Source organism: Papaver somniferum, chromosome 8, assembly GCF_003573695.1.
Source record: "Papaver somniferum cultivar HN1 chromosome 8, ASM357369v1, whole genome shotgun sequence".
NCBI classification, from domain to species: Eukaryota; Viridiplantae; Streptophyta; class Magnoliopsida; order Ranunculales; family Papaveraceae; genus Papaver; species Papaver somniferum.
The window spans coordinates 5,717,824-5,789,912 of NC_039365.1; the positions used below are offsets into that span (position 1 = coordinate 5,717,824).

At 35.1% G+C, this 72,089-nt stretch overlaps 3 protein-coding genes across 3 annotated transcripts; 1 reads left to right on the plus strand and 2 right to left on the minus strand.

Moving 5' to 3' along the window:
- Positions 1 to 21,091: 21,091 nt before the first annotated feature.
- Positions 21,092 to 22,202, minus strand: LOC113304973. The gene is made up of 5 exons (XM_026554091.1): positions 22,195 to 22,202; positions 22,048 to 22,147; positions 21,807 to 21,925; positions 21,381 to 21,464; positions 21,092 to 21,253 (listed from the first exon to the last, which is right to left on the minus strand). The coding sequence occupies exons 1-5, from the start codon at positions 22,200 to 22,202 to the stop codon at positions 21,157 to 21,159; spliced, it is 408 nt and encodes a 135-aa protein (XP_026409876.1). The 3' UTR covers positions 21,092 to 21,156.
- Positions 22,203 to 32,263: 10,061 nt separating this feature from the next.
- On the plus strand, positions 32,264 to 34,286 carry LOC113304266 (probable aquaporin PIP1-2). Its single transcript, XM_026553341.1, has 4 exons — positions 32,264 to 32,686; positions 32,790 to 33,085; positions 33,673 to 33,813; positions 33,946 to 34,286. The coding sequence occupies exons 1-4, from the start codon at positions 32,356 to 32,358 to the stop codon at positions 34,039 to 34,041; spliced, it is 864 nt and encodes a 287-aa protein (XP_026409126.1). The 5' UTR covers positions 32,264 to 32,355; the 3' UTR covers positions 34,042 to 34,286.
- Positions 34,287 to 41,063: 6,777 nt separating this feature from the next.
- LOC113304974 lies at positions 41,064 to 45,400 on the minus strand. The gene is made up of 5 exons (XM_026554093.1): positions 45,267 to 45,400; positions 44,088 to 44,721; positions 42,880 to 43,908; positions 42,330 to 42,711; positions 41,064 to 42,145 (listed from the first exon to the last, which is right to left on the minus strand). Exons 1-5 carry the CDS (start codon positions 45,398 to 45,400, stop codon positions 41,064 to 41,066), a joined length of 3,261 nt encoding a protein of 1,086 aa, XP_026409878.1.
- Positions 45,401 to 72,089: the final 26,689 nt, after the last annotated feature.

A 72,089-nucleotide genomic window follows, 5' to 3' on the forward strand; every position in this document is an offset into this window, starting at 1 on the left:
AAAGACTTCTTTGGGATTGAGAAGCTCTATTAGTACCGTTGGTGGAAAACTAGATAATTGTAGTTTATTGTTAGTTTTCGATTGATTTTATTGACTAACGGTGGTTGAACTTCGATTGCACCTAGTTTGGTTATGCTTGAGAATCTTCTCTTCTGATATAAGATTCACTCAAAACTAGATTGAAGTTTCGATGTGGATCTTTAGACTGTTTGTAGATATAAATACGTCTTGTGATAATCCATTGTTAACAGACTCCGATCTGTATGTGATTGATCACAAGAGATTCAAGTTGATTGTGTGCAGGTGTTTATTGAAAATCTAAGAAGATTTGAAAACGGAGAAGATTTCTGATTTGGGTTCATAATCTTTGGTGTGCACAATACTTGTTTCGGCTGGAAAAGGATCCAACTATAATCGGTTTATCTTTGTGATAGATTTTATTGATTAATTGAGTAGATCCACATCAATACAATTCTTTGTGATCCAAAGTATTTATTGCATAATCTTAACAATTACTTTGGTAGTTGTTGAAAAGATAGATCTAAGGACCTGACAAAGGAGTTTATTGGGATAAACGGAAGAGCCTTTTGTCAAACTCATATCACTTGGTTGAAAAGAGTTGTTACCGAACATATTTGTTGTTCCTTTATTGTTTGGAATACGAACCAAAGGAATTGTTCCAAGTGCGTGACTTATTGCAAGTTGGAGCGGCAGGGATACAAACGGAACTAGGTGAACTATAGGTTTAGTTGCTTGGTCTCACCTATAAGAAGTTTATTTAGATTTTTTATAGCGGCTTAATCCTGAGAGTATTCAATTCTAGACAAGGTCCCGGGGTTTTTCCTGCATTTGCGGTTTCCTCGTTAACAAAATCTTGTTGTGTCTTTTACTTTTGTATTTTCGTAATTATAATTGTTTATTATAACTAGAATTAAAATACACAAACGTTAATTCCTATTTACTTGATAGCAATCCTATTGTGTTTGGTTAAGTCCGAACCTTTTATCAAGTAAAAATACTTCGTTGGTGTATTGTCTCGATCTTGTATCCATAGTCAATCACACAAGTTATCTTGTTGTCGTCTTGTCTCGATCTCGTATCCATAGACGATCACACGAAGTGTGAACCGATTAGTTTTATTGTCTAGACTCAGTCCATAGAAAATCACTTTCGGAGAAAGGACTTATAGGTGGAGAAGTTTTAGATTTAGGTATATTTGGGTATCCTCGTCTTTTCACTACGTATCTTCAACAACGATCATGCGGAATTGAACACATTTGGAATCATTGGAATACTTGAAAGTGACAAAGATTTAGAGTAATGTTGAAGAACCAAGGAGATCAAGCTTTTGGATGAGAAGCTACAAAGTTTATTTATTTTGTAATCCATATGTATTGATAGTTTTGTCACTAAAATTGACAAAGGGAGAGATTGTTAGAGCGTTGCTCGGTCGAACTCGCAAGCGCTGCTATCTCAAGCTTGTTTGTCAATGTTAGTGATCAAAACTATAAGTCTTGATTTCTAGTCTATTTATAGTGATATCTCGAACAAGGATAGATTGTGTAGTTGAGCATTAGACTTCACGTCGTTCATCAATTGAAGATAAAGAACTACTAAGGAGAGCTTGAGGAACTTCATCAACAAAAGGTATGTGGAGACTAAAACTCATCCATCACTTGGAAAGTTTATTTCTACTTTATCTCCTATATTGAGACAAAAGTCGTATTACTATATAGTTGTCGATTATACACATTTGAGATTTCGAGCTGAGTTTAACTCGCTCACATATTTCTCGAAATATGTGTTGGTAAGATTTCGCTTTAACCAATTTCATCTTATATACTTGACGAAATTCAAAAGATGATCATGTGAAAATCGCCGAGCAACATTTTACATGGAATGTTTCGTTATGATTATTTCAATAACTTGAAAATTGATTTGATGCTAATAGTGTGTGAAAAAGGTTATTGTCATCCTCTAAGAAAGTTTCAATGATTGAATAAAGTATATAATACTTAACCATCATAGGATTATAAACATAGTGTGAATTCTTGCATGTATGTGATCCATGACCGGAACTAAAGTATGCGTACTTGAAGTTGTGAAATTCCGTGTACCAAGTACACATACAGGTACACGTACTTGCGTAAGGTATAAGTCCAAGAATTTTTGGTGGGTTTTGGAAGTGTACTTAAGTATGCATACCCGTTCACATATTGGCGATCCCAAACTCAGACCGGATGCTTAGGTATGCATATTCGTATGCATACTTTGAGTGGTTAAAGTTCTAAAATCAGTTGGCTCATGAACTAATACGTTTATATATTAAGGAATGCATTCTTTGCAAACAGTGGCTATAATGTTCATGAATTGATTCGAGTGAATTAAAACGACTTTGCTTCAATTGTGTTCTTGTATACTTCTATGAAAATATATCAATTGAAAAACTCTTTCACTAGTTTCATTTGAGTCATTTGAACTAGTTATGGTTAAGATGAATAAGTTGGTATGAGAGTGTTCATATAGTTAACTCCGGTTAACTACAGTTGAGCCAACATAGTGTACACGTTTAGGTACGGTTTTTTTAAACCTAAATGAAGGTACAATTCATTTGTGTATAACAAGATAAGTTCGATCTTACGGATGAAAGATATTAGCTTGAATCTAATCAGGTTTTCATCTAATGAGGAATATTGAATGCTTTCTTACCAAGGTAACATTGATTGCAAACCCTGATTTAAAAACTATATAAAGAAGAACTCTAGCAACTGAGAAACCTAATCCCCACACCTCCTGTGTGATACTAGTTGCATAAGCTAGAGTCGATTCTCCTTTAACCTTAGGTTTTTGACGAAACCCTGTAAGTTAACGACTTGAAGATTTCATTGGGATTGTGAAGCCAGATCCAACTATTTTATCTGTAGCTGCGTGTTCAGATCTTTCCATGTCTATCATATTTAATACTATCTTCTCTAAGATTTGCTCGGGATTGATTCTCCGATGGGAAAGATAAAAAGTAGTCACAAACATCTTCGTCTCATCTTTTGTGATTATTGTGAGGTGATTGATAATACTAGGCTGTTCTTCGGGAATATAAGTCTGGGTTATCAATTGGTTCCTGGTCACCTTGATTTATCAAAAGACGGAACAAAACTCATAGGTATTTATGTGGGAGACAAATTTATCTATTCCAATAGACTTTTCTGTGTGAGACATATTTGTTTATCAAGTCTTCGACTTTGGGTCGTATCAAGTCTTGGTTGTGCGTGAGATCATCTAAGGGAATCAAATGCGTAGTATCCTACTGGTATCAGAGACGTAAGGAGCGTAATTGTACCTTGAATCAGTGTGAGATTGATTAGGGTTCAACTACAGTCCAGTCCGAAGTTCATTGGTAGTAGGCTAGTGTCTGTAGTGGCTTAATACATTATGGTGTTCAAATCTGGACTAGGTCCCGGGGTTTTTCTGCATTTGCGGTTTTCCTCATTAAAAAAATTCTGGTGTCTATGTTATTTATTTTCCGTATTATATTTTCTTATATAATTGAAATACTACAGGTTGTGTGTTGAATCGATAAATTGGGAAATCCAACCTATGGTTGTTGATTGAAATTGATTGATCCTTGAAAATTGGTCTTTGGTATCGTTCAAGTTATTTCTCTTATATTCAATCGGGTTTGCAAATACCTATTTGCTGATTGCAGATTGAATTGAGAGATAGAGATATAAAACTCTTTGATGTACTTTTCTCTAGACTGAGCATGACTGTCTAGTTGATTCTCTTGAAAGTATATTGGAGTTTGTCTATTCATATTTCCAAACGAAATATTGGGTGTGGTTGTTAGACCCCCGCTTTTTCAGGATTACAACTAAATGTATATGTAGCCTCTGCTTCGGAAAAATAATCATAATCATGAGTGAGTAGAACAACATCATTCATTGACGGATTTCTCATCATTCATCAATACAGAGAGTTGCTCAATCGGATAACTATTACACTGACGGCAAATTCTAGCTACTAGAGGATCACTGGCCTTCAGCAGACGAGAAACATGGGAATACTTCTTAAAGTGTTCCCATAGCCATGAATGGATAAAGCACACATTCACTAAGAAAACGAGATCGTCACTTACCCGGGGACGAAGGGTAACTATCAATCAATTCAATAAAGCGATAAAACTCGTCATCGAAATTAGGGATCTCTTTATTGATGGCGGCTCCATTGCTCGTTGCGGAATCACCCATGTTGCTCCTACTGTCATCTTCGTTAGAAGAGTAATGAACCATTCTTGAGACGAGATCAAAACAAGAAGAAGGCTGATTTATTTTCTATCCAAGAGATATAAGACATGACAAGAGAAGAAAGTAGGAGAACTATTCACGTAAACAAGTTATGCATGCGTATATGCATGTCACAGCCAAAATATGGAATTTTAGTGGCAATAGAATCTGTGGGAGGAGGTGGACCGGTTTCCAAACATTAAGTAACGTCAGAATCTATCTTGTATTTTCAATTTAACTTCAAAAAGGAAGCCTTGAAGCAAAAGGAAAAGGAGTTGGAGCTAAAAGAGGAAATTAGAGGAATTTGGATCAAATAAGGAAACTGAGGGTTTTCTTTCTTCTAAAAATTCCTCCAAACCGTGGACAAGACCTTTTCATGCGTGAGGATGCTCACGTAATTTTTTCTCTCGGAATTTTTTCAGAAGGATCACAGTCGAAGAGAATTAGGGTTTTGACGAAAATAGCCTTAATTTCAAGAATTTGGTGAAAAAAAGGATTTATTCTTAAAGAGAAGGGACCGAGCCTCTCCCATTCTCTTGGAAGATTATCTAAGCCTATCTTAATACATTTTTTCTCATTACTCTTCAATAAAAACGAGATCATAATGTATTTTGACCAAAATACCCTTATATTGCAATTTTGAGCATTTTCAAAGAAGAAAGCCTTAATACAGCCAGAGATCGACCAAACTCTCATATACTCATTGCAAAGACCTCATACACGTGAATATTGAGTAATCTAAATGTCGAAGAAGAACAAGATTGAAACAGAATCCAGAAAAGCAGAATGTCAGAGAAAAAAAAAGGTAGTTTAGCTCAAATAGGGAAGTTTGAGTTCACAATTTTCAAAACCAAGACCATACATGCGCCTCAGTTTCTGTCTCAATATATGAACATACCTAGGGAAGTTCACGGCCTCTCTTATGCCGAAGAAAAATCAAGTTCATAGTGGTTTCTGAAGAAAATACCTTTAGTTTCAAAAGTAGGTATTTCCTCTAAAAAAAGGTGTCTCATTGGTACAAGGAATTAAACATGCTCTTATTACACGAGATTCCGACCTCACAAGATAAATGCATACCTTCCAAGCCTCTTCAAGCATCTCCAGAGTGTATGAAGTAGTCAAAAAATATAAAAATTAGGGTTTAGGAAAAATACAAGTCTGAATTGAGAACTTCTCTGGGACAAAGATTCTACATTTCTGAAAAATGGGGTCCATATTTTTTCATCATGTCTCACCAACCTCACATCTATCCAAGGATTCGTTCAGGTCTCTTATTCCTCTAGAGAGTCGAAGCTCAATATTTAGCCAGAAGAGAACAATTATGCAAGTTATGCTCAGATGCAATCAAGACAACAAGAAAAACTGGTTCATCAAATCCTAATTCAAAGTGTTTGAGTATTTCAAAACATAACTACAAGTCATCATTAACTTGCGACCAAGTTTCAACTCTATCAAGGTATTTGCTTCAATCTCAATAACTAGGGACTAATCCCTATCTCTCTTTGCTATGGGTGACTGCCGAATAAGAAGGTACCATATGTAGACACAACTTCCTACACAAGATTCACGTAAACCAATTTTTGCACATCCAACATTTTGACGCAAGGTGAATCTTCCAATTAGACAACGAGATACGCCATGACTTGCAGTTTTCATCAACTCAAAATATATTGTCTCCTTTATACAATCCTAGCCCAGCTTCGTGGCTCATATTGAAGCATCACAACATTCGTCTACACGATCAAGAGCAATGATGGAAATTAGGGTTTTAATCAGATAAATCCTAATCGCAAATATATACGCCTAAGGCATGGATTTCGCAATGACACACTACAACACTCAGATAAAAAACTTCCCAACATTAATATTCACGAGAAATTCCAAGTCCAGAGTCGATTTCAAGTTCAGAATCAGAACAAACAAAGACTAAGCGTAAATTCAGGGACTTTACAAGTATAAAAGAACGAGTGATTGTAACTTCGCATCGTCACCATCTATATAATCATCATAGAACAATCAAGGTTCTACTCTGAATAAGGGACCTAATGTAGATGGTGAAATTTGGACAAGGGGCAAACGCATTAATTATTTCAAGACCATAGAAAAAATTCAGCTGGTAGGGTAAGAAAGTAGCCTACGAATATGTCAAACTTCAAGTGCACATTTCCAATTATGTAAGGTGAAAATACAGGTCGATCCACATGGTCAAGGTGGGTTTAAGTCGAAGCTATGATCTTTACTATAACTGATTTAAATAGAGAGTAACACAAAGGGTTGTTTTGTTTGCCGATACGGCTAGATGTTGGTTATGTAACACAAAGTAAAAAGCAAGAATTCAGATTAAATGGCACTAGGGCAATCGAGTCCACCTCCAAATCCTATGTTAAGCCAATACTTACTCAAGTTATGTTCTTGTTCCTTTCAGGAAAGACTATAATGGATGATTTATTAGTTAATCTCACTAAATTTCCCATAGTATAAGATGTCTTCTTACAGTATAACTGATCACAGGCTCATTTGGTCAATTAACTAACTATCATTCCTTTCTCAATTAAGCACATTTCTTCTTCCAGAGAGGTCTCAAATGCATGACTTATCAACCAACTTCATTAACTCACCCCTAGTATCAACTATCTTCTTACAGTACAACTGATCACAGGCTAATTTGATCCATTAGATAACTATCATTCCTAAAGCAATGAAGCACAACAAGAAAAACAACATGAACATGAATCATCTTGACATATGATTATGGGTTTCATATAAACCCTAGTTATTGAATTAGAACATGATGAAAATACTGAAAACAAATATAAACTACAGCTTGGTGCACCGGCTAATCCGGGCATGCCATTCTCTCTACAATCTCCTCCATATTTATACACAAAAATCCCCAATTGGGTTTTAATTCAATAATAAATCTCTACCCACTCAGCATAATTGCCTGAACTTCTTGTCCCCTCTGCTATTGCATCTCTGCAACTTGATTTTTTTCTTGCTTTAGCCATTGGAGATAACCCTAACTCTATCTCTCTTAATCATAGCTTCTAGGGTTACTGTTTTTGATAAGAAAGAAGATAAGATGAAGAGAAATAGAAATTAGGAGCTTGAGTGTGATTGATGGATGCTGAGAGGGTGGCTGAGCTCAGAGGTTGTCGGGGATGGAAGTGACGGAGGGATGGTTTCTGCAGAGCTTGTAATGAAAAAAGAAACACAATGGAGGTGTGTTTTGTTGGAATAAGGAAAGAAGATGGTTGGTTCTCCGATGTTGGGCGGAAACAACAAATATCGATGTACCGCGTGTAGGTGTCATTGGATGTTCATCATCTACATCGAATCTGACGGCTCGGGATGGGTACAAGCTTGGATCTTGGATTTTATCTCTTCTAGGCCCATGGCTTTTTCAAAGCTAATATCTCAAGGCCACACCTAGTTTTGAGTCTTGCAAACAACATTCTTCACTTACGGATCAGGTGCAAACAATATTCATCACCGCCTTCTAGCGGGAATCTTTGTTGTCTCTCTTTCATCGCCAAAAATTCTCTGTTCTTTTGGATTCTCTATTTATCCAATCTTTATTTAGTACCTAAAAACAAAAAATTAATTAGTACAAGTATTTAATATTGAAAACAATGAAAATACAGAATTTGGGATAATACATGATTTTAAAGCACAAAAGATGAGATAATTGCCAATAAAAAGGTGTACAAATATGCACTATTTGGTACTCATCAAATACCCTCAAACCTGAATTTTACTTGTCCTCAAGTGAAACAGAAATTAGGAAATCCTAGCTATACCACTGCCGCTGGTCTCTCGAATGTGTTTAGCGTATGCACTAAGCCTTTAAACCCCTAGGTGTCCCTAGTGGACGAGTTGTAGTCTCGTGAGGGCCTACCAGAGGTGAACCCACAAAACCTTCTCCAACTTCAGAGCGTAATAGAGTCCCAAGCATCCAAGGAGCTATGATGACATAGAGTTTCATCATGCTAGTAACACGAAGCTAGAAATACCAAAGAACGCATTCTCATCCTTAAGAGTTGAGCGAGAAATAACTATACCATATGAAAGAATTCGGGTTCGAGAGTGATCGCAAGCCTCGACTACTGCCTCACCAATAGGGTTTTATGATAATTGCACTCAAAAAGACCGATTTTTTAGTCTCTCATGTGTACAGACAGGAATAGAGAGAGAAATATTTCACATGTTGGATGGTGGGAAGAAACCTTCCGAAATAATTTATGGAGACTCTACAAAATTGTGGACAAAAAGAATCTTTTCAGATGATCTCTAAGAAAGGAAATCAATCATTAGAAAGGATGGGAGTACTCACTTACCTTCACATCTGATCGACAATCAATATCACTCTCACAACATCTATAGAAACGTCTTCAATCTTCAACTGTTGATGATGAACTTCTTGAACTCCTTAGATCCTTGACAATTTCTAATTCTTCTCTTCAATTTCTTGTTGCTTGAAATTTCTTCTTAAATTCTTCTTTACCATGGTGTTTATTAAACAAAACTAAAACAAACTGTAATATATATATATATATATATATATATATATATATATATTTAAATTTTTTTATTCAAACTGAAAACAATAAAATAATAATAAAACTACTAAAGCCATGGACGAAGGACTTTATCATTTAATTCTTCACAACCTGATATTGTCTTGATTTCATGAACTTCACTAATTCTCATCTTTTTCTGTTTTCTTTGCTCTTGTAAAATACCTCTTCAAATGTGTATAGAATTCTGCTATTTCTATTGTATCTTCACTTTGAATAGGAACTTTTTACTTTTCCTTGAATTGTTGCATGTAAACCTCGGACTATTTCAACTTTCTTCATAGAATTTGGCGCTGCTCTGCTCGTTGATGATGATGTGTTTCTATGGATCTGTTGATGTTGTCGAGTGAGAGAGAGAGAGTGGTGCCAACTGCAAATCAAACTACAAAAAGGAGTTTTCATCTTTAGACGTCATCCTCATGATTGACAAAATTAGCACTCAAGAGATCAAAAATAGTGCTGAAAGTGGTGCGAAGTTGAGTATCTCACCATTCCTACCCGGAATTTACGTACGGTGACACACACTCTAAAAGGACTTTTTAGATAGTCAAACAAAATGAAGGTCGGTGCCTCGCTTGTTGTAAAAATAGGTTGTCTCCACTAAGGGTGATCACAATTCTACTACCAAATATATTTGTAACACTTAATTTTCCCAACGACATGGTTAAATCCAACTTTAACGCTCTAACAACTAAGAAACCCGGTTGTGTTCTTCAGTACTTCCAAGTTCAGTTATTTCGGTCAGACTCTCTATGTAAACATATCTAGAAGCATGCTAATGACTCTAAAATCTCTAAAAGTTGAAGGTTTTATGCAAGTATTTACAAAGATTTTGAAATTTTTGATTTTTTTTAAGCACAAAAGACTAAAAACTCTATATGAAAAACACTCCCCCACACCTAAATCTAACATTGTCCTCAATGTTTCAAAACATGAAAAGAATTTAAATAGCAGCATACCATGAGAACCATGTTTATTAGAGAAAAGGGAAGAGATTACCGGTATGTCGGAAAAAGCAAGATTAGAGCTTCATTATTCAAGGATAGAATCCAACATTTTCAACTGAGATCATATTGGATTAGCACAATATATACAAGATAAAAGAATACTCAACCGACTCAAGATAGAAAACATTACCTATTGGATTATATACAGGGGGAATTCTCCATACATTAACAATCGAAAGAGTTGATGATCAACCCAAAAGACATAATGCAGAAATTTTAGTAGCCTCACACAATTATAATAAGACAGAAATGCAAGCGAGGCTTCCAGACAAAATGAACTACCCCAAAACCTGGATTTTTCAACAAATATACTTTTGGACACAAAATCCAACAATTTCAAGGGTTCATCATGCACAAGGTCTAACTCAAAATGGACTTTGTTAGGAATAGGGAGAGTTATGCATTTCAACTGTGGCTCCTCAAAAATATTATACTTTGATGCAAAATAGTCCAAGAGGACTTGGGAGGCACAAAGTTCCAATCCTAGATTAGGTACTGTTAGAAAAGTTTTTTTTACAGTTTTTTTACAAACCAAATCTAGGTTGGGTGGAAGAGTCTCAATTTGTGACTTAGGCAAGAAAGTAGGCACATCATGTATAAGACCATTAGTACCATCACATACTCTCTCTAAGTCAGAAACAGGTAAATCATGCTCACATTCAAAGAACAAAACATCAAATCCCATTTCAGAATCATCATTATCCAAAACCTCTGTGTCATTCATAAGAGAATCAGAGAGAGCAACATACTGTGTTCTAGGTAGGGAATCAGATGCGACTAAGTTATATTCATTTTCAGGCTTAAAAATATCACTGCGCAGTCTAGTTTTTCCCCAGTCAGAAACAAGTAGTGCTTTATCATGCTCACAATCATTGAACAAATCAGCAAACCCCAATTCAGTATCATTAGCATCATTCAAAACTTTATTCTCATACATAGGCAAATCAAAAGAGTCATAATACTGTGACCTAGGAAGGGAATTAGACATATCAAAATTATTTTCATGCATAGAATCATTGATGTTAACAGAAAGTTCAACCTTACCTAAGTCAGGTACAAGTTGTATTTCATGCTCACTTTCACAGAACAATTGCACAAGTCCCAGTTCAACATCAACATCACATGTATATGCATATGAAATACTAGAAGAAACTCATTCATGAAGGTTGAGGCAGAGAAGCCTAATGTATCTGAACCCAAAGGTTCCATAACAAAGTTTTCAGAATAAACATGCTCTTCTTACACAACATCATCTTCTTCCTCATCATACAAGAATACATTTCCCTATTCAAAATTTTAGTACTTCTAGTCCTTTCGTTTACCTCTATATTAGGTTCGGTTTAAATATTAATAGCATGAGCAGGAACATATACACCATTTTCAAAATTTAATTCATTATTAGTATCATTGAAACAGGGTTTTTTCTATTCTGAGTTGCAAGTTTGTGAGTATGGATTATTATCTTGCATTTGATAGAAGCCAGCAACATGATGTGTTCTAGACTGCCTAAATTCATGCAAAACAGGGCAGTTCTCAATAATATGGCCTAAGCTACCACACAAGGTACAAGCATAAATTTCAGATTGCCAAGGTAAATTAGATGCGACAGATTTCTCATATATTTTCATTTCTAAAGCAGTGATTTGAGCTTCTAACTGTTCCAAAAGTGATGATTGTGTGAGATGGGCATTACAAAAATGTTCATTTTCTCCCTGTGGCGAATGATACATGTGCGAATAATCATTAGGGTTCAAGTATTGAGGCTCAGGACTATGAAAGTGTCCATAACAATCTCTATAACTATTGACATCATGGTATGCGGAAGGCTCATAATGTGAAGCATGCCCGTAAGCAAGTTCTCTAATGGATTTGTTCTCATCCCCAGTTGCAGACCAAAATCCAGTCATGATTCACTCAGATAACAGATGAAGATGCTGAAGGATAGCTTTTGGATTTTGCACAAAGTGTGTAAACTACTGACACTAGGCTTGTTGCAGGAACTAAGGATTAGTCCAAAAATTGGGATTTCAGATAGGTAGTGGAGACGAGGGCTAGTCTGCAGTTTGGTCACCATCGCAGTCTAGGAGACAAGACAAACATTATGTTATAACACCCAAAATTATCAACAAGTTCTCAAGTCAGGCCGCTGAAGCTTATCAGACTGACAATCATATCTAGAGATGCATGCAAACAGACACAGTATTTTTGGCCGCAGAATCGAGAACAGCTCAGTTAGATGGCAATTTCAGCAGGTAAACATGTTAATCAACTTCACAGGATCATGTTTACGGGAATCAAAAACTAGTTCTCGGAATTGTGCACACAGATTAAAAATGATGTACTGATCAGCAAAGCAGTAATGTGCAAATCAGGGGAACAAGGATTTACGGAAATGACAATCAGATTCAAGGATTCAGAGATTCAAACAGACACAAATTTAGTGCAGCGAAACGAAATTTCAGCTAGCAGAAATTTTACTCTCAGTGTTACAGAATCAAGCACACATATGCTATACGTCGCTGGGTTGGATAATACTCAGCAAGGAAGCTAATTTATCAAACAGTCATGTATCATTCACACAAATAACAGTAAAAAGAGGTTCGAGAATGATACCGCCAGTATAAACCGGATTTAGGCACGATAAGCAAATGTGTTCTGCTGCTATTGTCCCTTCTTTCCTTGGCTTGTACAGCAATATCGCAGTCACCTAGTTACTCATAAGTGGAGTTCAGTTCCCAAAAAAAAATAAATTTGTACAACTTAAAGCAAAGGAAGCAGTATTGATACTGGTATAAACAACTGGAAGGGATTTACAACATGATAATGAGTTGTTTTGATTGTTTGTCTATGACAGACAAAATGTGATTAGCAAAATCAAAAATAAAAGAGATGAAAACAGTCGTGCTGGGATGGTTTTTATACAGGGCGATAGTAACTGCAAGTGATATTATACTACTACAGGATTATACAAATGGAAACATGAGACAGTTGTTATCTACTACTGACTTAAAGGCTGATGCAACTTATAGATGGAAAAGAAACTAACGCAAAATGAAAAAAAAATATGATTGATCACTACTTAAATTTAATATACCCAACTACAGACAAGTTAAGTGGACAAAAAGAAACGAAAAAGATGGAGTCGTTTAAAATCTAGCATTTTTAGCGGCCACTCAAAAGGAATTAGGGACCAATAATAAAATAAAATAGGGTCATCCAACATAAACAAGAGCTAGCGCTTGTTTCGTATATTTCGTAATGGCAATATTGCCCTTCCACAATCGGTAGTTTAATCACAATCGGTAGTAATTGTGTTATTTTAATCTCCGAATATATTCAATTTTCGAATTTTAGTACTATCATAATCGGTAGTAAATTTAATTTCCGAATGTACATTGGCCCCAAAGTGAGATTTTTCCAAAATTTATAATTTTTTGAACTTTGGTACTACCATAATCGGTAGTAATTTGTGTTCTTTAACCTCCGAATATATTCAGTTTTCGAATTTTAGTACTACCATAATCAGTAGTAAATTTGACTTCCAAATGTGTATTGGCCACAAAATGAGATTTTGCCAAAATCCTATTTTTTGAACTTTGGTACTACCGTAGTTGGTAGTAAATTGTGTTATTTAACCTCCGAATATATTCAATTTTGAATTTTGGTACTACCTTGTTCAGTAGTAAATTGTATTAGTTTAACTTCCAAATGTACATTGGCCCCAGAATAAGATTTTGCCAAAATCCTTTAATTTTCGAACTTTGGTACTACCGTAATCGGTAGTAAAATGTGTTATTTTAACTTCCGAATGTACATTGGCCCCAAAATGAGATTTTGCCAAAATCCTTTAATTTTTGAACTTTGGTACTACCATAATCGGTAGTAGATTGTGTTAATAAATGATGCTCATTATCTACCGATTGTGTTCATGGCCTCAAATTCAAAATTTCAAAACTTAATAAAATTTCGAAATTTTATCCCAATCGGTAGTTAATGATATTCATTATCTACCGATTGTGCTTAATTTTTAGTTCAGAAGAGTTGAATTTTTTGAATCAAGAATAATCGGTAGATCACAATCAATTAATCTACCGATTATGGTTGATGTTCTTCATTGACAGTAACAGAAACATAATTGCGGTAGATAACAATCTATTTTACCTACCGATTATGGTTGATGTTCTTCATTTTTGCAGCAGCAGAAACATAATCAGTAGGTAAATTGATTGTTATCTACCGATTATGTTCCTGCTACTGCAAATCTTAGAAAAATTTGAGATCAAAATTTTGATTTCAAGCAATCAAATCCTAATTTTGGATCATAACTATTATTATCTATCCGTTTTGTTTTTAACTTGATTTTTTTTTTGATATTCTAAGTTTCAACTTTAAGGTTAATGAATTTTGGATTTTAATTTAAAACAATCAATCATAAAATTGGTTCCATCGACCACCTTTGATTTTAAAACAATCAAAAAAGATTTGATAGGTAGAAAAGAGAATGAAAGAGGAATGATATGAAAATAAAGGATATAGACGTAGATTCAATAGAAAGGTGAAGGATAATATAGACAATTTTTATATTTAAGACACCCCTTATCCCCTTCAATGAATGAGAATACAACAATGGCTCATAATTCTTTTTGAGTGGCCCTAAAAATACCAGGGTTTAAAAACTACAGAACTAAAGGCTATGTAAAACAAAAAGCTACATGACAAGAAAAGATTTAAATGATATAAAAATTCAAGAGTTCTAATTCTACTTAATAGTGACAGAACTTGGAATACTGTACACTACCAAACAAAATTAACTAATGACCTTCTCTACAGAGACAAGAGTCTCAAAATGTTTAATTATTTTGTAGTCTAGATTAACGATGCACCACTACTGAGTACTGACTACTACTAGTCCTCCATTACATATTATGACCTCCTATATGAACACCGGACAGTCCTAACAGATTTACAATCTAAGATACAGGATAATGAAGTAGGCACTAAAATATACACAGATGCAGCAATGTAAAGGAGAAAGCTAAACTATCACTAAGATGCAGACTGAAATTACAAAGAAACTATGTGAAAAACATCTACAGAACAGGATGCAAAGACAGTTTTAACGATGCAACTTATATGATTAAGTGAATTGATTAAACTACTATACACAGCAAAGTTACAAATGATAGTAAACTACAAGTTAAGAAAAAGAACAACAGGACCCTAACAAAGATGTTAAACAAAATACGCTAAGTTGTACGATCAAAACAAAAACAGATAATTCTAGACACTTATATACAGGATTATACTAAAAATCAGCAAAGTAAAGATAGAAAACTTCAGCTACACCGCTACCGAGTTCCCGGAAACGACGCCAAAAACTTGGTAGGGTAAGAAAGTAGCCTATGACTATGTCAAACTGCAAGTGCGCAGTGCCAATTGTGTAAGGTGCAAATACAGGTCGATCCACAGGGACAAGGTGGGTGTAAGTCGAAGCTATGATCTTTACTACAACTGATTTAAATAGAGAGTAACACAAAGGTTTGTTTTATTTGCCGATACGGCTAGATGTTGGTTATGTAACACAAAGTAGAAAGCAAGAATGTAGATTAAAGGGCACTAGGGAAATCGAGTCCATCTCTTAATCCTATGCTAAGGCAATACTTACTCAAGTTATGTTCTTGTTCCTTTCAGGAAAGAATACAATGGATGATTTATCAGTTAATATCACTAACTTGCCCCTAGTATAAGCTATCTTCTTACAGTACAACTGATCACAGGCTCATTTGGTTAATTATCTAACTATCATTTCTTTCTCAATTAAGCACATTTCTTCTTCCAGAGAGGTCTCAAATGCATGACTTATCAACCAACTTCCCTAACTCACCCCTAGTATCAACTGTCTTCTTACAGTACAACTGATCACAGGCTAATTTGATCCATTAGCTAACTATCATTCCTAAAGCAATGAAGCACAACAAGAACAACAACATGAACATGAATCATCTTGACATATGATTACGGGTTTCATCTTAACCCTAGTTATTGAAATAGAACATGATGAAAATACTGAAAATAAATATAAACTACAACTTGGTGCACCGGCTAATCCGGGCATGCCGTTCTCTCTACAATCTCCTCCATATTTATACACAAAAATCCCAAATTGGGTTTTAATTCAATAATAAATCTCTACCCACTCATCATAATTGCCTGAATTTCTTGTCCCCTTTGCTATTGCTTCTCCGCAACTTGATTTGATTATTGATTTAGCCATTGAAGATAACCCTAACTCTATCTCTCTTAATCATAGCTTCTAGGGTTACTGTTTTTGATAGGGAAGAAGATAAGATGGAGAGAGATAGAAATTAGGAGCTTGAGCGTGATTGGTGGCTGCTGAGAGGGTGGATGAGCTCAGAGGTTGTCGGGGTAGGAAGTGACGGAGTGATGGTTTCTGCAGAGCTTGGAGAGAAAAAGGAAACGCAATGGAGGTGTGTTTGGTTCTGTTCAGATAAGGGAAGAAGATAGATGGTTCTCTGGTGTTGGGAGGAAACAAAAAATATCGATGTACCGCGTATAGGTGCCATTGGATGTTCATCAGCTACATCGAATCTGATGGCTCGGGATGGGTACAGGCTTGGATCTTGGATTTTATCTCTTCTAGGCCCATGGCTTCTTCAAAGCTAATATCTCAAGCCCACACCTAGTTTTGAGTCTTGCAAACAACATTCTTCACATGAGAGATTAAGCCCTTGGTCCTCAAGGCACCCAAAGCCACGATTTCTAGTATACGTCCCCGCGAGACACTGCTGGTCTTGATACCGTGACTCCTAGCGCACATCCTCGACGAGATATTGCTGGTCATGTAGGTTCTATAGAGCGTAAAACGTCCCCGACAGACTTATGAACCAGAACAACCACAATTCCAGCATGTCTTCGCGAGACGCAGATGATTGTGATGCCATGATTCTTAGTATATATCCTCGACGATATACTGCTGGTCATATAGGCTCTATAGATGCGTAAAGACGTCCCCGATGGACTTACGACCCAGAGCAGAAATATGCATATCTCCTGTAACCATGACTCACCCTATTTGAGATCTATGACTGATTCCTAGTACATCATCGCGAGATACACTAGTCATGTATGCTCTAGGCTCTGACTCGACTTACTGAGGTTTCCGAATAACTCCTAGGACATCCCCACGAGATACGCTGGTTATTCTGCCTCCGAGCCCTTTCGACAAACTCCTAGAACATCCTTCCGAGATACACTGGTCTTGTTGGCCCATCATATGGACATACATTTGATTCCTAGCGCATCTCTGTAAGATACGCTGGTCAAAGACAAGTGAGCTAAAGTCTCGTAGAGGCATGCATTAATCGGGCGTACAGAGCCTTTTCTCTCTCTCCAGGACGAGTCCCAGTTGACCACAGGGAGATTCGAACCCGTTAATAAAATCTTCGTAGAAATTTTGATCCGTCTTCAAAATTTCGGAGAGATTCAAATCTCTCTGCAAAAATCTCAGAGAGATTCAAATCTCTCGGGAAATCTCAGATAAGGATGAATATTCCCATGGTAGGCACGAGCCTCATGTAGGAATCAATTATCCTCTCCACATGAATTCTGAGGCATCCCATGCCTTTTCACGTGACTCATCCTAGTCATTCTTACAAATAAGAGAATATCTCTCTATCTTGGACAATTCGGATAAAAAGAATATTTTTCTCTCTCAACACATCATCACAAGGGCTGACTCAGCCTCACACAAATGGGGGGATAACAACTAGGGTTTTGGTCTGGCGGTCTGCGACACGTGGGAGAAATACCCGGTTTATTTCTCACAGCAGAAGAGAGCAAAGGCGGTGAAATAATGAGATAAACTCAACCTAGTTTATCTCTATTTATTCCTGAAGAGACGGGAGAATTTCTCCGCACGGCACGGAAAGCACTCCTTATCTTCACAGACCTGAGATTAGGGAATTCAGCTATAAATAGGTCATCTATTTCTCTAAGATATCACGATGATATTTTTGAGAACCTCTCAGAGTAATTCTTCTTCAAACCCTAGAATTCTCTGATCTCTCTCTTCATCTGCTTCCCTCCCTAAGACCATCCCTAAATCTCTTCCATGTGACTGAAGCAATCTTTGAATGGACACTGTGCGTGGTTTAGGTGAAGACTGTTCGTGCTCAACCTCCCGTACGTAACTCACTTTCAGAAACCCTATAATCCCACTTCTAGCCTCTCTTAGATTTTAGGTAACTACAAAAACAAAGTTGGAAGACACTTCTTCTATTGTTTTTGGCATTGAATCTACGAAAAGATCATAAAGATTTGAAAGGAGGTGTAATACATTATTCAGCGTTGAAGTCTTTCCTACTAATGAAGCTGAATATGATGAATTCGAAAGAGTGTTCGTTCTTTTGTTATTAGGTCAAACGTTCTTTCCTAACTCAACCATTGTTTCTCATGTTGGATGCTTGAAGCGTTACAAGATCTTCACGGTGCACCATATCATGATTGGGGGTCTGCACTTTTTGCTGAAATGTACCATGGCCTCGATGCAGTACCCATAGGCGTAACCAACTTCATTGGTTTCAGGGACATCATAGAGGTAAATATCTAAATTATGCATTTTTAATTGGGTATTTTTCTGAACTAAGACATGGTCATCAAGATACTAAATTTTGAATTTGTTATTGGTACTGGTGGTATACTTATTTCCATGTTATCAAACCAGCTAAATTTAAGTACAATACCACTAGAGTGCCAATAATGGGCATGTACTACAAGAGTAACTTGGATAAATACACTGGTGACCATCAAATGCTTTCCTGTACTTGTTTAAAGATATTAAAAAATGACTCAGAAAGCCTAAAATGTTGTTGTTCATCCTTACTACAATCATATGGAGTATGGAGATCAGGAGATACAAGCTATTTTTATTATTCACTCAGAAGTGTTGTTTCTTTCACCCCCGAAATGAATAAAAGTGTTTGGTATTTGCGAGAAATACTACTTTACCAGTTAAATCATACTTTTTAAGGACGATTAAACCCCCCAAGACATATACAAGTCTCTGCATCAGATTTTGATAGGTTGCGACAGATTTTGGACAATATCTCAGATGGTACCAGATATTTCCGAAGCCCACAATTGGCGTTCACAACATGCACATTTGGGGTTTTGATTTCCCGATGTTAGATCGTATGAGTCGTGATAAGTTAATCGTTCCTAGTTAGTCCCTTCCAGGAGAATCATGATTTATGACTTACCCCACCATATATGGAAGTTCTTCATCAAGTATTCCTGAAATACATTCGGAGTTTCCAAGTATAACTTCACAAGGAGAGCCAACCACGATCCAAATAATTTCCACAACTACATAACTTACGTATCCTTATTACAAAGTAGATGCCCATGAAGATCAATTGAAGAAATAACTTAACAGTTTGTGTTGGATAAATCAACCAATGACGGCCATGCACTTGCAGGCGATTCATAAATGGCAGACAGATACCATGTTTGGAATGAGTCCATCTTGTAAATTTTGATGGTCGTGAAAATTCTGGCAGTACTCATACACTAGTACAAATCTTCACATTGGCCACACTTAATCACCGTGTCCATAGGCTTTTGGTCATGGATTTTTTTCACTCCAAAAATGTGGCATCAGGTGCCGAGACAAAAAGGTATCCCTAAAGCTACATAAACTTTGAGTGGCTATAAATATGATTTACCATGGCCATAACTCTGAAACCGTGTCTATATGGTACTCATTTTTTTTGTAGTTAAGCATTTTCACTATCACCATGGCCATAGGATCCTTATAGACATACGATTTGATTATATGTGGCTAAAGTTTACCTTAAAAGTCACGTGAATTTTATTTTATCCGTGGCCTTTGTCATCAATTGTACACGCAAAATTCATTTCATCATGGCCAATTCATGAGTTGCAGTTACCTTAGAGCCACACTAATTTTTCGTAACGTGTCGAATTCATAACTTATAGCTACTTTGAATCTGTAGCAACATGCTCATCTCTATTTTCAGACACGCATAAAAAACCTTTTTACATGGCCAGTGACTCATTAATAACCATTGATATAGATTAATCGCACAATTAAAATTGATTCCAATTACTTTTATTAATATGTTAAACGTCTCATATCATGATCAAGGAAAGAGGTGAGCATAACTCTACAAAAACACCAACTCCACAAGACATGCAAAAGAAAACGTTTTAACTACAAAACTATCTCCACTACTTCTCTTAATAACAAGGATGCAATGCAGTCTTCGATCTCTTGCTACTCCACATATTACTTTTCGATTCCTTATTCCTCATGGCACTGATAAGAAGCTTTAGTTAGTACTCCTCCTACTCTTCTTCTTAGTCTTGGCATTCTCATTATGTTGATCATAAGCTAGTAACAGTACATGTAGCAAGAAAGAGATTTAGGATGTAACATATATGTCTAATCATAAAAATAAAAATAAAAGCAATTTCAATTGATTTTTATTTCCACCAACTGTTCATTTGAGGGGGAAGGGATTCAATAAACACACTAAAATAAACATCCGGATTGCTTAATAGTTAATCAAACTCAATCTCACTTCAACCAATAATCTTCTGGATTGCCATAAAAATTCATACTTACTTGTGCAATAGTGTATTGTCTCCTGGAATAACCAAGCACCGCATTCGCCAAGACTAATAAAAACAGAACAAGCACAATATGAGTTTCTAAAGCAAAAGAATTCCTAAAGATTTTAAAAAACAGCAAAATAGATTATGAACCTTGACATGAACGAAAAATAACAAATCAAATACATCAAGGAAAACCTATCAACCACAAAGTCCTTGAATCAAATGAGAGGGAAGCAGCATCAAGCCCAACCAGGTAAGGAATCAACCTACAAAAAAAAAAATCCAATATTACATGGTAAATTTTATTTCTTAATTTAAGAAGAAAAGGAAGTTCAGTTTTGCCAAATGAAATACACTTCGATGCACATAACACCGCCCTTCTTTTACAAATTGGAAGGACCAAGTATGTTTAGATAGAAAACTTAACCCAGCACTGTTCCTTTATCTTCCACCTAGACGTAATGTTAATCGCATATTAACTCCAAGCATGAACTGTTTATAGCTAACATTGAGACTAGAATGTCCAAATAAACACAAAAGCTATCGCTTACATGGCTAGTGAAAAAATCTATGCAAGTTTCTGACAAGGAATAACAATTCAGTGAGTTCTGTAACACAGTTTGTCGGCTGTTTTTATCAAGAGAACCAACCTTTCTTAGTGGTGGTTGAACTTGTTGGCTCTTCCTTATTTTCTCTCTTCTCCATTCCCTGCTTTAAAGAGTCTAATCTTTTTCTGCAGAGAACCCAAAACAAGTAAAATTAGGCGATCAACGCCGACAAGCAAACATTAAGTGAGGTCAACCCCAACAAACAAACTTCAAAAGACGATGGTTAGATAAATTGAGGAGAATAACAATTACTTAGTGTCTTCAAGGCGTCCATGCAAACTCCATCTCTGGCGAAACCCGTCCATCCCTTCAGCTCCACTTGCAAGAATTAAGCGCCTGTAAAAAGATTTGATTAAGCCTGGCACCAAGTACGATTCTTGAACAAATGTAAGTAATCATGGTAAAGAGTAAACTATGCTCTTCTTCCTCAGTGGGCAACTGATGGATACTAATCATCCGAGAGAGTTTAAAGTCAAAACTGAGACCCATAGCTTCATTTAGCACTGAAATGTTAGCGACAAATAGCATTGATATGACTGGAAAATTATGTTACAGTTCAACGATTGACTTTCCAAGAGGATTTAACATACTGTTCAATGGTAATTACGCATGGTGGTGCATCTATTAGACACCTCAGAAGATCTTTGTCATCACATATCTCATGTTTAACAGATTTACCTCTCCAATGATGTGACCTCTGATTGAAGTTGAGTAGCTCTATCTTTGGCATCATCTAATGGCATTGAAAGACCCAATTTATGTTCACTCTCTCGAAGCCGTTGCCTCAGTATCTTATCCTACAACAAATCCACACACCAAAACAAACCAGTGTTCAAAATCTTCACTTACATATGAACTGAAAAAACCTCAACAAAGCAATAATAAGACATATTTAGAACAAAAAACATAAATCCCTCACCCGTTTATCGACACATTGTTTGTATATAACAATCTCATCTTGGCAAAATGGTTCAATATCATTGATTTGCAAACCTAGAGAAAGACAATTTGCAATTATCCTTAAACCCTAAACCCCTAAAAAAAATCAAAATTATAAACAGTTCACAGAATCATTTAAATAAACTTACATAGGAAGAAATTCTTAAGAATCCCATCACAAGTTTCAACACCTTCAAGAACATGAGAAGCAATTTCTGGAGGTATGATAGGTGATGGTGGTCCTGTCATTAAATCATCACCTACCAAAATGGTTTCCTCCATTGTTGGCTCTGAATCAACTGAAACAAAAACCAAACAAGATCCATCAATTTTAAGCATACAAATATTCAACTTCACTAATTGTAGAGTAAAACTGAAAACAATTTGAAAAAAAAAATTGAAAAAAAAAATTGAAGAAAATTTGAGAATTAGGGGAAGAAATCCACCTTACCATCCATGATTGCTTTTTAATTCCTCCCAATAGTAAACTATAATTTCACAAATATGATCGATTTCAAAACCCTAAAACGATTCGGTCGCCAAAATTGACCTCCAGAACTGAACTTCCTTTTCTTCTTGAGACTTGAGACAAATTAACAAAACAGTACTAATTCCTGATAAGCAATTAACAAAACAGTACTAATCCAATCTACCCTAACCATTATAGAAACTGTGACTAATCGATCTACTAGTTTTTGTACAGAGATATAATCGATCTACTAGTTTTTGCACATAGAGGGTGAAAGAGAAAAGTGAATTTTGTGAGTTAGGGTTTCCTTCCGAGTGAGGGAGGCGGAGAAAATTAGAGAGAGATGAGACTTAAGTGAAAGGAAGTGAAGTGAAAGGATTTACTTTTGATGTTTTATCTAAAAGGATTTGGACGGTGTAGATTTTCTTTAGGATGATCATACGGATTGTAGAAATTAAGCGACGGTGTAGATTAACTTTAGGATGTTCATACGGATTGAGAAGTTTGTGTGTTTCTCTTTGTGCTAGTTCAAACTCGTGCATTCGATTTTATTATCAACTTTCCGTATGAAAAAAATCCAAAAAATATATCAGTAAATTTAAGATATTATTATCGACCTTCAATTATAAAAAAAATTCCAAACATATATGGGCATGAAGCAGAAAAAATAAGAAAGTGTGTTTTCTTTGTGCTTTCTTTTGTGCTTTTTCTTTATGCTTCCGATTTGAATTTCGACTAGTCACATAGGTCTTGAGGCAATTTTGACTAGTCATACAGGTTATGAACTTCAAATGTGGTATAACAACGTATAAAATATAAACCAAGAAGTGGGTTCTGACTTCAAACTTAGAAGGATACATCATCCAAATCGATATATATGAAGCTCATTGTCGATTCGAACTTCAAATATGGTTTAACGACATACAAACTATGAACCAAGAAACTCCGAGAGGGTTCTGACTTCAAACTTAGCATGATACACCATCGAAATCGATAAATATGAAGCTCAGTGTCGATTCGAACTCCAAACATGGTATAATGGAAGAACAAACTATGAATTAAGAAGCTCTGGGAGGGTTTTTACTTCAAACTTAGCAGGATACATCATCGAAATCGGTAAATATGAAGCTCAATGTCGATTTGAACTTCAAATATGGTATAACGACATAAAAACTATGAACCAAGAAGCTGCGGGAGGGTTCTGACTTCAAATTTAACATGATATATCATCGAAATAAATAAATATGAAGATCAATGTTGATTCGAAGTTCATATATGGTATAACGACATACACACTATGAACCAAGAAGCTCTAAGAGGGTTATGACTTCAACTTGGCATGATACATTATCGAAATCGATAAATATGAAGCTCAGTGTCGATTCAAACTCCAAATATGGTATACCAGCATACAAAATATGAAACAAGAAGCTATGGGAGGGTTCTGACTTCAAACCTAGCATGATACATCATCGAAATAAATAAGTATGAAGCTCAGTCACTTGTAATTCCCAAAACATCCGGCTGTACCCGCTGTATTGCAATTCCCTTGGATGCCACAATCACTTGTAATATGTCCTTCTATACACCAGAGATTGAGCTAGTACTTTAAAAGTTAAAATTCAATCTCATGTGTCTAATGGATCCGACGCTATGGTCACAATTTGTTATTCGTATAGCCATATCATAATCCTCCAAAAAAAAAAAGGTGTAACCATATGTCAATCTTTTGTCATGTTTGATAAAATGTGTCAATTCATTAGTACATGCGTGTCTAATAAACCATATATTATGGACACATAAACAAACCAATGTGGCTAAATAAATCCTCTTTCCGCCACGGATTAATAGGTGTGTCTATTGCCATCCTACACTTTCGACACATACATAATTATTTAATGTGGCCATATAGGCATCTATGGCTACATGTGATGGGATTAGACTGAAAACTATGACCAAACGATACCCTATGGCTATAGTTGATGGGTTTAGGATTAAACCCATGACCAAATGGTGAACTATGGCTACATGGTAACACAAAACGTGGTTATAGTTATACTGATGACCAGTAGCCACACAAATAACCCGAAACGTGGATGGACTGTAAACCAAAAAAACGTGGCCTATGTGAAGGTTTGTACTAGTGATAGGAGTAATTTATCATGTCACGATAATATGGGAAATATAAAAGTTTTGGAAACTGACCTGCAAACTGTGGTTACTTCTCAACCTCAAATATTTCAACCAGATCCGAGACGTTTTTTTACATCATTTTCGACCTGGAACCATAATGAAGGTTATTATTCGTTGAACCACAAGCAACCTATTCCACATTTATACCAACCATCACTTCTTGTTTACAACCATCCTCTTCGGCATTTCAACACTATGGAGATATAGGTCAATTAAAAAATTTGTTGGCAAGTGGGAATTTTCCGAGTCTTTGAGAATGAAATGATGAACGGCATCATAATATTTCTAACTTTTTTCTTTTAATGTAATTTTAATTTTAACTAATGAAAAATACTGCTTTCTGTTGAAATCAAATACCATATGTTTTAAATTAAGCATTACATTTACTTCTAGTTAAAAACAATCATTCAATTTACTAACTCAATTGACCAATCAAAAGACTTATAATTGACCATTCAATTGACATCTTCATTGAGATGTACTTGGTAGAATAACATCCAACAAAAAGGGGTTGAATTTTCTCAACACCTTAAGGATTTAGAAACAACCTTCTAAACGGAAAACTATATCTTTCCATCTTTGCCATTCCTCTAAATATCTTCTCACTAACTCAGCATCAGTTGCACCCCTCACTCTAAATCAATTTACTTGCTTGGTTAAAACTACAAACTCACTTACTTCTTTGTTAATTGTCTCACAACGAGATTGTAGGTCACATATAACATGACTACTCGGGTCAACGGTGTCACTGTAGAACTTTTCGTAAATACTCTGCAAGAAATCTAAACTTGGTATTTGTGCTCCAGCAAGCTGAGTTTGTAACACCTAGTTTCTACAAATAACTAAATCTTCTTCACGAGTATACTGAACTCGACGAACTAACAAGGGTCAAGAAATATTTCAACAAATTATATTTAAATTGGAAAGATTTTGTGTAATATTTGAGGTTTGAAGGAGGTGTAATTTGATGTAATGTGAGAAATGAGTACTTATAAAAAATTCAAAGAGAGTCGTTAGATGGTCCTGTTGAGCGACAAAAGAATGACCGCGCGGTTGTAGGTTATACACCAACGGTTGCGCGATGAAAGATAAACCACGCGGCTAAGATGGAAAGCTCAGTTCTTATTCGGCCGCCGTAAACACCAATAATTTTGCCCGTTTGTCCATCAATTTTTCGGGTTTGTTCATCCCATAGTGGGAGCACAAATGTTTTATTTTCCAATTATATAAGAATTGCCATGAGATGCTATGCGACTTTATCTTTTTATTCATACGAAACACTATTGGATAAAATAAAAGATTTTCTTGTTGTTGTTGTTAGATCATCGGTATACTACATTATCTTTTTATTCATACACTGTTGGATAAAATAATATTTTTTTTGTTGGATAATCGGTGAAACCTTTCATTAATAGAAAATCAAGGTTAGATGAGTTGAAGTAAAAATTCAAAGAAACATGTTGTAAACGAACAATGCCAAGAATTCCGACAAGAGAAAGAATACTAGGGATGATCAACTACTAATATGAGAGAGTCGATTGAATCAGAGAAGTAATAGTTATTATGGAGTATAATCATCCACTAGATTGATTGTCTTTACGAGGAAAAAACTCTCCAAAGAAATGATTTGCCTAACTTTTCTTCTTGTAATGAGAAATGGAGATCCTGGTAACCTTAAATCTTTGCCAGCAAACTTCAAACTCAACATCTGTAACCAAGAATACCCATTAAAAACAACTAGAAACATTTTTAAGTGAAGATAAAAATACCATGTAAGTGTAATTAAGGACCTCTCCGATCGCAAATGATATACATAAAAACTAAATCTTAAGCAAATTCTAAAGATTAAAACCTTATATATCGATAAATGTTTAGTATATCTGAGCAGTTTGATTGTCTCCAGAAAAATTCTTCTTTTCACATGAAATATCTCTTCTAGAATGAAGAGAAGAAAGAGTGAGCATGCAGAGGCTTCTCTTCTACTAAGACTGGAAAATAATATAAAAAAATTTCAAATGGTAAGGCGGCGTGGAACCGGGAAGATGAAATTTAAGCTATTCCAAGCTTGGAAATAGTATGGAATGTCAAGTCCGACGACTTCCAATTAGGTGTTTTTCATATTTTTCTCAAGCCATCTTTGAATACTAAATAGAAGAAAGGTTGGAATTCAAGAGAAATCATAAACCCATTGATGCTCAACTTCAATCAAGATAACGTTTGATTTGCCAGAAAATGCTAAAATTCGATCCAATTCTTGCATATACCCTAACCGTTGATCGAATGCAGATCCAATTCTTGCATATACCCTAACCGTTGATCAAACGTCAATCCGATTCGTGCTTACAAACTATGAGAGAAAACGCTAATCCGGATTGCGTTAAGCGTTGATACTTTTCGTGCTCAACACTAAGCATTATTTCACTTGTCATTTTAAAAGTTCCGGCACAAGACCTGTTCTTAACCGAGTCCTGAGTTGGCACAAAAGTTGGAAAATAGAATTCTTTCGTCATAAGAGTTGCTCTTCACTAAAGACTTGCTCTTAACTGAGTCCTGAGCTGACACAAAAGTTGGAGAATAGGATTCTTTACTCACAAGAGTTGCTCTTAACTAAGAGAGAGTAAGCTCTCTGAAAATAGATTCTAACAAATTTTGTAGATCGAAATCTTGGCATAGCACAAATTAACTTCAAAAAAAAGAAAAAGATCCCGCTGTCGAAATAAATTTTTGTAAGGATGTCAAAAGTAGAAGTCAGAAGAAAAATTAATTTGCTTCGCAAAAAATTAACTATTTTTCTTAAGAAATTATATTGAAATTTGATATCTAAACTGACTTATTGCTATTTGACTTCGAAAAGTCGAAAAATAATTTTCGAGTGCACATCCAAACTGACTTTTAGCGTTTCGGGGTGTTCCACGGTGTGTGTCGAGGGAGTAGGGCGTAAGCACCACTTTTTTCACTTGTGGTGAGTTTCTAGAAGAAAAAAAATCACCAAGTCCAACGTAATTATTTCGTTTTGCTTTGATTGTCAAAGACGGAGCTTTAGTCTGAATCGTAACAACTCAAACCGTTAGAAATCCACTCAAAAATGAACCAAAAGATCCTATTTCCGCATCAAAAGACGAGGGAGCAAGGACCAAAACTACGTATATTTTGTCCAAAGTCCAAACCATATACATACGCCTTCTACCAATACCAAAAGGCAGAAGCTTCACAGACTGTGAACATCTATCATTGTCTGTAATTGTAAGGCACACATTTAAGGAGGAAGTACATAAAGGTGAGGGATGCATTGTTAAGAGCAAGTCTTATGGTGGAATCCAAACTATTCCAAGTATAGAAAAATCATGGAATGTCAAGTCTAGTGGCTTCCAAGTTGGGATCTTCTACAGAAAATCCAAACAAAGTTCCACGGTTTCGTGAAAGGTTCCACCAAACCATGGAACCTTGCTTGGATTTTCTGTGAAAAACCCCAACTTGGAAGCCACTAGATTTGACATTTCATGAATTTTCCATGGATTCCATCATAAGACTTGCTCTTCGTGAAAGGGTTCGTGGAATCCATCCGAACGCCAACAAGAATAGCGTTAAGCGCAATTAAGAATTGAGCTAAAAAAACGCAATTAAGAATTGCGTTTTTTTTATCCGTAGATTTAAAATGAGTTGTTGAAATCTAACGGCTGAAAGAAAAGCTCCATTCTTAATCGCGTTTTTTTAGCTCCATTCTTAATTGCGTTTTTTTTATCCGTATATTTGAAATGAGTTGTTGAAATCTAACAGCTGAAAAAAAACTCCATTCTTAATTGCGTTTTTTTAGATCCATTCTTAATTGCGTTTTTTTAGCTCCATTAAGAATATCGTTTTTTTTATCCGTAGATTTAAAATGAATTGTTGAAATCTAACGGCTGAAAAAAAAAGCTCCATTTTTAATTGCGTTTTTTTAGCACCATTCTTAATTGCGTTTTTTAGCTCCATTAAGAATAGCGTTTCTACTATTCCACCATTACACTTGCGCTTCTATCCACAGTTCCAAATACTGAGGTGACGTGGAAGATGGAAGATAGATGGATTTCACCGTAAAACTTGTTCAAATAACATAAGAAGTCAGTGCAAACTGCAAAGATTTGATTAAAGATACTTTTCCCAGATAAAGAAATTAAACAAAGCCAGTTCATGATATTCCCCATGATTTGCATGTTGAAATTTTCTATCTCACCCATCCACCACACAATTGATTTTGTGGTGATTTTTAAAGTTTATTATAATGTTGTATGATGATGATTGTATTGGCTTCTTGGGGGAGGAAATGGAAACAGCAGAGCAACATTTCACAGTCAAAGGTCAATAAACTTTTGTTCCATCTCTGACATGCAGTGTCATTACGCACGCAACAGCGATACAGTTCGACATTTCAGTACTAATTAATTACTACTACGTACCATTTACGAGCAAATACATAAATTAATCAGCTTAAGAAATAATTTACTTAACAACTAACAATTGGTAAGTTCAACTGTTTATTTTTTTGTACGTAGATTGTAGATTGATGATTGTAAACTACGGAGTGATCTGAACTACGGTCGCTCCTAATGGGGGACCGGAATTAGCAGAGGATATCGTTTGAGTGATCCGACGGTTACTTTTTTTGTCTCATATGAAACGGTACTCCTGTTAATTTTGGTCTCCCATTAGCAGTCATATGAACTACAGAGGCACAATCTGAGAGATGGAGAGAAGAATTACTCTAATATTGTGATTGATAATGGGTGAAGATGAGAATAATTAAAGGCTTGGATTAATTGTTCCAGACTTGGTCCATATTAGTTGTCCTAGTCATAGAGTTTTCCGATTTTTCTCAACCAGTTTGGCAACACCTTCTGAGGGAAGTCAGAGTATAAAGTCTTAGACAATAATTCCAACTTCCTAATACAATGATCTAAACTTGATCTAAACAGAGTAAATAAAAAATAATTAAAAATATGTAACTTGATCTCCGATTAAGCATATGCAATAACATAATTTATTTTCGACCTTTTATTTCCACGACAATTTACATAGGAAGCGAAAAAAAAATAAACAAGTTAAGAGGGAATATATCAAAATGGCCGGTGTCTAATCATGGTGCAAAAGGATGTTTGCCAATGTCGTATATGTGCCCCTACATGGTTTCTTAATCGCCACGTGTCGATCAACAATTGGACAGACGGTTCTTCGTTGTGTGGCTTTGCGTCAGATCAGATAGTGGCTAATAAATGGAAAACAACGAGGATGAGGTTTGGGCGGTTTTGATTGACGTTGATCTGTGTTTGGTGTATTATGCAACCGGAGTATATTTGGTTTTAAAATTTAGTTGTTTTAATCTGCTTGTTGTTGTGGTTGTGTGCTCGTAGTGTGGTGGTGGTGTCACGGTGGGTTGGCATTGGGGGCCATGGGTTACATGTGATTATGATTAGGGAGGGGTACAAGACAAGAGGGAGTCCCATGAGTGTGAGTTGGCCATCACTATTATTATAGATCTCCTTCTTTCCTAGAGGATTTTCCAGAGCCACAGAGTTATTTGGTCCACTCGAGAATTTTTATAGTTGTTCAAGGACCTATATTTCTAGTTTAATCAATATACTTGTGTTATCTGAAAACTTTAAGAAAAGCATTAGTATAAAAATGTGGGTTGGATTAAGATTAACCCTTAGATAATTAAGAATACGTAATGCAGTTTAGAGAAAAGGTTAAACTTTTCTCTGTCTTTTGTTTTCAAGTCTAAAGAGGAATTGTACTCCTAACATTTTTTTGGTTACGACAAAAGGTAAATATGTGAAAATTTTAAATAATTTGCAAATTAAAAAAATTTCATCTTTTCTTCTTTGAGGATGCTAAGGGCTTTTCCTTACGAATCTTCGATCTTTTTTACACAGGTGTTATGATAAATATTCCCATTTTACAGAGATTAGATATTATGTACGTTGATAAATTTCAAACTCAAAACATAAAATTTATCTGAATATGAACTATACGATAAAAAGGACTAAGGATATTGATGCGAAACTCATTCACTTAAGTCAAGTTAACATATAATCTAAATCAATGCACTTGAAGCTAAACCTAACATTCCTTTTGGTTATTCCACACCTCGTGCTGGTTGCAATTGCATATTAATTTTAAATGAAACTTGCATGTTCATGTGGATGAACTCACCTTTCTACATTTAATTCTAAACGCGCCCAAGCTTCAATATACAAACTTCCACGTCATTCTCTTGTGCATTATGCAGATTCTAAATACAGATATCTTTCAGGAGTGGTTCAGAACCGACTCTAGTGTTGCTGGTAGGAATATATGCAGAAGCTCGCAGACAAAGATACCTGATCAGTGAAGACTTTGGTAACACAAAGAAATATGAGATTAACTTTTTAACTCAAGACTTCAGTCTAATCGGGAGAGCGGAAGTTTTTTGGGCAACAAGTCTATCCTTATTTTGTAATAAATATAAATTAAACATTCCTGGATTGAGCAGAGCTTGTGGGCTATCAACTCATCTAAATATTCAGCAATGGAATCAAGATGTAATGAACTCCAGAAAACAAACTGATGGTTTATCTGGTAACAATGTAAGAACCTGTGAAGGTATTCCAAATTTTATTATAAAAATATTAATACAGATATTAATATCCAACAATTTTATACTGCGACGTAGTTACATTAATGATAAATTAAGCAATTGACTAGATTAAGTAAAAGTTTGGTAATTTTCTTTTTATATAAAGTGTATCTGTACATAACAATAGGATTCTTCATGTTATCCTATTCTTCAAACAAAAATTCCTTAGCTCACACAATTCTTCAAACAAAAAGTTAGAATGTATGAACAACAAAAGTAGAAGAATATATGAAGTTTCTAGGGTTTACTTACTTTACTCACAAGTGTGTAGGTCACAGCGTCATCATCCTCAAGTCTCACATGAGAAGAACCGTTATACAAAACCCTAATTCTATATGGCAGAATTGTAATACTAGATCCATACCAAGAGGAAAAACATATAGCCGTTTGTTGCCCCATGTGAGCTACTAGTGCCTATCAAATCAATGCTGCTGTCACTTTTCTCAACGGTCGGAAAAGTTCCTCAAAAATTTTACCCTTACATCTTAACCCTCCAATCACACGACCAAATCTTAATCTCATCACAAATCCAACGGTTCGAATTTCTTCGTCCAAAGAGGCACAAGAAAACAAAAAGCCTTTCTATTTTATCCATCCAACGGCTGTGAAAATAATAAAAAACTCCCTCAAAGAAAGATAAGACCAGCTCATAAATCAATTGTTTACACGTGTCACAGACCTAATTCATTCCCAGAACAATCCTTTACACCTTTTTTATTTTCTCAATTTTTTTTCTAATTAAATTCTCCCTACAAAAAATATTTTTTTTTTATAATTTTAAAATAATTAAAGGACAAGAAAAAAAAGAAAAAGCAATTTTTGGTTGTCAGGTTTGGATGGATCAAGAAAAGAGTTTTCTATAAATCACCCACTGACTAGTTGGTCCTTCCTCATTAAGTGTTCTGGTGTCATCATAAGCTCAGTCTAGAACCAGAGAAAAATTTCATTTCTTGAGAGAAATTTGTTGAGAAGAAATGGAGGGCAAAGAAGAGGATGTTAAGTTGGGAGCTAACAAGTTTTCAGAGAGACAACCTATTGGAACATCAGCACAGAACACAGATAAAGATTACAAGGAACCACCACCAGCACCATTTTTTGAACCTGGTGAACTAAAATCATGGTCATTCTGGAGAGCAGGAATTGCAGAGTTCATGGCAACTTTCCTATTTCTTTACATCACTGTTTTGACTGTCATGGGTGTTGCTGGTAACAAGAATAAGTGTGCAACAGTTGGTATCCAAGGTATTGCTTGGGCTTTTGGTGGTATGATCTTTGCTCTTGTTTACTGTACTGCTGGTATCTCTGGTAAGCTCTCTCACTCTCTTTAGCTCATTTTATGTTCTCCTTTCTTCTGATTTTTCCATTTCTATTGTGGATTTCTTCTAATTTGGTCTGTGTGCTTGTGTAGGTGGTCACATCAACCCTGCTGTTACCTTTGGACTTCTATTGGCAAGGAAATTGTCTCTAACCAGAGCTGTTTTCTACATGATAATGCAATGTCTTGGAGCAATCTGTGGTGCTGGTGTTGTTAAAGGTTTCCAACCAGCAAATTACCAGATGAACAATGGTGGTGCTAACTTTGTAGCTCCTGGGTACACCAAGGGAGATGGTCTTGGTGCTGAAATTGTTGGTACTTTTGTTCTTGTCTACACAGTTTTCTCTGCTACAGATGCCAAGAGAAATGCTAGAGATTCTCATGTCCCTGTAAGTATTTCTTCAATTTTCCCACTCTTTCTGCATCTCAAGTTAGCATTAGCATGTTTTTAGTTGTTAATATTAAGAAAACTGAACCCAATTGGTCAATTCCATGCTTCATATGTGAGTTTCTTGTCTGATCTGTTTCTGATTTCTTGTTAATAATTAGTTTCAACATGTTCTTACAAGTGGGTTATTGCAAAATTGCTCATTCTCTCAACCAAAGGGTGTTTGAAGATACTATTGAATGTTTGATTTGTTTGTCCTAACCTGGTATTTGGAAAATCAAAAATGGTTTTTGGAAACAGGAAATGGTTTTGAGTAAAAACAAAGAATGGGTTGTGATTCTTTTCTTTTGATGTCCATATCCATGTGAAATTGTTGTTGCTCTGGTGGATTATTTTGTCTTGAGCCTTGAAAAGGATAACATATTCTCTCTATGGTGGTGGGTGGGTACATGATCACTTTAACCCAGTGGTTGCAGGTCCACTATGTCATGATCTGTTTCAAGAAAAAAGAACCTCTCATCTAGAAGTTTGTTACTGTTTTTGAATGAATGATGCTAATGTTGCTTGCTTTACATTTTTCAACCACAGATTTTGGCTCCACTACCAATTGGATTTGCAGTGTTCTTGGTACATTTGGCTACCATCCCCATCACTGGAACTGGTATTAACCCAGCTAGAAGTCTTGGTGCTGCCATTATCTACAACAGAGCCCATGCTTGGGATGACCATGTAAAGACCACCCCTCTAACTTCATGCTTTCTCTACTACAGAATTCATTGGATACCTCATTATTATTACCTACTATGGTACTACTACCCTTTTTACTGACTCTCATTTTGTGGTTGTGTGTTTGTGTTGCAGTGGATCTTCTGGGTAGGACCATTCATTGGAGCTGCCCTTGCAGCATTGTACCATGTCATTGTCATCAGAGCTATTCCATTCAGAACAAAATCTTAAGAAGATGATGATGATTTCATAACAACCATGAAAATTTGAAGCTTTGTGGGGATGTTCAGTATTTTGTGTTCATTATTTTGAAGGGGTGCCTTGGTTTTTATGTTTAAGTAGAGTTTTTATTTTAGAGGGGATTTATATTAAGAACTTCTGGATCAATTTAATTATTGTTATTATTGTTTATTATTATTATTATGAAGTGTGTAAATTATTTCCAATTAAGTTACTTGTCTGGTTTTTTTCTCTGAGCACCCTTGCAAATGATACATCTTTGTTTCATGTCCTTTCCTCTGTCTAGACGGGCACATGTTAAGCTTCTAGCACACAAGTGCTTGTCCGTGCCCTTTAGAGAAAAAACTATTCTCAGCTGTTGCTCCAGGGACCAAAGGATTGGAATTCCAAAGTCTGATTTTTAGTCTGGCAAATGGCAACATTACCACTTGATGGGGAAAAATAAGAGCAAACTAGTTGATCCAACTAGTTTCTTATTTGAATATTGTTGTCGTCAGTTGGTTTGGTATCTCTCTTCATATATGCTTAACAGACGACCCATGCGCGTTTCATTCGCAACATCTGTTTTTCTATTATCTATTGGTATTTTTTCTCTTGTTCTTCGTGTTAGCCGTAGAATTCAGTCAAACAAGATCAGAGTCTATGTCACGTTGTGGATGATCTTTCTTGTTCTGAAGATCTAATTATTTCAGGAAATTTTAGTTTCAACATCTGGTTTGTGGATGTTCTTCTTTTTTGTCTTCATGTATCCTTCAATCATTTTCAAAGGAACTTGATGATATATATCAACAGTTAGACAACTTAGACTCCATCATTATCAGTTGTCAGCAAATAAAATAAACTGCTCTTCTATTTCTATCATGATTTTTAATCTTGTTGATTTAGAATCATACATAGTTTTTCTATGTGTACTATGGAGTGGGATCATTTAGAATGTTTCCATTCCTGTACCGATTTAGTGCAGTGTGTTTATTGTTCAATGCTTGTTTAGCAATTTCTTGACTTTCTTAGAGTTTGATTTACAAGGTCTGTTGACTCTTTGATATTTGTGGTTTATGACTGCAAATATATACTCATGCTCATAAAAAAAAAGTATGGTGATCGAACATATGGTTTCTTCCTCTTTTATTATCTCTGTAAAGAGATTCTGTTACATTTGTGCCATCAATTTATAGCAAAACCAATTCAAAATTTGATAGTGGTTCTCTTGTTCACCACTGATATGATCCTAAATCAGGTTTCTAATCCACAATCTCAGTATTGAAGAATTCTCAGTTTTCTTTTTGTTTGCATTGAAATATAAGCTTTGCATTGTTGGCCGAATGCTAAAGAGGCCTTCTATATGACAAATTTGCAATTTGCATGTCACAGAAAATGTCCCAAGGTTTTGAAATTGAAATTTTAAATTTTACAATTTCTCAAAATTAAGGTTTAATTCGGGGTAATCAATCAAACTGATCACCAACTTCCTTCAAACACACTCTTACAAACGTATAATCAGTTCAAACATCTCAAAAATATCCATTGTATCCGGGGGCGGAGCCAAAGGTTGACTAACCCTGGCTCTAGACCCCCTAAAATACTAATATTCTTATAAAACCCCTTAAAATTTATACCAAATTATGTATTTAGCCCACCTTGTGGTTGGCGTTTAGTCCACCAAATCCAATAAGTTTATAAAATTTTATTTTAACCCCCTCAATTTTAGTTTCCGGCTCCGTCACTGATTGTATCTATCGAATTCGATCAATTTCACTATCGTATTGGTTCAAGATAGAAAAAAACTCAAAGTTCAATTATGATTAAATTCATTGAATTAATCAACAAATGATGAATTAGAGCAATTTCTACATGTATCAAACTTAAGGAAATAACAAACAACTCAAAATTTCTTTCATCATTTCCGTGAAATAAGTTAATCATAAAAAAAATCGGATATGAAAAGAAACAGAGCTAAACCAGATTACCGCGCACGGTGGGGAGAATGAACCCAATAAATTTTTACTTTTGATTAGTTGTTATTGCATTTGTATGCATTGGGGTTTTATGAATTATATCTACACGAGCGGCGTTTATGTTTTGCTGTCATGGAGTTAAGGTGGGCAGGTTACTGACTGTTTGAGAAAAAATAATAAAGATCAATTTTGGTGAAGCATTCATTTTCCTAGCATTTTTAGGGGCCATCCAAAAAGAATTAGGCGCCAATAATAAGACAAAATGGAGTCACCCAAACCTAAACAGAAGCTAGCCCTTATCTCGCGTATTTCGTAATGCCAAAATTGTCCTTCAACAATCGGTAGTTAATACTACAATCGGTAGAAAGTGTGTTATCTTAACCTCCAAATATACTCAATTTTCGAATTTTGGTACTACCATAATCGGTAGCAAGTTTCACTTTCGAATGTATATTGGCCCTAAAATGAGATTTTGTCAAAATTCTAAAATTTTTGTACTGTGGTACTACCATAATCGGTAGTAAACTGTGTTACTTTAACCTCCGGATATAATAAATTTTCTAATTTTGGTACTACCATAATCGGTAGTAAATTTAACTTCCGAATGTTTATTGGTCCCAAAATGTGATTTTGCCAAAAACCTAAAATTTTCAAACTTTGGTACAACCATAATCGGTAGTAAAATGTGTTACTTTAACTTCCGAATATACTCAATTTTCTAATTTTAGTACTGCCATAATCGGTAGTAAATTGAACTTCCGAAAGTATATTGGCCCCAAAATGTGATTTTGCCAAAATCCTAAAATTTTCGAACTTTGGTACAACCATAATCGGTAGTAAAATGTGTTACTTTAACTTCCGAATATACTCAATTTTCGAATTTTAGTACTACCATAATCGGTAGTAAATTGAACTTCCGAATGTATATTGGCCCCGAAATGTGATTTTGCCAAAATTCTAAGATTTTCGAACTTTGGTACAACCATAATCAGTAGTAAAGTGTGTTACTTTAACCTCCGAATATACTCAATTTTCGAATTTTGGTACGACCATAATCGGTAATAAATTGTGTTAATAAGTGATGCTTAATATCTACCGATTGTGTCACGGCCCCAAATTCAAAATTTCAAAACTTAATAAAATTTCGAAATTTCTACGTTCACAATCGGTAGTTAATGGTGTTCATTATCTACCGATTGTACGTAACTTTCAGTACAGAGAAATTGAATTTTTGAATCACGAATACTCGGTAGATACGATCAATTTACCTACCGATTATGGTTGATGTTCTTAAGAAATGAAGAACATCAACCATAATCAGTAGGTAAAGTATACTATTACCTACCGATTATGTTTCTGCTACTGTAAATTCAAGAACATCAACCATAATCGGTAGGTAAAATATATTTTTATCTATCGATTATGTTTCTGCTACTGTAAATCCAAAAAAAATTTCTGATCAAAATTTTGATTTCAAGTAATCAAATCCTAATTTTGAATCACAACCACTATCATCTATTCGTTTTGTATGTTTAACTCATTTTTTTTCTTTGATGTTTTAAGTTTCAACATTAAGGTTAATGGATTTTGGGTTTTAATTTTAAACAATTAATCATAACATTTGTTTGATCGACGATCTTTGTCTTCTATCAAAATTATAATGATCAAAAAAAAATTTGATGAGTAGAAAAGAGAAAGAAGAGGAGGATATAAAATTATAGGATATATGTTTAGATTTGGTATAAAGGTGAGGGACAATATAGACAATTCTCTATCTTTAAGACACCCCTTAACCCCCTTAAATGGATGGGAATAAAAAGATGACCCCTAATTCTTTTTGAGTGGCCCCTAAAAATGCTAGGTTCTTTTTACATCCTATAGGCCTTAGCTAGCAAGGCTGCTAATAGGGGTTACCAGGTTTGGTGGGGATGTACCAAGCCAAAACAAAACCTGATTTGTCAAATATGAAAATCTGTTTTGTCTTATCTTGATTTTGGTACCCCCCACCTAATTTGGTACCCCTATTAGCAATCTTGTTAGCTAGGCCTCATCTGAGGAGTTGATATTATTACAATACAAGAACTCACTGCACGTGCTTTGCACGTGCTATATATGAATTTATCTTGGCCATGCATTTTAATACTTCTGTTTGATCCTGCCCATTAATTGATACAATAACCTTAAAAACTTAAATATTGTTACATTTTTCATCTTCTTCGTTCTTATCTGCCTCTTTCCTCTGCTACACACTTCCACCACTTTCTTCTTCCTTTTTGTTTTTCCTACCTCCTCTACTTTAGTCGTGACTTTTCTTCTTTGCGCTCCCTCTGCTACAGGGCTCCATTTCTTTCATTAAAATCTTAACCACCGACATTTGTTATTTTGAAAGGAGGGATTTATAATTCAATCTATAAAAAGAGGGACCAATAGAGATGCGGAAGGCTTCGATTGAACCAATATAGATATGTTATTTTCACAAATTGGGGATGATTTGTGTTGGCGAAGAGAAGATGAACTTGAGAAATTTCTGATCATAATTTTGCAGTGAAGATGAACGGATTCCTTTTTAGTAGCCTTAAATTACTGTAATGGCTTAATGTAAAATAGATATATTGGTCGAGCATTAATAGACAGGAGCTCTTTCAAAAAAAAAAAATTATTAATAGACAGGAGGAGCAGAGGGCACTGCATTGCAAGTCCGCTATTCCGTGATTAGAATACAATGCCGTGATAAAAATACCTTAAAGCTCCAAAGTCCAAACCAAAGTAAAGATATCCAAACAGTGAATCTACAAAACCGTTGAATTCTGATATATCTCGGCGCATCAACTATGTGTTCCACATGTTTTAGCTCCAAGCCTCCAACTGCATGAGAACCACGTGTTACAGTTTTGCAAAAGCAAGGCTATATCTTTCATCTAATCAAGTTATATTCCCTAACCAGAACGAACGAGAAAACAAAAAGTTTAGGCAAAGTCTTCTTCTTTTATCCTGTTCTTCACCATCCGCCTCCACCACCACCACCTTGTAGCCTTTAATCGGCAACCAGCAAACGACGGACGCCGCTGACGGACGCCCCTATAGGACTATTTCATCAGTACTGATTTTAGTCGACAAATGTTTTTCTATGTTGAATGAAAATGATAAAGAAATAGTGGAGATTTTGAAGAAGTTTGAACATTTAGTTTATTTGTTTGATTGTACAGTACTTGATAGTAATTTCTAATATGGGTCGGGTCGAGACGGGTATCCGTAATCGTCGTCTTCTTCACAGGAGAGGAAAGTTCATTGTTTTTTCATTCAGTAAAAACGATTTTGAGAGTGTCAGTTATGTGAAACTAATGATCCTAAAAGGCTCCATGACTTAAATGGGGACTATTATGTTGCATTCTCATCAAGTTGAGGTCTGATTTATCTTTTCTTTGTCTAGTGATTCCTTCAAATTGATTTGGAAACTGGAAATTGTTTTTTTTTCTATAATGACAATATCATTCCATTTTGGAATATCTTAAACCAATTTGTTGTTCTCTTTCCACATAGATGAAAGTTGCGATGTTACGATCCATTCTTGGATTCGTATCCTTACGATATACGGGTGATCCCCGTTAATTATCCTTTATATATCCTGTCATTTCGGAGTGCAATTTTCTTTTGAAAATTGTTTCCGTATTCGAGAGATACTGAGTATCAATAATATTTCTTTGAGTGCGTCATACTGCATTATGTGACAGTATGTTGTCATTTTTATTAGCTAAAACTATTTCCCATCTTCCTGGTGTGTTTTCATGATCACTACACACCATACATTTTTTTTTCTTTCAATGGGATAAATTTGGGCTTTTGCTTTACGCCAGTCAAGTCAACTGATTTCCCAGCCAATTTACACAAGTCGTTAAATTCTGCTGCTGTGAAGATCTTTTTGCTCGTCTATTTAATTTTGGTGTCAATGTTGTTTTTTTTTTTTTTTTTTTTTTTTTTTTTTTTTTTTTTTTTTTTTTTTTTTTTTGAAGCATGAAAAATATAATTAAAATTAAGTAGCAATTACACGAGGGTCGATGATATCCAAGGAGTCGTCCATTATAATTTAATTAATACATGGTGGGATTGTATGGTCCCAAAAAATTTGATTAATTTTGGTGTCAATGTGATCAACGATTAAGTGACTGTGAAGCATCTGAAGATCGTATTACCTAAACCAAGAGTAGGGGATAATAAAGATTGTTTGTAGTCTTCTTCTTCAACAACACTTCAAATCTCTCCGTGTCCAACTTGAGGGGTATTGGAGTATAGCATACAAGTAGCCGAGGTTACCATGCAAAGAAGGACCGAGGAAACTGTGCAGTCAAAGGAACACGTGCATAGAAGAAGATCAAGTTAGTTTGCAAGATCCTGTAATCTAGCTGTGATACCTGTTCAAGATAATTGGTTTCTTGTTATCTTCCACGTTTATTATTTATCCAATTATCAATATAAATAGGATCACATAATGCAATTGTAATCATCTCGGTAAGTATTGATGATCATCAATACATTTGACACTACGGGGTTTATCGGTGGATGTAGACGTTAGTGCCGAATCACTTTAATCTCTTGTATCTTTTATTTACATCTGATCTTTACTATTATCATAAATCTAATAGCACTAAAGATGATTCGTCTCTACACCAAATCCTCAACACCACTTCACCACTAACGCGCCATATCCATTAGTCTCAAACTTAAAACACCTAATCCACCTCTTTCTTAGGGAGCGCACAACATACTCCAGTTGATCAAGTGGGCGCATTTAGAACCAGCTTTGCTTTATCATAACAGTTTCTCATATTCTGCTCATTTCCGCAGAGTCCTTAAGGTTACAAAGCTCCCAATGCCCTTGCAGAAACCTGGAATTTGGATCAGTTTTTTTTCTTGATAAAAAAGAGACTTATTTATTGATTAAAAATACTGATGTCTTTCGCCAGAAGACTACAAATATTGGCACTGAAACTATCATAAAGCTCAACATCTAAAGCGGAAGACTACAAATATTGGCACTGAAACTATCATAAAGCTCAACATCTAATTCTGAAGTTTTAACTGATTAACCAGTTCACCTGCTACTTGATTGTCATCTCTGCTGATGAATGAAAAACTACGAAAACTAAAACATAAAGATAAATGTTTAATATCTTTCAAAATATTTCTGTTTTCCCACTGAATTAAAGAAGTGGTGCCCGTAAGAGATTGAATGACCAGTGTAGCATCTTCTTCTATTTGGATTTTGAAGTAAGATTTCTTCTTTGCCCATGCTAGTGCTTCATGGATTTCCATACATTCTCCTTCTTCTGGATTTAATGCTCCATGTGTGAAACTTCCTTTGATCCCTATACAATCACCTGTTTCATCACGAATGATTAGTCCAGTTCCTATTTTGCTAGTAAAGCTGTCGAATGGTGCATCAACATTAATTTTAATAATGCCTGGATAAGGAGGTACCCAATGTGATGTAATGCTATGCATATGTTCATGTACAATGTTATGTGACTTCAGATGAGAAATCAAATGATAGTTAATTTTATGCACAAAATTAATTGGGTTTAGAGATATTCCCTGGAAGATTGAATCACATCTGTCCTTCCAGATGATCCATGCACCAATCATTAATGTAAACATCCAATGCTCATTTGTACTATTATCTGTTGTGAACCAACTTGTGCACCATTCTGATACACTTGTACAATTGTTTCTGATTGCATCAATATTGATGTTCACCCCTCTCCACACATCTCTGGCATGTTTGCATTCCAGTAAAAAATGCTCAATAGTTTCAGTACAACTACCACGACTACCACATTTTTTTTCCTGCTCTATATTATAGACTGCCAGTTTATCCCTTGTCTGGTTAATCTCCCTAATACATTTCCAAATGAAGAGCTTAATTCTATGAGTAGCTCCAGATTTCCACAGTGCTTTCCAAACCACAAATTGAATGATTCTTCCATTGACATTAACTTCTCCATCCCAGCTAGTAAGCTTATTGTAAGTGCTCTTAACAGAGAATTTACCATCTTTTGAAGGCATCCATATCATCTTGTCTTCCTTTGTCACATCAAGAAACATACTCTGAATTCTAGCAGAAGTGTTGTCATCAAATAATTGGTCTAAAAGAGTAATGTTCCAATTATTTGTACCAGGAATAATAAGTTCAACAACATCTGCATAAAATCTGAATAATAATTGGGACTGGTGGAGATGTCATACCTGGTATCTATCTGTCCAACCATATCTTGGTTCCTCTACCATTATTGATTTCCATAAAGTAATTTTGCTGAACTATAATCATACCTTTAGCAATGTCATTCCAAGAATATGAGCAGTTTTTAGCCTCAATCTTTTGATGTAGAATATCCCCATTTCTAAAATATTTCTTCCTTATAAGCTGCACCATTAGATTACTTGATTCAGTACAGATTCTCCAAGCCATATTTGTTAGCAGAGCCAAATTAAGCTTTTCTGGATATGTGAAAGCCAGTCCACCAAAATCTCTTGATTCACATATCTTGAGCCAAGATATGGGGTTAGCACCTTTATTAGATTTATGGCCCCAAAAGAAATGTCTCTCTATGGAAGTAAGCTTATTAATGAGTTGATTAGGGAGCTTGAAGGTGCCCATTTGATAAGTAGGGACTGCATTTAAGACATGCTTGATCATAGTTGACCTTCCTTCCTGAGTGAGAGAGATTGAATTATAAGTAGATAACCTTTGCTCAAAACTTTATTGTACTGACTTGAAAGATTCTTGTTTGGAATGCCCAAGGATTAATGGAGAACGCAAATACTTTTCTTTAGAGTTCGTAGTTTTAACTCCAAGTATTTTAGTGAGACAGTCTACTACTTCTGTTTTTGTATGCTTGCTGAAGTAAACTGCAGATTTCTCAAAGTTTATAACTTGTCCTGACTGAGTGCTGAAGTTGTTGAGCAGATTGTTGACAGAAGTAAGATTTGCCTGAGTGAAAATCAGGCATTCATCTGCAAATAGCAAATGATTGATGGCTGGTGCATTACAAGCCACTTTAATACCTTGAATAGTTTTGTCTTGTTGAGTTGCAACTAGATGTCTTGAGAGAAATTCCATATCCAGAATAAATAGATAAGGTGAAAGAGGGTCACCTTGTATAATTCCTCTTGTGTGCTTGAATTCATCACAAGGTGAACAATTAATAAGAATTGAAAGAATTGAAGTACTTATGCACTGGTGAATCAAGTCACAGAAATCATCACTAAACCCAAAATAGTTAAGAACTTTAAGAAGCAAGTTCCACCAATCTGTCAAATGCTTTTGACATATCCAGCTTAAGTGCATCCATCCTATTTGACCCCTTTTTTTCTTCATAGAATGAATAATTTCTTGAGCTATTACTGTGTTGTCACTAATTAATCTGCCTGAAACATATGTTGCCTGATATGGAGATATGATCTTCTCCATTAATGGTTTCATCCTGCTTACAAGAATCTTAGAAATTATTTTATAGAATGTATTGCATAATCCAATGGGTCTGTAATCTGCTGCACACATAGATTTCTTCTTCTTTGGAATGAGAGAAATATAAGTTTTATTAACTTTCCTTGACAAATTTTTTGTTTCAAAGAATTTCTTGACCATTAAGCAAACATCTTCACCTATAGAGCTCCATTGACTTTTGTAAAACCCTGCTTGAAACCCTTCTGGCCCTGGAGAACTCCAATTTTCCATACTTTTTAAAGAAGAAAAAATGTCATCTGAAGAGGGAATACTTGTCAGAATAATATTATCTTCTGCGGTAATGATTGTTGGAAGAACTGAATAAACGTGTTCCTCAAGAATTGTACTTGAACTTATACTACTGAAATGGCTTGTAAGATGAGATGAAATCTCTTCTCTTGACTGCATCCAAATACCATTGTAATCTTGAAAAAGTCAATATTATTTCTACATCTTCTTATGTTGCATTTGGAATGAAAAAATTTGGTGTTGTTATCCATGTCCTTAATGAAACTATCTCTAGACTTTTGTTGATAGAAATAATTTTGGAATTTATGCCATTTGTGGAGTTCCTTGTTAACTGTCTGAATTTGATCATCTGCCTGAGAGTTGTGTGGTTGAGCTTGTAATACAGTTAACTGCTGCTGTAGAGAATTAACCTGCTGATGAATGTTACCAAAATGTTCTCTGTTCCATTTGGATAAAGTTTTCCTAGTGATATTCATTTTATTAGTGAACTGAAAGGCTGGGGAGCCATTAAATTCAGTCTTCCCAGCATTAGCAATTACATTAAAACAAGAATCATCATTAAGCCAAGTTAGAAAAAACTTAAAAGGCTTCCAGCAGTTAGGTATACTAGAATCTGTAACAAACATAATTGGACTATGATCACTACCAACTTGGTTAAGGTGATATAATTTAGAATTAGGAAAAGAAATATTCCAATCACTATTGCCTAGTGCCATGTCTATTCTATATTTTCTATCACATGTACCTAAATTGTTGCTGGTCCAAGTGTGACTTTTGCCAGAATAACCTAAGTCTTCTAAACCACATTCAGAAACAGTCTTATTGACCCATCCATCAATAGAGGAAGAAACATTATTATCAGTATCAGAAATATGAAAATTAAGGTCTCCTAGTAGAACCCAAAGACTACTATTATTTTTACTAATATCCAAAACATAATTCCACTGAGCTTTTTTCTTGTGATAACTAGTATGGCCATACATACAAGTAAGCAGAAATTTAGGTTTGCTATTATCAGCTTGAACCAAAATGTTAAACATATTATTATCTTTACCAACAACATCACAAGAGAAGCCATTTTCCAGAGAAGAACAAGCCCACCAGATAAACCAATTGGTTCAATAAAATCATGATTTGGGTATTGATAATGTTTAAGAAAAGGGTTGCTTTTATCTTGAGTTATCTTTGTTTCACACAAAAAAGATTATGTCAGGGTTTTGACATCTAATAAGATCACTAAGATGATTTCTGGTGGCTGAGGATTTAAGTCCCTAAACATTCCAAGAGATTATTTTCATATTGTGAGCCTTATTTGAGTCAACTAAGATGTTACGCAAGATACTAATACTAATAATGAGAATAAAGATTTTGTGTAATATTAACTTGCAAGCTATGAAAATATGCAGACTGTGATGTTTAAAAGCTAAATGCAAATAAAATCTAATAAAAATGAAAAAAGTACTGAAATAAACTAATTGATAAATACTTGTTATAAGAAAATTATGAAATACCTGACTCTCCATTTGACTGCCTGGATCTTGCTTATCCTTTCAAGTGATTGAGGAGGAAGTTTGAATTTCATTGCCAGTGACAGTGGTTTCACAGGAAGAAGAACCAATAGTAGTGCCACCAGTTGAAGCTCCATCTTCCATTCTAATTCTTTTACCCAGCCTGTTGTCTTCACTCCCTTCTTCTTGATTATCTTTGTTGATTAAGAAGTTCATATTAATGATTTATCCATCTTTAGGGGGTACAAAAACTGCATTCTTGACAAACTTCCTTTGAGAACTCTTGATTGCAGGTACAACTTCTTTAGAAACTGCAGTTATATTCTTCCTTATTGCTTTTGGGTTACCAAAAAAGTATGGCTTATCATGAGCCTTTTGAAGAAAATTGGCTGCATCTTTACAAGCCACTCCACAATGCTTAACTATATAACGTTTGGGACAGATATTTGGTGGCTGTCTCTCATAGAAGAATTTGATCCACTTGGTTACTCCAGCATTAGTGATTGCCTCTACTTCTCTTCTCATAGGAAATGTAAGATCTACATTAACACAGACCTTAACAGGTTCTCCTCAACTGGAATTGCATCTTTTGGCTTAATTCCTACCACATCTCCCATAACACTGCCTATTCTTTTTACTGCAGCAGCATTCATGTGTTCAGGAAGGATCCATTTTAGGTGAATCCAAAAATGTTGAAATCCCCAATGCTTTTCTGTATAAATCATCTCAGGGATATAGTCATGAACAAGCAATAAGTTCCTGTTGATGTTCCAAGACCTTTCATTAGTCACTTTATTCAGAGAATCCCACTTGCTGAACTTGAAAATCATTATGTTTGGTTCAACCTCCACTATCTTAACCTCTTTCTCAGTTAGGAAAGGCCAAGTAAACTTGATGTACTTTTTTACAGTCTCATAACCCATTTTGCCTTCAATAATAATCTTCCCAATGGAACATGCTTCCCAGTTACTTTCTTCTTCCACAGCTTCAACATTTTCTTCTGAGCTAATAACCAATACTTCATTTGTGTCTCCTAACTCCAATGTTGCTTGCTTAAACTTGTGAACAAGATCCCCCATTAGACTAGAACTTCCAGTCTCCATAATTAGATTGATTGTGAGATTGATTTTTTTTTTTGAAGAGAATGAAACTTCGGAATCTTGTTTATATAGAAGAATATTAGGTTTATTGGTAACAAGATATATATTCCGATAATTTTCTGCAGAAATATCGCTCAAATTATGATAACAGATTAATTGATTTGACTGAGCTGGATGGAAATAAAATATAGTGTATATTAACCAATAGAGTAAAAACTGGTGATTGATTTTCTGTTTCTGTTTGTAACTGATAAAGCGGGTTTTGAGGTAAATTTAAATTTGAATTTTTTTGGGCGGACTTTTGGTGTAGCTTTGATTCAACTCATTGCTCTGATCCTGAATTTCTTGCCATTGGAAACCACTGATACTAGCATAGATTTTTCCTGCTATCAAACAATTAGCAAACTTCCAAGCAAACGCATTGATCACTTGCACAAACGTGAAGCCAAACGCCATGATGGATAAACAAATCTGCACACTCATAATGAAGAGAACAGGGAAGAGATTAGTTTTTCATAGATAAAACTAGTTTAAAAACAAAAGCAAAATATGAAATAAAATTGAACGAGAATTTTTGAATTAAATTAAAGATCAAAGTAGATCATGGAAAAATGTAAAACAAAGCTTATTATAGATCTGAGATGTAATGTATTTGATGAAATCATCAAGAATTGTATTTGATTTTTAAAATTTTTCCATCTCAGTTGACTCAAAAAAATCGCCTGATTCGCAGAGTAGGAGAGAGAAAACAGTGGGGTTGGGAGTCTCTGCAATTTGATTCAGTTAGTAATTCCATTTTCCACAATTGTCTTGTGACCAAATGCGCCTCCTGGTTGCAAGTTCCCCAAATCAACATCTGTCAATGATATGCATAATTGTCCCGTGATGAAGAGTTCCGGAACATGACCGGAAATTGTTTGAGCTATAACTGTAACCGTGGACAAAAATGTTCATTGCGACTAATTTTGAGTTACATGACCCAATATCTACCTTCCTCACCCAAAGCCTACTTAGTGGGCCACACTGTTTAGTGACCCAAAATTCGTCCTATTAAATCTATGCGGCCGGTGAGCATTTTATCCGTAATCCATGAATTTAATCGGGACCAACCGTATTTTTGCGGATTGATGTCCCGACTGTTCGTTAACGCGTTGGATGCGGATGAGATTTTTTCCAACGGATTGTGGATTGGGCCCGTATGCAACCTTGAAAATTCGTTGGACATCCATATCCATTAGATTAAGGATATTTATATAGCTTCCAGAAAATATATAAATAGTCTTGGAATTTTTAAGGTGTTTGCTTGGAGTGTTGTGCATGGCACTTCTATATCTATATACATATATAAAATGTGTAGATTCTATAAGAAGTCATCTATATTGGTTTTATTTTTTCATTATAAATTTTAATTAACACAAATCCATTAAATTATCCGCACCCAATCCGTTCATCCGTGCATCCATTGGATGATGGATTGGATGCGGATGCCGAATTTGAAATCCGTAGTGAATTGGATTGGATATGGATGAGTAAAAACCGGTCTATACCGACTCATGCGCACCCCTATCTATGCCCTAACTCTGCTACTTTTTCAAAAATTTGCACAATCTTCCACAGTAGCCCAAAATTTAAACAGAACTAAGATAATCCAAAATTAATAAGTCTTTGAGTAGCAATACCCATAATGTTATTTTGAATGAGAGAAATATAAAACCAGGCATGTTTCCGATTGAAGTGCCATCATATTCCCTAATAGCACCGTCTTTAGCTAATTTATCAGCTACAAACTTAACCATTTTCTTTTGATGCCAAAGATGGGGAGATTTATTAACCTGAAACTATTACATTGTCTTAAAGCAACTGACTCTCGATGATACTAGGAAATTAATCAAAGGGTTATTTGGTTTTTGGTACTCAGGTTTTGACCAAAATCTGGGTTTGGTCTGACATTTGTTCAGTCTTTGCATTTGGTCTAAAGACCAACGTTGACTAGCGTTGACTCAGTTAAATATTGACTTCCGTTTGATAATTATTAAAAAAATTAAATAAAATCTAATTACTACTCTAGTTTATTGTTGTACCCTTTCACTTTACCAAAAAAAAAAGTCTCTCCCACACCCTAAATCACTTTCTACATCATCCCATGAACCAAAATTCCAACTGAACTCAATATCACTAGCAGCAGAATCTTGGCTCAAACAACCCCCAAAATTGACAACCTGTACCCATTTTTCTTAAAATATTAGTTCATATCAAGAGCAACACCATCTCGGTCTTCTCTAAAATCCATCTAATCCACGACAACATCTCTATCTTCTACAACTGAATCTTGTCAAGAACTTCTCAAATCAGTCACCACAGCGACAATCAACAGTACCCATCTCTGCTTCCCTGTTTACAAACTCGACAGTCCCTGCAATGACATCTTTAAGACAACACCATCAGCATACTCATCTCTTCCTTGTCTTCAGTTTTAGATACAACCCAACTCTCCAACTCTGGTTATAGCTTATACCCGCTGTCTATATTCCTTCAAAACTCAGAATACTCATCGTTCTTCATCTATGTTCTCAATTAACAGATCCCATCCTCCAAATCGAACCCAGATTTCATTAATTAAGCCACTTCCGAATTTTTGCTCTTCTCGTTCTGATTCATCTTCATCAGCAGCTCTATCTTCTTTATTTCCTCATCTCGGCATCCAAGTTTGTCTTAACCAGAAATCTCTCTTAACCCATCGAACCCTGAGCTTGTAGGAAGCTACTCTTGGTGAAAGAAACTGGACTGTGAAAAAACAGCTCCCTCAAATTTAATCGATTTCTCTTCTTCTCTGCATAACCCCATGACAAATTCAACCACTCTGCATAACCTCACAAACCGATTCAAACCAAAACCCAATCGAAGAAGCAGCTCCCCCAAATCCAATCAATCTCTCTTAGAAAATCCTTTTTTTTTTCTCTGTCTATTGCTGATAATGGCAGCATAGATCAACATTAGCCAACCAATCTTTCTTCTTTATCCGATCGAGACCAGAAGTGAAGAAATTTGGGATTTTCTTGATCTGGAATTTTCTGAGAGATGGGTTCGATTCTGTTCCGATTTGATGAAGGTTAAATAGGTTTTTGCTTTGAATCTTAGAGAGGGAAAGATCGGTGTTGCTGCTATTGAACTCGAGAAGATGAAATTGAACCTGAAACTGAGAGATGACCGTGAAGTGAGAGCAGAATAGGGATTTGAATAAATCCATTAATGAAGAACAATGATTCGGCTACTGGTAGTATTGATTGATGTACAAAGATGAAGAAATTAGGTTCCGATTGTCTGCAATTGAAGAACAGGGATGGAATTGAGGTTGGGGTTTTGTCAAGTCTGTAGAAGAGTGAATCTTAGAGATGATGTTGATAATAGAAGATGGTGCCTAGTAATGGAATTAATGGATCGAGAATATTGCAGGGGATTAATGGAGTATGCCGTGAGTTGCTGGTGATGTTTAAACTGTGAAAGAAGAATTAAGAAGGGTGTTGATTTGCATCTGAGAAAGCAGTGACTGGATATGAAATCAAATGGGTTCAGGTCAAGAATTTGAGAAGGATTGAGTTCCTCAGATTGAATAAATGGTGGTACTGTGAAATCTTGAAACAAAAATACGTGGATCTCCATCACGAAGGAACTGCACATCAAATTATTGAAGGAATTCCATCAATCGAGAACCTTTCAAACCGAGTCAGTCGATTACAAATGTTTGATGTAAATATTAGCAAAGTAAAGGGTATAATGGTAAACTTGGATATTTATTAAATTTTAATTAATTAATTTAATAATTATTAGCTAAAAGTTAAGATTTAACCGAGTCAACGCGGGTCAACGTTGGTCTTTAGACCAAACGCAAAAGCCGGAAAAATGTTAGACTAAAACCAATTTTTGGGCAAAATGTGAGGATCAAAAACCAATTAACCCTTAATCAAACCAAACTCTAGTGAAGTGACTCCATATTTCCTACCGTGTTTAACCAGTTTATCAGCAGGTTTATTGCTATATCTAGGAATATAATGTCGGGAAACCGAGGTTACGTTCATCTCGAACCGTCATGTTTCCATAGAAGCCAATTTCATGAAACATCTTACTTTAGATAACTTATCTCTAATCCGTCTCTTACATCTTTAGATTAGCATGATCGGATAATACTAGCACGAATATATAATCAATACGATATAGACAATCGCACACGACACAAAGATTACGTGGTTCACCTACCATTTGTAGGCTACATCCACGACCAAAACCACCCTGAGAATCTTTCATTATCATAACAAGTTATTACGTCGACACACATCATATAATAAACTAGTTATGTAACCCACTAGCGTTAAACGTTAGAAACAACAAGACATATTACGAAGAGTTTACCTCTCCCTTTGTTCTTCTTCTTCCTTAAACATCCAACGCCATGGTTGCTTCGACTTTATACAAGAACATCATGAATTCTAGCTTCCCCCATATGAATCCTAGAAACTCTAGATTTCTCCCATACCCGTTCTCACTACAAGTCTCTCTTTTCACATAGATTTTCCCCATCACAAATCATTGTAAGACACAACAGTTGTGACCCGAACACTCTCATAAAGAGAGGATTCTACAAGAGAATGGATTTCTACTCACAATATAAGCCTTCTTATATAGTTGACAAATCCTTTCTATCCAAGTCTTAGAACTCCTAATAACAGACTCACACCTTAATTAGGAAATCCTAAACTAGAAAACCACATAACTTGGGAAACACCCAAGTTACATTCCGCTAAATTCCGGAATCTTCACGGTACAAAACCCTAACAATTTTCGCTCCACCTTCACCGCACCACTTGTCGGGAAACCGAGGTTACGTTCATCTCGAACCGGCATGTTTCCATAGAAGTCAATTCCATGAAACATCCTACTTTAGATAACTAGCTCGAATCCTCACCTTACATCTTTAGATTAGCATAGTCGAATAATACTAGCACTAATATATGATCAATATGATAATATACAATCACATACGACACAAAGATTACGTGGTTCACCTATCCTTTGTAGGCTACATCCATGGCCAAAACCACCCCGAGAATCTTCATTATCATAACAAGTTATTACATCGGCACACTTCATATAATCAACTAGTTATATAACCCACTAGCACTAAATGTTAGAAACAACAAGACATATTACGAAGAGTTTAACTCTTCCTTTGTTCTTCTTTTTCCATAAACCTTCACCGCTATGGTTGCTTCAAATTTATACAAGAACAAGAAGAACACCATGAATTCTAGCTTCTCCCACATGAACCCTAGAAACCCTAGATTTCTTCCATATCCGTTCTCACTACAAGTCTCTATTCTCACATAGATTTTTCCCCATCACCAACCATCGTAGGACACAATAGTTGTGACCCTTGATCATTCTCGTTCTTGAGAGGATTCTACAAGAGAATGGATTTCTACTCACAATATAAGCCCTCTTATATAGTCGACAAATCCTTGCTCCCCAGTCTTAAAACTCCTAAAAATAGACTCACACCTTAATTAGGAAATCCTAAACTAGGAAACCATATAACTTGGGAAACACCCAAGTTACGTTCCGGTAAGTTCCGGAATCTTCACCGGAACAAAACCCCAATACATAATGACAAGTCCAATGTGGAATAACTTTTAAATAACATGTCGCATCTAACAGAATGGCTTCGTTCTCCTACGCGATACGATCCCTTGTAAATCAGTCACTGAAACTACATGAGTATGCTGTAATTTGTTACTCCAGCTGATAACATCAAAAAACGCCAAAAATTATGCATGTTCAGAGTTCTTCACTCCTACATAGCATTTCACCGAGCATCCCCACCGTTTGCCTGCAAAATCACGCAGAATAAGAGCAACACCTGTTAGGCCAGAATTAATATCATACGATGCGTCGCTGTGATTTTGGTATAATAGAGTGTTGAACATTATAACTGAAAGCCTGATCTTTAAAGTTCAGATTGCTAATCTAGTTTGAAAAACTAATTTCCCTCCTAACAACTGCTCTTGGACATGCCTTTTTATTTTGGAAATTGACTTCACAACGTTTATTCCAGATGGTCCATGAAACTATCATAGCCATTGTTAACCATCCTGACTGACAAGTTTGCTGTTGATTCTGGTGCATCCAGGTTTCAAAGACTACAACTACATCCCTGTGAAGACCTGATAGAACATTAGACCCACCTGGCACTAACATCCAGAAAACCATAGAAAATGAGCAGGAGAACGAAACATGCATTGTGTTTTCCTCATGCTGACCAGAAAGGACAATCACGATTTATGTGTCTGCATGCTCTAGAAAGTATTTCCTTCGTAGGTAAATTGTCAGTTAAATACTTACACCAAAAGTGTTTAACTCTTAGCCACACTGGAATCTCCCAGAACTCTTTTCAACTTACATCAGCGTCTTAAATCTTCAGCGACACCTGCATATTACACAAGCTGGACTCATGGAGCTTATTATAAGCAGATTTAAGAGTGAACCTTCCATTATTTGTCAAATTCCATATGAGTTTATCATTAGAAGCTATTGATACTCTCATGTTAGTAATCAAGTATGCGGTTTCAGGTTCGAAGAGATGGTGCACTTGAGGGACATTCCACTGTCTTCCATCATTAATCAATAATTCTTGAACCCAGATATAATTCTCACTGTCTTCAACTATCTATTTTGTAGTTGGTGGAACATTCAAGCCTATCACCCAAATATCTAACCATATTTTGATCTTTTCCCCTTTTCCTACTCTCCATCTACTCGTTATTTGATAAATGGAATTTGTTTTTGCATCCCTTTCCAGACCCACGAACAGTTCTGCTTGGTACTAGCATGGAGCATGCTGGTACATGGAAAATATTTTTCCTGTATTGCGTTCACCCACTGCGCATTAGAATTGATATACATTCTCTATTCTGCTCTAACTAGAAGTGCTTGGTTTAAGATTTTCAATTTTCTAAAACCTTGTCCTCTTAGATTTTTTATGTAAACCTAACCTCTTCCATGAAGTGATATAAGTTCCTTTCTTCTTAGTGAATCCCCACTAGAAATCACGCTGTAAATAATCAATTTGCTTGATAGTATCGACAGGCAATTGGAGACAACTCATCGAGTATGCGGAAATAGTGTCAGTTACCGTCTTGATCATTAAGGATTTGCTACATTGGGACATTGAGTCCCCCTTCCATGTTGATAATATTCCTTTAACTCTATCTACCAGTTTTGAGAAACACTCAGTCTTTTTTCTCTCAATTAATAGTGGTATGCCCAAGTAACTTTCATTTGAATTCATCTTTGGTACCTTCAGTTTTCTAGTAAGAAATATGCAGAATCTCCATGGAACATTAACGCTGTAATAAACACTTGACTTGTTAAAATTAACTATCTGACCTGAGGCTGCACCAAATTCTTCAATGATGTTGAGGAGATTATTAACATTATGAATGCCGGCATTTATAAATAATACACAATCATCCGCGAAAACATGTGGGAGATCGAGGGTGCATTTGGAGCCAATTTAAGAACCTGTATTTTGTTGTTATGATCAACATAAAGTAACTGTCGAGGGAAAGCTTTCATGACAATTATAAATAGGTAGGGTGACAGTGGGTCACCTCTCCTTACACCCCTAGTTGGTTGATAAGAAGTACAAGGGGCACCATTGAGTAGGATCGAAATTTTTGCAGTGCTAATAATGCATTGCATTATTAGGTTGCACCAGTCTTGACTAAAACCCATTTTCTGCATGACATTCATTACAAAGGACCATTTAAGCCAGTCTTGACTAAAACCTATTTGTAGGAATCTAGAATTTAATAAGAGGAACACAGTTCAAATTCGTTGTCGTTTAGACTCTAAAAAAATTTGGTTCAATCTTGTATGGATAGTGTACATATAAGATTGCCATGGAGCTTTATTGATGACAACTATCTTTTCCTTAGAATATAATTTCAATGAAAGAATTATTCGTCTCTGAAAGTTTTTTTTCATGGCAAACGAAAGTTGTGTCAAAATTTCATTTTGTTTAAAAAAGGATACGATCCTAACATATTTTGTGCGATCTTCATCCGTTAACCATATATAATCCTTGGTAAAGCGTACATCACAAAACCAAGTACTGAGGGTCATTTAATGAATGGACTTAACCTTATGTTATGGTACACAGAATTTTATAACTGATATTTGAGCAAGTTATTGATAGTTTATGCATTGACAATTAAAATCAATGCATGTCTAAAAAAAGTCATTACAACTAGTTAGAAATCATAACTTAGAACTTCGTATTACATATTCTTTTGTCGCCATAAAATCCACCTTCGAAAAATAAAATGAGATACTTAGAGAAATTAAATCTCATAGTTTGACGGAAAGTTTTTATTTTCAAAACACAAATCATTTTGTAAAACCAAATACTAATACCAATAATGCCTAAATATGATTTCAATTTTCTTTTACATGTTTTGATGGTCTGGATGATTCGTTGAATGTTGGTTTTGTAATTACTTTTCTCTAATGATGTCAGATATACGACTCCATCACTGATTTTGATTATTATTGGCATACTTATCTAAATTTCCTATTAATATGTGTTATTTCATGCGTACTGTTTCCTAGGTGTCTGTTTTCTTCAGGTTTCTTTCCTAGCTGTCATGGGTAAGGCGTCTTTATAATCTGTGGGTACCCATCTATCTCTGATTCAACTCGAATTTTCCAATTACCTTCTTTGGTTTTAAAGAAGAAGTTTATTTATATTATGTCTTTTCTATCTTCAAAATACATAAGAAATTGATTTTTTTTGTCTTCCTCATCCTTGGTAATAACGATTATACTTACAATATGGCATCTTCCTCTCAAGACTTGAATCAAATAACCCAACAACTCTCTACATCACTTGTCAAAGATGTTGCAACACCAGCTCGAGTTATTGAATTCGAAGAAGTGAGATTCAGGAAGGATTTAATCAATGGAAAAACAATGTGATTATTAAAGTATTTCATGAAAAGGCAATTAAACTCAGTGATGCTAATATCTAATGGCAACTGCAAGATGAAACTTAGCTTATATAAAGACAACTCTCTTTATTGATGTTTAGAAAATCTTTCAAAATTAAACATAAGATCTAATCTTGCTCATATGATCAACCACAACTTTGGTGATCATATATATATATAGAATTATGAATTCCTTTTCCTAGTCCTATTACCTTATTGCATGTCTTTCCTTTTCGTAGAACTAGATGACTTCTAATTCCCTTAGGATTACATCAATTTCCTAATCTTGTCCTAACCAGCTTGTTAGTCACTTCTATGTTGAAGTTAATCCAACATTCTCCCCCTTAAGCTTCAAATGTGCTTGTGAAAAATCTTGTACGTATGATGGTGCTCTCGTCTCCCATGGCTCGGTGCAGACAAGCTCTGATACCAATTAATGGCAACTGCAAGATGAAACTTAGCTTATATAAAGACAACTATCATCTTGCAGTTGCCATTAATTGGTATCAGAGCTTGTCTACACCGAGCCATGGGTGAGAATGTTGGATTTTTCAACTCATACGGCCCCATCAAATTCTTCAATTTTAAATGAGATTGATTAAATGAGATTCATGGATATTCCATTCTCTGGTAGTCCATTAACGTGGTGCAAGTCATAGTTCGACTGGACAGAGCGTTAGAAAATTCTTCGTGGTTCTTCAAGTATTAAGAAGTTGTGTTTTATCATATATTGCCAGTAGGATCGGATCACTCTCCAATCTTACTGAATATGGATCCAAGCAAACACCATCCCTATGAAGACCTTTTCGATGTTATGAATATTGGTTCAAATATCTGCGATGCAGTGAGTTCATCGCTTCGAGCTGGAAAACTGAAGTCAAAGGTTCACCGTCTTTTCAGTTTGCTGCCAAATTAAAATCAACAAAGATTGAGCTCAAAAGGTGGAAGAATGAAACATTTGGCAATCTCTCAGACTCTATAGATAAACTCCAAGCTCAACTACAAGAGTCAATAGATTCCAACAGTGATCAGCAAATTATTCAGGTGCTAAAAGAACAAATGAGTGTCTTGTATGATTCCTATAACAAAATACTATTCCAGCAGTCGCGCGAAAACATTCTTAAATGTGAAGACAAGAACAAAAAATTCTTCCACTCAAAGGCCAATTACCGAAGAAGACGTAATCATATAGATTCTATTAAAGACGAGAATGGTGTTTGGTATTCTAGTCGAGAAGATATCACTAAGATATTGATGCAGCGCTTTCAGGCAGTAACAACTACTTCTAATCCACCTACAAATGCCTCTTTTCTGTCACTTTTTCCATCTTGTGTAACCGATGAAGAAAATCACAAGTTAATTCAGATTCCAGATGAAGAAGAAGTAAAAGCAACGGTGTGTCAACTCAAACCTTGGGAAGCACCAGGACCTGATGGTTTTCAAGCAGGATTATACGAAAAATCATGGCATAATGTTGGACAGTCAGTCACTCAAATGGTACAATCTGTCTTCTTTACTGGTTATTTACTCAAACTGCTAAATCATACTTTCCAAGTTCTCATTCCCAAATCAGAACATGTTTACGCAGATGAAGACTACCGACCAATTAGTTTATGCAACATATCATATAAGATTATTTCAAAACACTTAGCCAATCTCCTAAAACTACTCATTTCCAAACTTATTTCCCCATGGCAAGCTACATTTGTACCTGGAAGGAATATAGCAGACAATACTATCATATCCCATGAAGTGATTGCATACATGAAACAGACACAAATCTTCTCAGGCGTATTAAGTGTGAAATTGGACATGTCCAAAGCATTTGATCGTATAAAATGGTCATTTTTACTCCAAATTATGAAACACTTGGGATTTGTTCACACTGGTGTCAACTGATTTCGCAATGCATTAGCACTGTTTCTGTATCCTTATTGGTTAATGGCTCACCCACATCAGCTTTCTACCTATCTCGAGGATTGCGCTATGCGATTCTTTGTCACCGTACCTCTGTATTCTCTGTATGGAAGGATTTCGCGGATTAATTCAGCAGGCTCAATCGGAGGGTCTCCTCAAAGGAGTAAAACCAGCAGGGTGTAGCCCGACTATTACACACCTATTCTTCGCAGATGATTGCCCACGTTTTATTGAAGCAAAAGGTACTTATATATAAAACTTGAAGGATCTTATTCAAATGTTCAGTCGACTATTAGGTCAGCTAATTAATTATTTGAAGCCAAGTGTTTACTTAAGTTCGAACCTGTCGCCATCATCTTGTGAAGATATCACACAAATTCTCAAAATGTGGCCAATGCAACTCACTAAGAAGTATTTAGGTATTGACTTGTTTACATCCAGAAATAAGTCGCAGTGCTTCTCCCCAACAATCGATAGAATGAAGGAGAGATTACAAGGATATATTGTAAAAATAATCAACCAAGCAGGCAGAGGTACACAAATACAGGCGGTCATCAACAACATGGCTAACTTCCATATGAACTACTTCCGTATGCCGAACATCACCATAAAGAAAATAAATCAGATTCAAAGAGGATATTGGTGGAATAAGTTAGCTTATGGAGGTTATATTCGTAAATCATGGAATTCATTGTGCCTTCCTAAGAAACTAGGTGGGTTGGGTTTCAAAAACCTTCACCTGTTTAAATTGGCGATGCTCGCAAAGTTGGCATGGAGATTGTTAACAGAGCCTGATGCACCATGGGTTGAAATACTTAGATCCCGCTACTTCTATGACAAAAATTTACTCATAAATATGCTACCATCAATTGGTACTTGGATTCGGAGAAGTTTTCTACAAGGGATAGAGATTGTTAAAAACAGTACTACATTTGGGCTGTCGGGAATGGTTATTCAGTACAACCATGAAAACATCATTGGCTATCTACGGATTCTCTCACTCCTTTACCTCAGCTAAATCAACCACAACCACTGACCTATCTCACTTTATTACCGATAATCAACAGTGGGACCTGTTGCATCTTAAATTCTACTTCAATCAGGACACCATCAATAAAATAAAACAAATTCCGTTATTTGATCAAGCTGTTGATTGTTTACAATAGTCTCTCACTAGATTAGGATAATTTACGGTGAGTTCTACATATAATCAGCTTTTCCTACAACATCAACAAGGTATGACTTCTACATTAATTTTCACTGCAGCTTATTGGTTAAAACTGTGGCATACGATATAAGCTCAACTATTCATGTGGAAACTATCGGATAATATCTTGCCGGTAGCAGTTATGGTATATAAATACTCTACTCGTCACTCTCAAAAGTTTCCAATGTGTGGAACTAAAACTGAAACAGAAACTTCAATTCATCTTCTGTTAAAGTGTACATTTGCAAGAGAAGCCTGGTTTGGTATTTCCGAGTATTTATGGCATCACCTTATCCCGATCAATAACTTACATGAGTGGTTTTTATCATGGACTCAACAGCATACCAATCTCATTTCAGGCATCTCATTATTCCAACTTGATGGTTGTTACGATGTGGTACATATGGAAAGCTCGTTGCGCACTTGTTTTCGAGGCCAATAAACCCAACCCCATCAACACTATAAGAAGCATATATAGTTATGGACAACAGTTGTCTATAGAAATCCAGATGGATCATCCTGTTTCTGTTAATATCCCTAGGAAATGCCATATGCATATGCATTGGTCTCCTCCACCTAGTGGGCGGGTCTATATAATTGTTGATGCATCTATGACTCATACTAATAACATTGCTGGCATGGGTACTGGTCTACGAAATGATGCAGGAGAATTTTTAGATGCCAAAGCCATATCAGCAACTGCACGTGATGTTGATCAAGCAGAAGCTCTAGAGGTATTGCACAGTTTGAAATGTGCTCAACAAATGAAATGAAACAACCTACTTGTACAAACCGACAACAAAGGAGTGGCTGAAGCTATATCTAGGTGTGATAAAAGTTGTGGAAGAGAAGACTACCATCTTATAATGTATATCATAAATATGTTTCCTTCGTTTGCCTCTTGTAACATAACATACATACATATATCTTGTAACCATCCAGCAGATAAGCTAGCAAAGTTTGCTCGTAAACATATGTGTAATATAATGTGGTGTGAATCTCCTCCTAATTTCATTAGGAGACAGCTTCTGCAAGACAATTGCAGAAGCTAACTATTTAAAGTACTATCTTATGAATGTGAATTTACTTTCAAAAAAAATTAAAATAAATAATGCTTAATAGTTTACATGCTTCTAATTATTATTATTATTATAGTTATTAATCAGTAAGATGATAGAGATAAAAACATATCAAGCAAATATTATGCGTAGTTCCTTTACAAGTTTGAAAGTTCTGGTAAGTAAATGCGAGCTTGATTCGTGTGAGCTCACATTCAGTAGTACCATTTAATCTTCCAACAATATTTAGGTTTTTTATTATTATTATTATTTTTTATTATTGTGTTACCATTTTGAGAAATCGAACTTAATTTGACTTGTTTTACTTTAATTCACTATTATTGTTTACCGAAAAAAATTTCTAAGTTTTCTTCATTAGTTTTAATGAGTTTCTTGGGTTGATTTAAATTTATAATAGTATTGTCGTAGTTTGAGGATTGATATCATTATTTAAATTTGAAGAACACATTTCCTCTCTTTTTTTTCTTTCAGATTTTTGTGTTATTTTAAAAAATTGAACTTAATTTGACTTGTTTTAAATTCTCTATCTCATTGTTGGTTGTTTGTTTGTTGAAGCAAAGACGATGATTCTAACAGAATACATCAACACAAATTCATTATTAAAGCCTCTTATTCATGAAGTTAACTTTAAAAAGACAAATCATAATCGTACTACACTTGAATGCGATTTTCGACTTTCGTAACATAAACATACTTAACAACTTCGTGAAAAATTTCTTATTTATATTTTCACTATGTTTAGCATATGAGATACAAGTTCATTAGTTATTTAATGAAATAGGTGAATGAAGTTCAAAATGAAAAAGTCTGGAAATCCAATGCGACTGTGAGTTTGTCTTCTCCCATAGTTAAAAGTAATTTACCAGGATACTTAACATCAAATATCAATCCAATTTCAAAACTCTGATATATATAGATGGATTTATCAAACTACATGTCGAAATTAATCTTAAAGGTTCAAACTCATTTTGATGATCTCAACTTAGAAATTTGAAATATCAGATACGTGTATCACTGATTTAAAATCCATCATCATGAAATGCCTTCTCCCAAGTAAGATCCTTATAACATGATCTAATGACAAAAAACCAGTTTTTAATGAATATTATATTTCAACATCACTATAAGATTTTAATGACCGAGGATAGAGTTTAATGACAACGAATATTCTACGGGTACGTAACTGTATGTCAACCCGTACGACAATGGGGTCAACTACCATCTCTAATCACGAACGCTCGTCGTTTCAGGAGTTGTGCATGAGGTTATATTCTTTTACGTAATGGGGGTGGATCCTACTTGGTTTGTCACTTCGTTGTTTGGTCTTCATGGGTTTTGTGTTGGTTTAGAGAATAAGGTGAAAAATTGGTTGAAGGTAGGTGGAGGCTTCTTCTGATGTTGTCGAGGACATGGATTATTGGATTTATGTTGCTAACTAGTTTTTGGTTGTTTTTTTCTCCACTCATAAATGAAGGCTCTGATGAGAAGACAAGCGGAGAGACTTCTGCATTCCTTGATTACTTCTCCATGCAAACAACACATTATGATGCATGTGATTAACAAGCATAAGAGTTTATAATTTGTGTGAGAATTTTTTTTTTCTGTTTTTTTTCTTCTTTCAGAGTTGATAGTCGTTTCCCAATGGATATATATTACTGGACCTCTAAAGACAACCTTCCACTCTTAGGATATTTGTTTTTTCTTTCTGGTTTCTCAGTCACCGCTTTCCCAATTCCTTTGTATCCAAAATAATGATCTGGTTTCTCAGTCACCGCTTTCCCAATTCCTTTATATCCAAAATAATGAAAAGTCATAGATCAGGATTTAAAATCATATTCCTTCATCCCAAATTCCGTTCACAAATGGTTATGGACATTTTGCTGCATTTCACATGGCAGATGCTTATGGTTTTCATCAGGTCGGGTTCTTTGCTGATAGATATAAATGTGGTATATTCTCCTTCTTTCTTCTTTCTTGTTTTTTTTTTGTTTTTTTTATAAATCTTGCAATCAATAATTATTTAAATATAAAATTGATTATATTGAGGGAAACCAAATAAATTCCATAAAATTAGTGTGACTTTTCTGATCTGCCATTAAGTAATAGTGTTTAACTTTCATATTCATTCTTAATTACATAGTTTGAATGTTTCATTAAAGTATACGAGATATTGTATTTCTGACTGAATGCAAAGACAATCAACATAAACATATCAAAGATCTTATTATTCGATATAAAGACCAATCAAGCATATATCAAGGAAAGAAGATGAAATCACAACAACAACTCATGACCCAGAACTGACCTGTAAAAACAGCACTACGCTGCTTGAAGGAGACTCCTTTAACAGACTTTATCACATTACATAGAAGCTTCAACGTACACAAGAAATTGATAAAAATAACTAATTTTTTTTGTTCCAGCTAGCGGGACAAAATCCAAGTTCCATGATTCAAAGAACCAAACAGTAATAGTAATACTTTGTTTAATCATAATTCTCAATATATTATGATCTGATAAAATGCATTTATATAGCTAATATAACTCAATTGGAAAGCTGATAAAAAAAATGCTAATAAAATTTATTTCCTAAAACAAGAAAACTTGATGAGGAAAAGCCGAAAAAGAACCTCTCAAGCTTACATACTAAACCATTCTAACTTAGAACAATCCTAACTTTTTATTATCAGAGATACACAATACAAATTAAGTTCTCTCCCCTGTCGGCAGACAAGTTACCATAACTTCAATAACACAAGTATCTCACACCTAATATTTCTTAGAGTGATAGTAAAATTTCTAAGATGCATGAATAATGACAGACCACATATTATCATCTATCTGGAGAGACTTATTCCATGCCTATTTTCCCATAAAAGTCTTCAAAAGTCTTTCAAAATTGATAGTCCATGACTTTGAAATTTATAACCAATACCATGAGCATTTAAAGGACTTTCTAGAAATCTCTCACAGGAAGGAAATCAAATGAGAATTCTATAGGAATTTCACTGATTTTTTATTTGAGCGATTTTCGAAGGTTATCTATAAATCTAAAGATTTCTAATGATTTATAAGGGTAGTTTTATGACTTATAGATACGACTTTTAGAGAGTTTTTGTGATATGTAGATAATATAGAATAAAATATCTAACAAAAAAAATTCAAAATATCTACCAACTTTTATATCATGTAAACTACAATGTTAACAAAAGTACCATCAACAAATCGTAAAATGCGTGTCAATTGCCAAAAGTTTTTAGTATATGTATCACACCATATTTATTTATTTTTTTCCTTTTCCTATCAATATTTTTTTTTCTTGGTCATGACAGATTACTAGTCCCCCGGTACCACATATATAGGCGGGGGACACAATTCTCTTAGATTAAGAAAAGAACGTTGGATTCATAATTTTTTTTTTTATGTTTTTCATGTTTTACCCCTTGTCCTATTAATAACGCAATTATATATGCACCATAAATAAGGGTATATGTAGAAATATTCATCTAGGAAATAGTAGTCCGCCTATATAATGGCACAAGCAAAAATCAAAATTCCGCCTATATAATAGGTACGAAGGGAGTATCATGTGACACAAATGAAAGAGAATGAGTGTTCAGTGAGTGTAAAAAAGTTGGAGTCTGGTTGCTAGACCATTGTAAAAATAAAAATAAAAATAAAAAGACGGTTTGTTTGTGAATTTGATTCGTATGAGAAAATAACCCAAATTTCAAAGTATCCGAAAATCTCACTTATTGAACATGGAGTTAGCCAAATGAAATTTTTGTAGAATTTCGTAGATTTTTTATTTGAGTGACTCCTAGAGATTTTTGGTGAGTTTGTAAGAGTATTTTAGAGAGTCTTTGTGATTTGTAAAGACAAAAAATGAGGTTTGTAAAAGTCTTTGTGATTGTGGAGACAACAAAAATGTACAATATGAAAGTAAAAGTTCAAAAATCTACCGATTTTTTTAATTATTATTGTTAGAGCATTGCTCGGTCGAATTTACAAGTGTTTTTATATCAAGATTGTTGTCAAATTTAGTTGGCAAAACTATATACATATATATCTTGATTTCTAGTCTACAATTAGTTAACTCTCGGTCTATGATAGTGGAGTTGAGAAACGAACCAGTCATCATTTGAGTTCTACCGTTTGAAGGCGAAGATCAACCGAAGCTTTTGGAGAACTTCATCAACAAAAGGTAAATGAAGACTGAACCACCTATTCCTCAAGTTATATTCACTTTTATATCTTTGAGACGATTGTCGCATAACTAATTAGACTAGCTTGCATAGATAAGAATTTCGAGTCGAGAACTTATTATTTAGTTTACGAATTTCTCGAAATATAATGACTAAGCTTAATGAACATTTTTTCATACTTGATCAAATTAGGTGAAGAACAATTTATTGTTAGGAACCAAATCATGATTCAAGTTTATCATTCGATAATAGCTTGGAACAGTGATATGTGTCATTGATGTTATTCAAGAATGTTTAGAATTGATTTAAAGAAATATGGAACTACTATATTAGGAATACAAGGCAGTTTTATCAGTCTTACAAACTGAGAAAATTGTTATATGTCTGAAGCCATATTACATGTATTCGTACACGTAGCAGAGTAGCTATATATCGACTTTCAGATTTATGTGGTACACATATTCGTATGTACATCATGGGAAAATCTGTTTGTTTCTTGATATGGATAGGTATGTATATTCGTATACAAACCATTGTGGAAATGTGGTAAGGGAACCGAGTTAAATAATCAAATCGGTATGCGAGCCAATACAATTCTATGTTCTAGAAACAGTTTAGTACCCAAACCGGTACGCAAGCTGAATTTTCTGTGAACTCCGGAACCGACAAAGGTCCCAAGTTTGTAAACCGATACTTGAACTAAAAATTTATGTATATTCCGGAACTTTGAGTTGGTTCAAAGTTTGCAAACCGATAAGTGAACTAAAAAGTTCTATAGAGTCCGGATGTCGGTAATTGCATAAGTTTGCAAAACGGTTTATGAACTGAGAAGTTTTGTAGACTCCGGAACTCGGTTATTGCATATATGCTTGCAAACCTGTCCGCGTGCTATGATTCAGCCGATTCACTAACGGTTCAAGTAATTATACTTTGTACATTTAAAAACTATGTTGATTATGATTCAATTGCGATTAAATTATTTCCTCGTAGTAATTTCCTTTTGATAAATTCTCTAATTAACACTAGACTCATTTGATCACATGATTGTGACTCAATTTTAATGTCTTAGTGAACATGAAAATGAGTTAAGCTTTTAAGTTCAAATCAGCTAGTTTCGGCTAACCATGTTGAACATAGTCTTTATACACGGTTCGGTTACGGTTTACCTAACCATAGTATATATCTTGTATATGTGAGTAAGTTCAAAGATTTCATCTAACAATGAATATTGATTGCTTGGTTCCAAAGCTATCTTAGCTTAAACCTAAAGAAACATAGGCTTTGAAGTCTAAATAAGGGAAACTCTTGGAAACTGGGATCTTTGAATCCTGACACTACTTTTTTGTGTGTTCTAGTTGTATCTAGAGTCGTCATCTCCAAAAACCCTTATTGGGTTTAGCGATTACAAAGACTTCATTGGGATTCTGAAGCCTGGTCAAATTATCTTTTATCTTGATAACTTGAGTATCCTGATCTTGATTGTTTCTAGAGCCTTGATCCATAAATCAAGATATGTAGTAATCAAAAAAGTCTTTTCGTCTCATACTTTGTTGATTCCGAAAGTTTTATACTTGTGTGGTGAATAATAATCTAGGCTCCACTTCGAGTTGCATAAGTCCGGATTTTGAGGATAGCCAGACTTTTGTCTAAGTTGCTATCGATTTCCATCACTTGGATCTATCGTTTGATCTGATCATCCATTTAGATCGTAAAATCAGGAAATCAATCATAGGCTTAATATACGAGAGGAAAATTTGGTTTAAATCTTCAATTGAGTCGAAACAACTCTTAGTTGGCGTGAGACCGTCTAAGGGAATCAATTGCGTGGAGTCCTACTGGGATTCAAGAGGCGTAAGGAGCGTGACTGTACCTGAATCAGTGGGAGACTGAGTTTGGTATATCAACTACATTCCAGACTGAAGTTAATTGGTAGTCCACTATTGTCTGTAGCGGCTTAATACAGTTTGGTGTTCAATCTGGACTAGGTCCCGGGGTTTTTATGCATTTGCGGTTTCCTCGTTAACAAAATTTCTGGTGTTTGTGTTATTTGTTTTTCCGCATTATATTGTTTATCTTTATAATTTAAATATGGAAGGTTGTGCGTTGATGAACCACAACAGCTAGGTCCAACCTTGTTAGTTGGATACTTAATTGATCCTTGGACATTGGTCGTTGGTACTGTCCAAGAAATCTCTTTGTAGTTAGGTTCACGGATTCAATTCTGTAAACGTTCTAACAAGAGAGATATATAACTCTAGGCACTTTTCTTAATTGAGTTTTTACTTTCGTAGTTGTATTGAGTTTGTCCATACATATTTCCTAAGAAAAAGTTGGCGGTGTATTTTGGTACCCCCGGCGTTTTCAATTATTATGCACGTTATAATATTAATAAAAGTACCATGGATACCTAGTAAAATATGAGTGCATTGTCAAAATAAAAATATCACGCCTAGTAAAATATGCGTTCATTGTTAAAATAAATCTCACTATTATCTTATGTCCAAGTTTTCATTCTCTTTATTCCACTCATCCCACATTTTATTTGATATGTTATCTGTCCACTGGTAAGAAAAACAGAGAGGAGATGTCCAATATGTTAATTAGATGATGTCATCTGGATTACTGCGGAAATGACTCGTTCCCTGGTCATCAACTCAAACAAGAAAAAGAGAAAACAAAATGGTCTTACTCTAAAAATAACAAATATTCTCTGAAAAAGCGAGGGTCCAACAACCACACCCAATATTTCGTTCGGTAATCTGTATGTACTAACTCCAATATAATTCCAAGAGAATCAACTAGACAGTTATACTCAATCAAGGAAAAACATCCAAGAGTTATATCTCAATTTATCAATACAATCTGCAATCGAACAGATAGAAATCTGTGAGCTAGATTGATATGAGAAAAAACTTGAACGGTATCAAAAACCAATGTTCAAGTGTCAATCAACAACCTAAGGTTGGATTTACCAATTGATTGAACTATGCACAATGTGTGATATTTCAATTATGTAAACATTTATAATGCGGAAAAGAAATAACACAGACACCAGAAGTTTTGTTAACGAGGAAACCCCAAATACAGAAAAACCCCGAGACCTAGTCCAGATTTGAACACCACACTGTATTAAGACGCTAGAGACACTAGCCTACTACAAGTTAACTTCGTACTGGAATGTAGTTGAGCCCTAACCAAGTCTCACACCGATTAAGGTATAGTCGCGTTCCTTACGCCTCTGAATCCCAACATGACTCTACGCACTTGATTCCCTTAGATGATCCCACCCACAACTAAAAGTTGCTATGACCCAAATTCGAAGACTTGATAAACAAATCTATATCCCACAGAAAAGTCTATTCTGATAGATAAATCTGTCTCCCACAAAAATACCTACGAAGTTTTCTTTTTCCCGTCTTTTGATATATCAAGGTGAACATGAACCAATTGATAATTCGGTCTTATATTCCCGAACAAAAGCCTAGAAATATCAATCACCTCACAATAACTTAACTATTTGGTAGTAGGTCAAGTTATTATGGAATAACAAAGAATGAGACGAAGATCTTTGTGATTACTTTTTATATCTTAAAAATAGGAGATAAATCTCATGTCAATATTAGAGAAGATAATACTCAATATGATAGAAAAGGTAAGATCTGAACACGCAACTTCATAGAAAATAGTTGGGTCTGACTTCAAAATCCCAATGAAGTCTTCAAGTCGTTGACCGATAATGGTTTTATGAAAAACCTAGGTTAAAGTAGAATCAACTCTAGTACACAACTAGTATTACACATGAGGTGTGGGGATTAGGTTTCTCAGTTGCTAGAGTTCTCCCTTATATAGTCTTCAAATCAGGGTTTGATATCTTTGAGGCAAAGTAATCAATATTCATTGTTATATGAAATCCAAATTTAAGATTCAAGCTAAGTTTTCTTAAAACCAAAGCAATATCTGTCCAGGTTAGATGGTGTTAGCTTGTCACACACAAATGAAATGTACCTTCATTTATATATGGGTAACCGTACCTAAACGTGTATATCGAGTTGGATCAACAATAGTTAACCGAAGTTTGCCATATGAACACTTTTCTATTATCCATATTCATCTAACACTTATAGATCAAACGATAATCAAATGAATCTAATTGTGTTACTCATAGAGTTGTTCAATAGTTTATATTCTCATAGAAGTATAGAAGACACAATTGAAACAAAATCGGACTGATTCAAGAGAATAAATTCAAGAACATTAAGCCACGGTTTGCAAAGATTGCATTCCTTAATTTATATATGTATTTGTACATGAGTATGAAATCATACTTAACCGACTTTAGAACATAAACCAACTTAGTTTGCGAACGGGTACGCAAACTTAAGTTCCGGACGTTGGTCTTGTGACAATTCGCAAACGGGTATGCATACTGTCGTCCCGAACCTAACTCAGGTAGAACCGTTCGCATACTTATATGCTTACTTGGTTACCGGACTTTAACAGTTAAAACGTTCGCATACTGGTATGCAAACTTGGTTTCCGGACCTGAATCATACCACAACAGTTTGCATAATGTGCTATATCCATACAATGGTTAATTGTTCTAAAATCCCCTTTCAATCATTGAAACATACTTAGAAGACGACAATAGCCGTCTCACAAAAACTATTTGCTTATAAGTAATTTTCAAGTGATCGAATGATCAATACGAAACATTCCGCGTCTACATCAATTGACTGTCTCACACACATCATGTAAGATGTTTCAAGGCAATTTTCACATGATCATCTTTTGACTTATTAGTTAATTTTCAACAAATAAATTGTTTCCAACTAAACTCGTCAAGAATAATGATGAACGTAGATAAAGCAAAAATCTACCAACACATATTCGAGAAAAATATAAGCAAGTTAGTGTAAACTCAGCTCAAAAAATCAAACGTGTATAATGTAAAGTCTATATAGCTATACGACTTAGTATCAATAGGAGATAGAATATAATCTACTTCTAAGTGATAAATAAGTTTTGGTCTCCCCATACCTTTTGTTTATGAAGTTTCTCCAAGCTCTTCTCAGCAGATCTCCGTCTTCAATCGATGAACGCCGTGAAGTCTAAAGTTCAGCTACACATTCTATCCTAGTCCGAGACATAGCTATACGTAGACTATAAATTATCAAGACTTATAGTTTTGATCACCTAAACTTGATAAATGATAGACGCATTTATGTGTCTATTTTGTTCTCAATGTTCTGTATTGTTAGACTCGATTAAATACTTATTGTGTTATTTTATGTTTTTGTAGATGTTTTTGGAAAAATAAGCTCTTGCAGCGAAATTGGCTCGAAAAGTGGTGTTTTACACCCTAGGATAGAGTACTAAAGACACCCCAGAAATGCACCGGAGGAACCCAGAAAAAGTGTTGGAAACACCCCAGAAAAATTACTAAAGGCATCCCAAGGGACATGTGTTATTCGGACTCCAGCAACGGATAAGGGGGTGACCACTGGATAAGGGGTGACCTTATTCACAAATTCAAAAAAATATTTTGGCGGGAAAATATTTGCTCTTCACTGGCAGATTTTCTCGATTGCATGTGGACGTGATTTTGTGCGATTCAATCGCTGAAACTTTGTGGAAAGATGTAATATATCATAAAAGAGCTGGTATGGGTGATTGTTTCGACTGAATTTGGCTGGATAATCACGTGGAAGAAATCAGGGCAACACGGGTTTGAAAATGATATTCATGGATTTTCAGAAAGTTTGATGTGTGCTGCTCGTGTTTGGATGACACTTAGTCATTGAAGATGCGTGTAGAAGCTAAATAAGGGAGTATCAGAAGCTGTTTACGCGTGGAGAATCATTTCAGGGAAGAAAATATTCGGAAAATATTTTCTTTTAACACCGAGTAATGGAGGATGGAGAGTTAATGAGCGTGATTTCTTGTCGTTGTTGGGTATAAATAGGTTCCCTGGGTGTCCTAGAAGGGGTGTCGAGAGTTGGAGGTCGAGAGGATAGCTCAGGAGCAAGAAATCACGAGTTGATCAAACTCTGTTTCTGCTGCTGCTGATGATGAAGAACACCAAGAACACGAAGAACATACTGGCGTAGACAGTCGTTAATCAACAGTGTCTAGACGCACACTGGAGGGTCGCAGTGCAGTCTCAACATCAGCAGCACCTGTCTCTTATCGTTCTTTTTGTGACGCCTTCTGTGGGTCGTACATTCACTGTTTTACTCATTTTTATCATTTTAATCAACTTTTGAGCAACAAACATGTATTTTGAGCAATTGATTAATATGAGAAGCTAAATCCCAACACTGGGACGACGGATGGAGCCCTATTTCACGCATGTGGTAATTTTAATAATTCTTTTTATGACTTTTGCACTTGTTTTTAATTAATTTATGGTTCGAATTAATTAGTTATCATTTTATTTGATGGGTCATTTTTGCTTAAATGTTTGATGTTTCATGCTTACAATTTATAACTAATATTTTGAGAATCTATATTGGCAAAGAATAAGAGTCCATATTTTTAATATTTGAGCTATAATTGCATGAAATTATTATTTGAATCACATGAATGGAATTTGGTGAAATTCTTAGTCCCAGTTCCTCTCACCATTGTTAATATTTTTTTTTGTATATAATTTTATTAAAACTTTAAATTTAATCTTCACAAATCTTTGAGTTCGAATCCTATTTACTACAAAAACGACTCTCAAACAAGCTTGAGATAGCGACGCTTGCGAGTTCGACCGAGCAGTGTTCTAACATTCTCCAAATTTCCAAGTCTCTCAAAATATCACCTATTGGGGAGAGATTTCTACCATGCCTATTTTTCTAACATGGGGGTGGGGGGAGGGTGTGTAGTCAAATGAGATTTCTATACACTTTCATAGGTTTTTTATTTGAGTGACTCCCGGAGATTCTCCGAAAGTCTAGAGATTTCTAGTGATTTCAGAGAGTCTTTATGACTTGTAGAGACAAAAAAACAAGATTTTTAAAGAGTTTTTGTGGTTTATAGAGACAAAAAATATATAATATCTAACAAGAAATTAACATCTACCGATTTTTATTTATTATGCACGTTATAATGTCAGTGAAAATACCTTGGATACCTAGTAAAATATTTGATCATTGTCAGAATAAAACTCACTGTTGTCATATGCCTAAGTTTTCAGTCATCCCACATTTTTCTATTTGCTATGTTATCTCATCACTGGTTAGCATGTTTTCGTTGTTTCAACTAGGGAGATCTCCTTTGAAGTGGCAAAGAGAAAGCTCGGTCGGTATACACGAGGGAAAAGAAAAAGACAAAGGAGACATCCAATATTTTCAGATGAGGTCGGCTGTATTATTTCGCAAATGACTTGTCCCTTGGTCATCAGCTCAAACAAAAAAGATAAGTCATACTGTTAAAAAAAAAAAATTCCTGAATTCCAAGTCTCCCAAAATATCACCTCTTGAGGAGAGATTTCAACCATGCATATTTTCATGAAAAATTCTCCTCAAATATCTGAAAATTAAAAACCAATGACTTTTAGTTCTCCTTCGAATAACAAGGGTTTTTGAGCGACTCTTACGAAATCCTAATCCAATAACATGGAGTTCCAGAGATTTTAAATGACATAAAAAAAACCTCTAACCAATAACAAGAGATATTAGGAGATTCTCCAAATTTCTCTATGGACTAACAGTAGATTTGGAAACTCTCCGACCTCCGCAAGTCATTTGAAATCTCAATTGACTACCTCTCTGTAAAAAAAGTCTCTCTAAATCTCTGAAAACAACAAATCAATGACTTTCAATTCTCCGTCGAATAACAACATTGTTGGAGAGACTCTTACCTATTCTTAATCCAATAACATGGAGTTTTAGAGAATTTAAATAACTATAAAAAGTCTATAACCAATAATAAGAGACATTTGGAGACTCTCCAAAAATCTCCATGGACTAACAATAGATTTGGAAACTCTCTGAAAGTCATTTGAAATCTCATTTGACTAACGCTCTATAAGAGGGATTTTGTCATGCCTATATTCTTACAAAAGTCCTCTAAAGTTTCTAAAATCTACAAATCTATGATTTATAAATATAAATCCAACAAAGGTGTAAGAGTGACTCCTAAGAAATCTCAATTCAATAAACGTGGAATTTTAGAGAATTGAAAAGACTGAAAAGAAATTCTGAGACTTTCTTGATATCGTTATTAACTAAAAAATAGATTTGAGAAGTTTCAAATTAAAAATCTTTCAAATATCCATTTAACTACTTCCAT

Coding starts and splice junctions, on each gene's coding strand:
- LOC113304973 (XM_026554091.1), bottom strand. Junction 21,926..22,047: donor AACAATGTGTCGATAAACGG/GTGAGGGATTTA, acceptor GATTTGTTGTAG/GATAAGATACTGAGGCAACG. Junction 21,254..21,380: donor GGACGCCTTGAAGACACTAA/GTAATTGTTATT, acceptor GGTTCTCTGCAG/AAAAAGATTAGACTCTTTAA.
- LOC113304266 (XM_026553341.1), top strand. CDS start 32,356: ATGGAGGGCAAAGAAGAGGATGTTAAGTTGGGAGCTAACAAGTTTTCA. Junction 33,086..33,672: donor CTAGAGATTCTCATGTCCCT/GTAAGTATTTCT, acceptor TTTCAACCACAG/ATTTTGGCTCCACTACCAAT. Junction 33,814..33,945: donor CCCATGCTTGGGATGACCAT/GTAAAGACCACC, acceptor TTTGTGTTGCAG/TGGATCTTCTGGGTAGGACC.
- LOC113304974 (XM_026554093.1), bottom strand. CDS start 45,400: ATGGAGCTTCAACTGGTGGCACTACTATTGGTTCTTCTTCCTGTGAAA. Junction 43,909..44,087: donor CAGATGATCAAATTCAGACA/GTTAACAAGGAA, acceptor ATTTGGATGCAG/TCAAGAGAAGAGATTTCATC. Junction 42,146..42,329: donor TTGGAATGACATTGCTAAAG/GTATGATTATAG, acceptor TTACTCTTTTAG/ACCAATTATTTGATGACAAC.